Below are 70,270 nucleotides of genomic sequence, written 5' to 3'. Positions count from 1 at the left end.
CTTTTCTTGGAAAAATTGCAAAAGGAAGTTTCTATGAGATTAATTACTTTACAAGGGTGTAGACAGTCCATGCTACATGTGGAGGAAACATCAACAGAATCAACCCAACATTCCCTCCTATTAGTATTGAAGCAGCAACAGGACCCACTAACACAGCTGCAACATTCGATGGCAGTCCCAAAAGCCCATCATCAAAATTTGCCAAAGAAGACCAAGAAGGAGAAGAAGCCCACGTAAGAAATACACCAAACACACACACACACACACACACACAAAATAAAGGAAGTACCTTTAAGAGCACCCAGAAAGAAGGCAGAGCAGAAGGCAAAAACTACATAGAGGATCCTTAACCAACCATCGAGATAACTTGACATGGCCATATCAGAATACCATAGAAACAGGGAAAAAGAAACAACTTTCTAAAGTTTTAACAACCAAATCAGCCAGGTATAAAACAGAAAGAAAGCGCACAGCTCACAATATAGAGGGACAGAGACAGAGGTTCACTGCAAGAAATGACAAAAAGAGAACAAAACCCGAAACCCAACGAAAATCTAGGAATCAGAAACCAACCAGAGACATAGAATCGAAAGAAGGAGTCTCCACTTACAATTTTCACCTTTTAATTAGCTGCAGGGCCATTGCCGACACTTATCCAGTTTAGGAATGGAACGACCAGCATTTTGTGGTGTACGGTACGAAACAATGGTGATTTACATGTTATTATTGCCGGAGATATTTTTTTCTTCATTCTTTTGCAGCAATTTTTGTATACGCAACAGAATTGACCAAGTTGACGAGAATAAATTTTTTATTATTATTAATTAAGAATATATTTATTAAAAATATTTTAAAATTATTTATATTAAAAATATTAAATTAATAAAAGAATATATTGCGTAGCAATTGATCCAAGGATAAATAAAAAAATTTTATATGGCGCAGTCGTGGGAAATAAAACTTTATTTGGCACAGTCGTGGGAAATAAGCTCAGGCTTTTGAACGCGTGAATGTGATGTTTTTATTAGCCAGCAGCTCCCTGGTCTAAAATTATCAATTAATTAAATATTGAAATATTTAATTTTCTTAATGGTAATATTTTTATGATAAAAAAAATTTAATTTAAATCGAATAAATTAATTAAAGAATAAATAAAATAAAAATTAATTAATATTTTTTAAGTAAAAAATAAATAATCAATTTTATTAAAATAAAAAAAATTAAATAACGCTTTTTTGCATTAATTAATTTGTTAAGCAAGTCAAGTGATGGCTTTGATCTTTGACCGGAAACAAACACCGAAAATTCCACGCACTGCCCTCCTCATTATTTCACTCCCTTCGCCTTTCGCCTGAAGAAAATAATTATTAAAAAATAATTTAAAAATAAATTTAATAAATTTTAGTAAAATATTTTATACATTAAATGTATGATAACGAGACCGTCACACCTAACATCAAAATAAAGATATTTCTGATACACAAGATCCTCTTAAAGAGGCAAGTGTAGAGCATACGTATCTCTGATTATAAGAGTATGATATACGTTCAAAGGTTTTCGAAGAGAAAGAAAAAGGTTTAGAAAGCCATAGAAAAAATCTTCAGAGAATATTATTGAAAGGGAAAACTTAGTATGCTAACAACTGAAAATAGCAATTTCTTATATAGACTCAGAGGCTCTAAGGATTACAGGCAACCGGTTAGAAACTGGCTACCAACACTCTTAAAGTAAAAAAAAAAAAAACCAAGAAGGACATTTATTACATAATTAACCGACAGACCGTCAGACTTTAACTTTTATCATGGGGTTGTGGACAGATTGAGAGTATCAAAGTCGGAGTTGTCAGAGTCGATTCCAAAAAAGTCCTTTGGCCATTGTCGGTGTACAGGAGATGGTGGGTCAGTGCTCTGAATGGCATCTCGTGATTTGGTGTCCATTGGATCCTGAGAATCTTGCCACATGGGATGGGTCCAGTCAATGTGCTCATCAGTGAGAGTCCGAATGGGACTCAGAGATGTACAATTCACATGGGGGAGCGTCAGATACTGATAGCTATTGATTTCTCAGAGATATTCTGCTAGTTGCTTTCTTAAGGGTCCCATGGTGTCCTTTTCAGTGATTGATCCCACGTAGGTTCTCCATTCGTACTCAGTATTTTGAGTCCAGAGAAGTCCATCGGACCTCCTAGAGAAAGGCCTATGCATGATGAACATTGTCCTGATATTGGGCTGAGTCCCGGTGGGCCTATCTTCAATCCCATGTGTGTCTATGATGCGCTTCAGACTATATTGCCATGCTGAAATAGGCTTGAACCACTCCAGAAATCTGGACAGGAGAGTCCTGTTGGTGTTGCACATAACATATTGGTACAGGGCCATGAGGGGGAATTCTATTCCTGTGGAATAGAGGGTAACCATGCACCAGAGAAGCCATAATTCTTTCAGGATAAGTTCTCTATCAGGATGGATACTAAAACAGATGAGGAAAGGGTTATCAGGGATGAAGATAGATGAGGATGGGAGTAATCCTCTCAGAGTATTCTTGGCACTTAGATAGTGGAACAGGTGATCCCTTGCAAACTTAGCCATTTCTGTAATGGGTTGGTTAGGTGAGCATCCTGGAGGAAAACTATCTGGAGTAGGAACCAGGAAATTGTGCATTAGAGAAGGAGTATGTGGAGAGGACAATGATGATGATGATGATGATGCCATAAGGATCAAAGGGAGTGTAGAGGAAGATTGAATGAGGTGGAGGTTCTTGGGCCTGGATAGGAGATCAGGAACTAAGTTATGTTTCCCTTTAATGTGTTGGACTGTGAATTTATACTTGGCGAACCAGTCCTTTAGCCTCAGTAATTGTGGTTCAGGAAGAGACTTATTTTTGAAGTATAGAATCTTTGGGAAGGATGAGCTGTCCACGACCACAGTAAAATGGTGGCCAATGAGATGGAATTCAAATCTCTTTATTCCATTTTTGACAGCTAATATTTCTTTATAGACCGAATGATAATGTTTCTGAGGCTCTGGAAATTCTCCACTAGTATGTCCGCAGATATGCTTTTCTCCTTGTATTTCTTTAATGAGGACTGCATCCCAGTGGGTGTCACTAGCATCAGTCTGAAGGATTCTGTGTCCAATGCTGGGAATCTTTAGAGGCGGCGGGTTTAGAGCCACTTCTTTTAATGCCTTGACTGCACATGTCTGTTCTTCCTTCCAAGGTGGAGCATTCTTCTTAAGCATTTTTGACAGTTGGCATGTGTAGGTGGCCACATGTGGAATAAACTTCCTGATGTAATTGATAATATCAAGGAACTGCTGTATTTGCTTTACTGTCAAGTTCTTATCAGGGAACTTCAGTAATTCTTCTGCAATGTGAGGTCCTGGTTGGTATTTTCCATCCTTGAACTTCATTCCAAGGAAGTCGATATCAGTTTGGGCCAATGAGCTCTTCTTTTCTGATAGCATAATTCCATAGGAATCCACCAATTGTTCAAATGTAGAGAGAAGTGTCCTATGAACCGTAACATATTTGGAGAAAAGAAGGATATCGTCTATGAAGATGAGAGCACTGTGAAGTATGGGCTCGAATATCCTTGTCATGGCCTTTTGGAAAACTGATGGGGCCGTCTTAAGGCCGAATGGAAGGACTGTCCATTGGTATTGGGCCGTAGGAATGCAGAAAGCGATTTTTGGCCTATCAGAGGGGTTAATACCCAATTGCCAAAATCCAGCTTTGAGATCAAACTTGGAGAAAACATGAGCCTCGTGGAGTTGAGTGAACAAGGCTTCAGGCTTTGGTAATGGGAACTTGTCATCTTGAAGGAAATGATTGAGGGGCTTGTAATCAATGACAAGTCGTTTCTTTCCCCTTAACCGTTCAGCTCTCTTTTCAACATAAAAGGCCTGGCATGCCCACTGAGAGGAAGTGGGTTCTATGAGACCTTGTTGGAGAAGCTGTTCACATTCTTCTTGGGCTAGAGCCAAGTCTGTAGGATTCATCCCCGGGTGTGATGCCTTTGTTGGGTTGATATCTTCATTGAGTTTAAATGGAAGGTTGACAAAAAAAGTCTGGATTCTTCCACAGGGGGTGGTGATTGTCACGACCCAACCTATGGGCCGGACCGGCACTAGGACCTAGGCCAGCCTAAAGCCCCCGAGGCCTGTAGTAAGCCTAACTATTCACTAACCCAACTCTAAGGCCCATTTGGGCCCAATATCAAGAAATCAACCGGACAGAGTCCGGCCATAAAATGGACCTACCAACGGGGAGTTTTTGACTCACCCGACCTGTAAACATAGTAAATACTCAATTGGGGAGCTCAGCTCACCCTCCACATACTCATATCATCATAAAAACATATGGGAGCTCAGCTCCCTCATCCAGTCCATCAAACATACATATCATTATATGTTTACAGGTCCAACATGATAATAATATTACAGACCAAAATTAAATAAATACTTCTAACACATGCGGAAATTCTAGGAGTAAATAAAATTACACAAATATTGATAAACAACCTGCGAAGGAGAAAAGCAGGTTAACCATAATAAAATCCTCCTGTAGCCTGAAAAAATATTGAACAGGAGTGAGCGTTCGACTCAGAGAGTAAAATATCAATTTTAACCATAATCTCTATAACTATCTAAAACTAATGCACCCTGTGGAGTGAAATGCAACACCAGCAACAAATTCACATCATAACAGCAAAAAGGTAATTTGGAGCACTCACACACCCAGTAGTATCAATCATAATATATGGGAGCTGATCCCCTATACAGCTCTCTTAAATCCAACCTGGTGCTAGCGAAGAACTCAAGCCAGACTTTCGCTTAATAAACCAAATCGGGGCCTCAGCGAAGAACTCAAGCCGTGTCTACCCCGAAGGACCGGGTCCAAGCGAAGATCTCAAGCTATGTCTACCCGTCCTATCCATAGTCCACACCACATCACACGCACGCCAACGCACGCACACTGCTCCAAATTACCACAATAACATACATGGCACTTTCACAGTTATGAATGCAACATAAATCGTGCCTAAAGTTTATCTACATAGATATATGCATATAAGTGATGCATGGGCATGCTTGAACATATAATAATAGTGAAATTACAATTAAAATTAATATTTTACTCACAGACTTGACAACGGTCACTGGGGCGGCTGGGCGGAGGAAGAAGGCTGTCCCGACTCACCTGACAATTACATTACAATTATTTAACACAAATGACTCAATACAAATCAAGAAAAGACCAAATACGTCCTAAGTCGTGCCGAAAATCTGGCAGAGTCTCCCCTATATCTAGGACATACCCAACCTGCAAAAATGGCTCAAAACACACTTCTATATTCACAATCCATATATCCACAACTCAATCACATCACACAGCCCCTCCTGGGCCCATCAAATCAGTCATCCATCACAATATGTAAAATTTCAATTTAGTCCTTATAATTGATCATTTTTGCAAAAACTACCTAAACAAGCTCTAAAAATTCTAAAACTTTGCCCCGCGGTCCTTAGAAATATTACTAGGCTATTGCAAAAAGAATCATAATTTTATGAGCTACCACGAATATTTTATGGATTTTTAATCCTATTTAAGCACTAGAAAATTACGAAAAAGCAAGGTTCGGGTTTACCTTTGCCGATTCCGACTCTGGGGATGCGCTCGGGATGTCTGACAATGGGGGGGTAGCCAAAACCTCGGTCCAATTCGGAGACTTTTCCAGAATGCAGTCTGCCGGGAAATTCATGCACTGGTCAATCACAAATTTTCGCGAATTGAGGATACCTACACGAAGCCCACAACACGGGGGTTAGTACATAAATTTTTCAGAATTTTCTAAGCTCATTTAATGCTCAGAAAAATACTGCGAAGTTCAGTGGGACCCACCGAAAAACAGTATCAGAAAATTTTGAAATTTATATCCCCGCGAAGCTCTCGACGAGTGGAGTGCTCTGGTACTCTCGGTTTTCTCGTGGGGTTCACGGTTTGCGAGAAATCTAGCCCGAAAGTCAAAATGGGCTAAAATTTCCCGGGCAAAAATTGGACAAAGCACTCGATGGATTTCAGTGTTCTTGGTGTCTATGGAAAGCTCTCGACGAGTAAATGAATTTAGACACAAGACCCGGTCCGATTGGTGGCCGGATCGGCCGAATTTTGGCCGGGAAGTCGAAAAGTCGCGCGCACAAGGGAGGGGCATTCGCGTGCGTTTTCTGGCCATTTGGGGTGGCGGCCAGTGGGTTGGGACGGCTGGGGGTGGGCGCCGGCGAGCTGGGGTGGCAGGGGAGGCGGCGGCGCGGCAAGGGGAGGAGGGAGGAGAGAGAAAAAAAAGAGAGAAAGGGAGGGAGGTCGGACGCGCGCGGGGAAGGGGAAAGAAGAAAAAGAAAAGGCCGGTCTGATTCGGCCGGTCCGATTCGGTCCGATTCGGCCGGTCCGGTTCGATTCAGGATACAAAATTTTAAATTTTTTACTCTGCCTCGGGACTGAAAACGAGGTCTAAAAATTCCGAAAAAATTACAGAAAACTCAGAAAAATTCGTAGACTCCAAATATATTTTTAGTTTTGTCACGTGGTCTTTAAATTAATTTTTAAAAATCATCTAAATTTATATTTTTGGAAAATCGAACCCGATTTTTAAAGTCCGAAAAATCTCAAATAATTTCTTAAAATTTAAATAAAATTAAAATATCAATAATACTCATAAAATAATAAAATTTAAAATTTTTAGAGTGTTACAGTGATGGTGAAAATGTGCATGAGAATCAGCACAGGATCTTAAGAGGAGCTCCTTGTGTTCTTGGAAGTTAGCTGAGGCATCAGCTAAAGAATATAACCTTGGGACGGAAGTGAATGGCTGAAAATATTTCTTATATTTTAATCCTGTGGGGAGGATCTTCAAATACTTTACTTGTTGATACAAGTCAAAACCTATCAATAAATCCTTGTCAGGAAGATCCGACCCGAAGACCCTTGTCCAGAGGATGCAAGTAGGGAAGAACTGAATCCCAATGGGATGTTTGGTGATGAGGCTAGTTTTGAAAACGTTCCTATCTGCTGCCTTGAAGTGTTCTTCATGAGGGACCCAGTATTCTGGTGGTAAAATAGCTGGGTTCATCATGCTTTTGTGAGCCTCGGTGTCTAGGAAACCAATGACACTAATGGGCCGTTCATATTCGCTGGGAAGAATATGAAGCGGGACTAAAGGAATTGGAATAGTGTCTAGGCCATGAGTTGATTGGGAGGATTGAATATGCTGGGCCAGGTAAGAAGGGTAATGAGCTTTAGTATCTGAACCTGATTCTTCTGAAGAGAGAGAGTGGTCCTGTTCTGAACCAGTGTCCGCTCCGAGGGCAAAGACTGTATCTTCATCTGGTTTATCTTGTTCAGAGAACAGGGATTCAACATCATCATGCTCCAGGGAGATGTGAGAAGCCTACTGTATATGTTGTAAAAGCTTAACTGCCTTATTGGGGTTCTTAGGGCAGTTCTTGGCATAGTGACCCCGATTGCCACAGATGTAGCACCTATCAGATTTCTTTGTACCCGTTCTTTTCTTTCGAAAGTATCTGACTGATCTTCTTCCCCTTTTCTGCTTGAAAGGGGGTTTGAACCCAGAAGAATGTTTCTTGTAATGTCCCTTTTTCTTTGGCTTGCATTCACAATTCTTTTCCTTGCATTTGATGGCAAGGTGGGACTTCTGGCAGACATTCTTCAAGGCTTTGCTGTTGTCAATGATGTCTTTAAATAACTTCTGTTGTTCGCACATTTTATCTAGACAAGCCAGTGTCATCTGGTGGATTTCTTCGATGGTAATAGTGTTCATTGCTCTTTTGGTTGCAGCAATGCTTCTGTGGAGCTCAGGTTGCAGTGTTTTGGAAGAGAGGCAATGTATGTGTGTCGGAGATTGACATCATTATAACTATTCAGTAAATAATATCGCTGAGCCATGCGCTGGTAATGTCTTTCAATGTCTGTCCCTTTCAGAGAGCAGCAACGCATATTGAAGTACTCTTGGCGTAACTGCTTGCTGTATAAAGAGGCATCGCCAAGGAATTCATCAAAAATATCATTGATAGCTTGTATAGTACTTAGGTGACAAAACTGGGCCTTTTGATATTCTCCAATAGAGGCAAACCAGTCTTGTAATGTACCAACAGTTCGGGATACAAATTCTCTAAGAACTGTATAAGAGTCAACACCTTCTCTGAGCATCTGGACATCAAGCCAGGCTTTGAATTCTGTGAGGCGGTCTCTCCATTTTGAAGGAGGGACATCGTCTAGAGTGAACCATGGGCCTAAACTGGGCCTAGATTGCTGTGGGGTTCCTGTGAGATTAAAATCCAGGATTGGATCATCTTCTGGCATTTCCACATGTAGATCTTGGGCTTGAGGAGGCCCAGTGGTAGGGCCTGTAGTTCCACTAGTAGAATCTGTAGTTGACAAAGGACCTGTCTGGGACGCAGTTGGCTGAGGATCTGCCATGAGTAATGTCGTGATATCCATTCGTCCATCCTCACTGTCATCTCCAGATGAGTCATCTGAAGAGTTGTCTTCTGAATCAGAGGGTATAGACACCAAATACTGAGGAGGAGGATCAGGATACATTTTGTCCTTGCCTTTATCAATCTTTCTTTTTGGAGGATGAGATTCTTCTGAGGAAGAAGGACTCTTTGGTTCATATCTGGTAGGTGTTGGAGTAGGTCTGAACAAAGGAGATGGGTGGTATGTAGTTAGAGGTGGTTCATATGAGTAGTTAAAAGGGCCGAAATGGGAGTAAGCAGGTTCAGGAGTAGGAAGGAAAGGGTTATGAGACAGCACTGCAGAAAATGGGTTGTAAGAGACAGGAGTCTCTGTTAGTTTATGCAAATCTGCTTCAACTTGGGCCAATTGTTTTCTCAGCTTTCTAATTTCTTGTTCCTTCTGGTTAAACTCCGCGCCAAACCTCCTTTGCTGGATTGAGGATCTCAAATCTTTGTCAAGCTGGGCAATTCTACTCTGCAAGTCTTTATACATATTCTAGGCAAATGAAGTGAAAGAATCGACCTTCTGATCAATATGTTGAGTTCTAGTGAGGACTTGATCAATCTTTGAGTCAATTCGTTGTAATATTTTGTTCTGGACAGCTGTATTCCTCGTCTGCCAATTCAGAACTTCTTCAGTTGTAAGCATACTAAGTTTTCCCTTTCAATAATATTATCTGAAGTTTTCTTCTATAACTTTCTAAACCTTTCTCTTTTTCTTTGAAAACCTTTGAATGTGTATCTTACTCTTATAATCAAAGATACGTATGCTCTATCATTTTTAATTTATTGTTTTGAAAAAAGAAACTGAAAAAAGTTATTTTGTGATATACTAATATAAAAAAAATATTATTATTTTAATAATATATCAATTCTTAAATAAATAAATATATACATCTCAATATAAAAGAAAATCACTCAATGAGTAATCCTACATATTTGGAGTTATTGTCAATTGCCTGACTTATTTATTATTATTGTTATTTAAAAAAAAATTCTCTTTATATATTATTTTAAGCTTTTGTTGAATAATTCAATAAAAAAAAAATTTGCATCTGCAGGTGATGGTGGAAAGATCAGAAAAGAAAGCCGAATTGGAGACCCCATTGGAATGCAGCGTTTGAGTTGTCAGCTTGATATTTGATTGAAAAGCTTGTCAACTCATTGCGGCTTTTGCAGGGTTTTTCTTCATTGGAAGAGTTTTCCACGTCAATTGTCACCCACCAATTTTTCTTTTCATCATTTTAGAATTACACAAATATATATTTATTAATTTGTGGATTTATTTATGTCATTAGTTACGGATTAATTTTCAAAAAAATTTTTTTTGAAGAAATTCTAACAGCAATCATCAAGATTTGCATTTCAAAGTCCAAAGGGGCAAATTACACATACAAAAATTAAAATATATATATATATATATATATATATATTATTTATTTAGAAAATAATTTGATTTGTTAATAATTTATAAAATGTGGAACCGTTAGATAATTCTTTGATTTCTTTTAAATGATTATAAAAATTTAATTACACTGAATATAATTTTATAAAAAGTTTTACTTCAAATTAAATAATAATAATAACAGAAATTATATTAATTATTAAAAATTTAAATATAAAATTTAAAAAATAAATATAAATATTAAAAAATTAAAAGACAGATAAAATTAAAATTTATTATTGTTGAATTGGTTAATTGAAGATTGGTTAAATATTAAAAAGTCAATTTTTTAGGACTATAAAAGACACTTTCTTATATTCTACAGTCACTAATAATTACCTCTCTACTCTTTAAAATTGCTATTAATCTCTCATTTTAAGATAATCATCTAATTTTAATAAAATAATATTAATTAAATTAATTTTTTAAAAATCAATTTAATTAATTATAAATAAATTAATTAATTTGATATAAACAAATACAAATTTACCCAAATAACACAATCATCAATACTAAAATAATGACTAATCCACACAAAATAACAATGGCATCCAAAGATAACCCATAACAAACAAGCCCACAGAGGCAGCAGCTCTTCAGTTAGCTTAGACTTGATTTTACAAATCAGCTTTCTAGTAAGTGGCTTATTGACTGTCCAGATCCTTTATTTTCTGTTGTTTCTTTGGATGCCCTCAGGCCCTTATAATGCTTTCCATGCAATTCAAAAGAAGAGAGGCTTGAAAATCATGCGCCACTATGACAGTCACAAAAAAGATCATGCTGCAACAAGGATACAAGAACAACCCAAATCTAGCCAAGAGACTCGTCTTCCAAGTTACCACTCATCAATGTGGCCTATGGGATTGAGTTAACATGGCCTCCAGCAGTCATTCTTTGGCTGAATGTCTGAGATATCTGTCTCCTGAGATTGGAGCTCTAGCTCGACACCAACAGCTCTTCCATTAGATCTGGACTGCCTTGCACCCTTGTTCTTCTTTTAACTTCCAATTCGATCCCCTTAATTTGCATTCCCTGACACCAAAATAGAACATATAATTCATTGCATTACATGAAGGTAAAGTGAATGACCAGGCTACATTCATCATGCTTCTTCTTTTAACAAAATTTAAAAACCAAACCCTTGCCAAATTAATTTTTGTTTTTATTTCATTTGGGAAATTATAGAGTTAGGTCCAGAAGTGGAGATTAGGTAGAATCCTATGGAAGACATTACTTTGCCAAAATGGAATAAAAAGAAACAAATATACATATTTATATAAAATATAGAAACCATAAAGTTCATGGCTTTATGACAAAATTAGAAAAATGAATTTGTATTGGGTCATGTTCATGAAGAACCTTTAAAGCCGCTAGTAGCACTACAACTAGTAGGGACTAGGGATGCAATCTTCACTTCTTTCATGGATCATGTGTAGACTCTGCATGTCTATCTATACATAGACATTGCCCTTCAACTCTTATGAGATTGAGATTGATCAAATCTCAATTAATACAAAATTTAATCGAAGAATACTCATTATTATTTAAAAAAAATAATTAATTTAATAATATTAAAATCATATTAAAAGCTGTAAAATTTTAAGAAAGACTTCAGGCTCGGTGTCGGAGGGCGTAAGGAATGCGGTTTAAGACGCGAAGACCACGTTGCCTGTCAACATGAAAACAATTGGAAAACAACACAAGCTCAGGATGTTTTTGTATTTTCGTTTTATTTATTTATTTATTTATTTTTAAACTGTTAAACGGTCATTTTGGTCTTCTGTTGAAAAAATATCAGGCGCTGTATTAGTAAGCCTGAAGGGTTCGGTTCTCATCTACTCTCTAGCTTTTCTCCAGGGCTTGCTTTCGAGCTCTCAGGTTTGCTTGGAGACAAAATTGGCGAGGCAAGTTATGGCAGAAAGGGTAAAGAAGGAAGCGGAAGACGGAAATTTGAACAAAACGGCATCGCTAGGTGACGAGAACCTCAAATCTGCTGAAGATGAGGACGTAACCCTGGCTCAGTTGTCGCTTCATCCTTCTAGTCCCAGGCCTAGACCTCTTGCTTTCTCTTCTTCGGTCTCTATCTTTCCCTGTATCTCTGTCTGATTGTCTCTGTCTATTTGGTTGCCTGGAAATGTTTGGTGAGGGAAATGATACCTCAGATCTCGTGTTTTGGTATCTGTAGAATTCAAAACGCGAGGTTTCTGAGGTTTTTCCTGTGTTCTGTATTTACCCTTCCCGTTCGATTTCCGGCGGCTAAACTTAAATGCGTTAAATGCTTCATTGTTTTCTTCTGTTTTCAATTTTGTGTTTCGATTCCTGATTAGCTGTAGTTTTTGGTTTGGTTTCAGGTTCAGAGCTTGGAGAAAACTGGAAAGCGTGTTAAGTTGAAGAGAAGATATTCGGATTCCAAAATTAAGCACGTAAGTCTTCTTCTTCTTCTTCTTCTTCTTCTTCTTCAGTTTTTAAATCTTAATTGTTGTTTGTTGTATCGAAGCTTAGTTATTGTGCATTGAAAACTGCACCTGTAGTTTTAGAGCTTTTTACAGCAAACATTATGATTAAGGCAATGCCTGTCAAGCTTTTCTTAGCTCCTTTTAGTGCTTTCCGAGGCATAAAGCTGGATGAGTTCCTAAAATTTTTCAAATCTTGGAATCGTTATTCTTGCTGAAACCAAAATGACCTAATGTAGGAGTAGAATTATAACCTATAGTTCATAGTTCTTTTGTTAGTGTTTTTTGCTGTTCTAATAGATCCTGCTTCCTTCCAGAATTGTTTTCTGCTTGGATTAAACTCTTCATTCTTTGTAGAATTAGAGCAGACAGTGTAAAGCGTATTTAGATGACATAATGTAGCTTAGCAAACGCTCATAGTACTTAAGATGACAACCCTATGAGCAACTAACTTCTGTAGCTGTATAGAGTTCTTTGCGTCTCTTTCTGCAACATTTGTCATGGCAATATTTAACATTTCTTTTGGGTACCTCTACAATTTCAGATGCATGATACTCTCCCTCGGACTTCCTTTTTCATGTCTGTCATTATGTTTCAATTCATAATATGTGTGCTTGAGTGGTTATAACCAAGCTGAGCTGGAATGAACACATTAAACTGAATCTACATGAACTCAATGGCTAAATGGATGTTGCCATATGAAAGGATGCTCTTTTTTGGTCTCCTCCCTCTCCTCTCACCAAGACAGATCCTCTGTCACTTGATTTACATGGTTGTGCTCTAATTTACACAAATTGCCCACTCCTGACAGCTTTCTATTCGCATGATGTATTTTGTGTCTAAACCAATTTTTAAGCCCGCTTTCTTTCCTTTCAGTGTCCCACTTTTCTGAAGCTGCATAAACTGTTGGTTCCTCTACCTTCTGTTTTTCCTTCCTTCCCTCCTTCCTTCTTTCTTTCAAATGGTAATTTTTCCTCTTGTCATTCTGATTCTGTGTGGGCTAAACCCCAGTGGAAACCTTTATTACTGTAATAGAACGAGAGTTTTAATTCAATGGTGTTGCAGCTCATGTTGTATACTAATGGGAAGTTTGACAAATTCTTGAACAGGCAATGGCAGGTCATGCAGGGAAGTGTATCTGGTCAGTGAAGATCTGAAATGCTTTTCATGTATTTTAATTTTAGCTATTTGGTTTTTGAAAATTTTAATCTTATAACAGTTTCTTTCTGTGTTTTCATGAAGCTGTAGGCAAAATAAGCCCGCAATTGATAGATTGAACACTCCAGGGCAAGTTAAGTCATCTGCCATGATTCGAGCAGAGGAGGTTCAGTCAAATCTGGAATCAGCACTCCCTAGCTTTGTGAAATCTTTAGTTAGATCACATGTCGGTAGTTGTTTCTGGATGGTAAGCTTGCTGAATGCATGAACTTGAGTTAGATTGATAACCTTGTCAAAAGAAACACTGGTATAGATTTATTTATTTATTTATTTATTTTAATAATAGGGGCTTCCTGGACCATTCTGTAGAGCACACTTGCCATATGAGGACACAATTATCACTTTGGAAGATGAATGTGGGAAAGGATTCAGGATGAAATACATTGCATATAAGACAGGGTTGAGTGCTGGTTGGAGGCAGTTTTCTGTTGCACACCAATTGCTTGAGGGAGACGTGCTGGTCTTTCAATTAATTGAACCTTGCAAGTTTAAGGTGATAATTTGAAGTGCTTTTTCTATGTTCATTTTGAGCATTCATCTAGCACATCTTGTACGGTTTTTGTTCGCTATGGAAGATATACTGAGCATAACATACTGCTATGTCATATATAAATTACAAAGTCCTATGTACATTAGCATCAATTATGGTGGCAAGTCAGACATGTTTGGGTGTTGTTCTGGAACTCACAGCGCTATCTCATTGAGAGTGTGTATTAATAATGCACATTATCTTCTTGGAACCAGATTGAGAAAAAGCACAATGAATGGAGAAATTAATTATGTTTTCACTGATTTGCAACCAATAGTTGGCAAGTTTTTGGTTGTAGAATTGAATAAGATAGGGGAGAAGCCAAGAAGGCAATTAAGCATACCTGTTATAAACGTAAGGGTTTCAGGATTATGTTTTGTGCAATTCATAGTTCTGTTTTCCGAAGAAAATGTAACATTAGGAGAAAACTGGAAGCCCAAAAAGATAAAGAGTTTTCTGAAGCAATTCAATCAATTGTCTAGGTTAGAGATACTATGAATACTGTGAAGTAGATATAGCAGGATCATCCAGAAAAGAAACCATTAATCAGGGGTTAAGGTCAATAGAGGCAAAAATTTCATATGAAGGATGACCATAATTTGCTATCAGGTAGATGGATTATTCATGTTGGGAGCTTAGAAGAAACTGCTACCTGTCTGAAGTCCAGCTGATCCCTTTGGAATGCTCAGCTGGATCAGTTTCTTATATGTCTGTGTGGATTAATCCACAGTTTTACCTCTTTGCGCTTTTCGATTTATAGCTGAGCATTTAGCAGTTGTTAATTGGCAGAGTAGTAGTTCGCTGAAGCTTATTGTCTAGCTCACTCCATTAACCCTCAATGTAGACGGATAATTGACCTAGGGGACAAATTAGGGATCCTAAATAGCCTGAACTTAGGCTTGCTCAAATTGAAGACTTCTTACCATGGTGAAACCCCAGAATGTTCTTGCTTAACCATTTATTAGATCTAGTCTCATTTATGGATTGTCAAGTCTGTATTACCAAGATGCTGTATTATCAAGTCTGTATTACCAAGGTCATGTTTCTTAAGTCCATTGAATTAGGATGATGATTTGTTCCCAGGATGTTGCGCTTGGGAATATAAAGGTTCAAGATTTCACGCTACAATGAGAATAAAATTTGGACATAACCAACTGGATTTTTATGTTCCACCTTTCATGTGGTCGAACCAAGGTACTTGGCTTTATCGCTCAACATCTTGTCTAGTTCATTATGACTTTTGCCACTGTGACAATCTGATTGATTGACATTGCCAGTTCTCTGGAATTCTATCTTACCTGCTTGACTCCCCGCTATTTCTTATAGGTAAAATTTAATACACTGATCATCCCACCAATGCAACTTACATGAAATAAACATGCAAGCATGTTAGAGAGAACTAACATGAGGGTATTAAACATGACCTGAACTAATCTTAAATTCACAATTAAATATTCCCTTAGTTGAACATATCCACTACCTTACCAGAAAAAACTATTATAATTATCCAGAAACCTCTCCTGGTAAACCCAGTGGAAATTGATTCCTGTAGTGTACGATCTATGTTGCATGAACTGCTGACTATCTATCAATTTTTTCTTGAGCAATGTGAACAAAAGGTGGATTGCATCATTACTGAGAGCCTTAGTTCTTGTCAAGCCTAGTTTTTAAGTACTTGAGGTCCATATTTAGCAACGGTTATAGAACTCTGAAACTAATATTTATCTACAAGTGCGTAGTCATTTGTGCATGACCATCTTATTAACAAGAATGAAGGATGCTTAGGTTTTTGAGAATACATAGAAATGTTATTGTCATGTATTTTATGCTGTCCGATTTAAGATATTAGAAGGATTAGGATCACATCCACTCCATAGTTGCAATGATAATGATGGTAGTATTCTCAATGGATTCCTTGTTTGCAAATGTTATTTTCCAGAATTGCATTTCATGCCCTAGCATCCAGAAAAGGGGTGAAAATTGAGCATTGGCCTCTCATTTTTATCATTTTGGAGCTATAGAAGAATGAAAGAGGACAGTTCCTAGAGTTTTTGAAAGTGCCTCCCTAAAGAACTTTGGATTTGTGGGCAGGCAGGGAGGAGATAGTCAATAGTCAAGGAATTTGAAAGTCTGCTTATATTTTTTGGGTACCTTGATCAGAGTGCGTGAATGAATGGGATAGATGTTCAAGTTTTACATGAGCAAGGGAGCTGCCAAAGTAGTGGCTGTCTATGTGCTGAGGAAGGTACCAATTGCAGGGACACTTTGCATATTGAAGCGTGCATCATGGGCAGGAAGCAAACACCAATGTACTCTACTTTTGGACCAAACAATTCTTAATGAGGCAGTCATGAGGTGAATAGCCTGCACAGATTGATCGAGGCAGTGGTGCCAGGGAGTCTGTCGTAAGACCAAGCAAGCCACTCTCTTTGCAGGATCTGGAATATTTTATAGAAATAGAAGAGTAACTATAATTGCAAGACTATATTTGGTATTGTGTCCTTTACATTATTTGCTTCATTCTATCAGAGTTGGAGGAAGTTTTTCTTAGTTGAATGTGTTGGATTGCTGGTTTCCCATTTGATTTCATTGTGAGAGAGAGACACACACAGAGAGAGAGAGAGACAGAGAGAGAGAGAGAGGGGGGGGGGGGGGGTGAAGAAATAGGCAGAGTTCTGACATCATATTTTCTTGTAGTTATATGCATTGTTCAAGTCCTTGGTCCATGACAAATATAATTAATTTTGCAGGTTTACATCATAAGGGCAAATGATTTGACTGAAGTGGATGGGGCTTTGGGTCTACTAACTTTGGTTCCTCAAATGAAACAAAATGATGCAGGCAAGTAGGTTAATGTCTTTGTCTCCCAATTTTAGTATCCTATGTATGTATGTTCATATTAATGAATCCATATTGCTTTTGGATTTTTTTTTAATTTTTAAAATAGATAATGCCGAAATGGTGACTGTACCTTGTAAAAGTACAAAGAGGAAACGTCCAAGGTCACTTCCATTAGCTGTTGTCCAAAAGAGACATAAGAAATCTGGCAGGTCAAGAATATTAGTTCCAAAAATTGGGCAAGTAGCTGAGCAATCTGAAAATGACAGTGAAGAAGTTGGCTCAGAAGTTCTAGAAGGTTTCAAGTTATCCTTGCCTGCTATTCAATTCGAAAATGTCAAAGACTTTGAGAATTTCAACATTCTCGTTGATGGACTAGTTCTAGATTCTGAATTATCAGAAGATGTTCGAAGGAAATATTACCAGCTCTGCTGCAGTCAGAATGCTTTTCTTCATGAAAATCTTATCAAGGGCATCAATTTTAAGTTGATTGCAGGAATCATTTCTGAAATTGTTAATATCGCTGATGCCATAAGAGCTTGTAACCTTACCACCCCACGGAATGAATTCAATACTTGGGACAAGACACTGAAAGCCTCTGAACATTTTGGGATGAATGTTGGATTTTTACGTGCCAAGCTGAGCCAGCTTGTAAGCCTTGCTTTTGATTCAGACGGTGCCACAAAGACTCGTAGGTATATAGAAGCTAGAAGCGAACAAGTGCACGCAGAAGATGAGATAAGAAATCTTGAAGCAAAGCTTGTGGAATTAAAGGCAGCCTATGACAAGTTTGGTGCTGATATTGAGAGTCTCAAGTCAAAAGCTGAAAGCTATGAGCTCAAGTTCCAGGAAGAGGTTCTTGCTCCATGGTGATATATCCTTAACAATATGTTATTAATGTATTTTATCTTTTGTTTGCTTTGTTTCTCTTGTACTCATAATCTTACACCGGTACTTCAAAACAAGAAGGAAAAGTGGGATTTGTGTGGATAAAATGGGATGATTGCTTGAGAAAAATGACAGGTATTATCATTGCAAACAGCCAAACACTGTTGTAGCATTCTGCAACGTTTTAGGATTCAATATGTAGACGTGCTGTAACATTCTAGGACTTTTTAAGTGTGAAAACAATGCTGTAACATTCTTGAGCATTATACTTAGAAACAGTGCTGTAGCGGTGCAATTTTAGGCCCAAGCCCCTTGAGGATTATGATCCCGGAAGTTGCAAAAGTTGGCAAGGTAGGGGATACAATGCGAGACTGTAAAATGCTGTGTTGAACTGTTTAAGATTATGGGTCAAAGCATCTTTTTCCATGATTACAAGGAGCATTCAATAGGCAGGGTTTAGGCATGGGCATTATATGTCTGTTAGGTGTACCAACCAACACCAGGGAGGATCTCACTTCACCTACAACATCTATTATTTGACGGAATGCTTGAATAGAAACTTCCAAGTTCCAACAGCTTGAGAATTCTTTAGATCCTATGAAACCTTCACTTTGTCTACTGCACAACAATGCTTATTGTGGTCTTTGTCAGGATGGATATATAAGGGTTTGAACAGGCGCCTAGCTAGCTTTTGTATGATTTTGAATGGATTTTCCATGCACCCGTCTATCTGATCTGACAATTTGCAAAAGGTGTAATTAGTCAAATGGAAACTCAGAGAGTCCCAATTAAAATTCTTACAACCCCAACTTTCTCCTGAATCAAGAAAGCCCCTATTATTTAAAGTTTAAACTGTGAATATATATTGATTTACAGATTCCAAGCATTCTCTCATAGCTATGGAAGTTGAGATGGTACTTTGGAGAAACAACAACTAGCTTACACGAATCAATGATCCCTGCTGGTGGATGACACCACCAATGAACGACTTGATTGTAAGCCTTTCCTTTACATATTTACAATCATAAATATTTTTTGGATAGCGTTCACATCATAATTATTTATATAAAATACAACACTGTATTTAAAATTTAGACTTTTAAGTGATTATATTTTACTTTTTTTTCTTAAATTAATTTTTTTTATCTCGTCTTACTCATTAATATAGATCTTATCGTTGAATCACGTAATTTTATATTGTTTTTCTTCTCTTTTTATACTATATAATTATACTATTTTGTGTACTTTAAATTTACATGTTTGTTATCACAATTTTACAAGCCTATTTTAATTTGTATGAAGTTTCTTCTAGGATTGATATATATAATTTGATTGGGTATATATATTAAAAATAAAAACCAATATTTGAACAAAAGGTCAAAAAACTCTTCATTAATTTGTAGCACTGGAGAACTTGTTCTTGTAGTTGTAGTAAAAAGATATTAAGAATCTCAATCTTTCAACTTTTGAAAGGCAATAAAGGAATATTTTACATATTTCAAAAGATAACGACATGAAAATGTAGATCCAACTCATATAATTGAAACCACTAGATGAACAGATCCCAGTTTCTTCTTTTTTTTTCTTTTTTTTTTGGAAATAAAGAAAAAAAAATGATGAGCTGAGAGTACAGATCTATCAATCAGTGCATAACAAGATACAAGAGGTTTTTAAACAGCAAGCATTTTGTGCAAAAAGAAAAACAGCCAAAACACCAAACTACTTCTGGGAGATCCAAAGGAATAATAATGACAATAAAACTCCAAAAACACTAGATAGAAGGTTAATCAAAAGCTTGAAAGGAACCAACTTACATAGATTATTAAGAGCCCTAAATTTATCCAAACCTCTGCTAAAAATATACGAAAATATCATCACCATTTTCCCTCTCCTAAAAAAAAATTGCTCTACCCTCTATATCCCAATCTCCACATCTCTGTGATGACTTGACCCTCCTTCTCTTAAAAGCTCCTGCAACACAGAAAGCGCATAAACCCAAATCAGAAAATTTCAAAACAAATCAAGAAGGGTTAAATTTTTAATCCTAGACTCCTTTTATCTAACCTGTGAATTCTTTCCAACAAGCACCTCTTCATGAACAAACCCAAGCCTTCTACCTTCACCAACTCTCTCCACAGACCCATCACTCTTGTCAACTTTTTTTGAGCCAATGTGGCTTCTCTTGAGACCCAGAAGACCTTTCCACCTTGTTGAACCCTTAGGTGGCCTGAGTGACACTTCATGACCTTCATACTGATCATCATCATTGACGAGAAGCTCATCTCTGATAGTCCTTTGCATTTGGCTGTTACTGCCATTATCCTTGAAAGGCAAGAGTCTACCTTTGAAGAAAAGCTCATCAGCACTCATCATGGAGTAGTTAGAGACAGAGAATTCGAAGTCAGTGGACACTGGGGCCTCTGATCTTGAGCTCCTTTCTTGGTTGATTATCTGCTGTGAATCAAGAAAATCATTGGAGAAGGAGATTCTTGGGCTCATTGGGGGGCATTGACCTTTGTGCTCGGAGTTGTACATGTCTAAACATGCCATGAGAATTCAAAACAACATGGGAAGAAATGAGAATGAAAGCACAAAGAAAACCCTATTGAATTCTATAGTGGACCCTCAAGCACTGTTTCAACCCACCAAGTAGCGTTTGTATTTATATCAAGCAAGGGAGAAGGAACTCTAGCTAGGACTGTCTCTTTCGAATTCATGCATGGCGAGCCCATGATGTGATGGTTTTTGTCATGATATACTGATTTGCAGTCAAGGATGCCCCAGTTTTGAAGTCATAGTCAAGCATTGTAAAGTTTTCAAAATTGTTTCCATAAAGTGTAATTAAAAAAAAAAAATTGCTTCTATCTTCTATTGAAAAAAACAAGAAAAATAAGTTTCCATTGGGAGCCAAATCCCCTTTGCGTGCATACATATTTAAATGATGCATGGGGTAGGGTAATTCCAGGAAGGTCCTTGGAATTAATGTATGATAGAGTTCATGCATGATTCTCATGGTTAAAATATAGTAATATCCAATTGTTACACACTTATCTCATAGTAAAAGATGATCTTCTTTATTTAATTTTTCTTTAAAAAATTCTATATTACTCCCACCTCCGCTTACTCTTACCTGTCACTTTTGAGAAGTTTTGTCCATAATTATTTATTGTTTAGAGAAAATTAAAGATACTATTTTTTTTTTTCAATTTTACCCTTATTTGTATTAAACTCAATAATTATATATTTAAAATTTTTTTTTAAACCCATCTTATCACTCGATTTTTATTTAAATGAGATAAAAAGTAATTTAATTAAATTAAAAAATATTTTATTATAATTTATATAATTTAATTATTTTTTTAATCATCATGAAAAATTTTAAATAATAAATAAAATTAAATGTACAGAGAAAGTAATATCATTTACCATTTTAAATAATAATTCATTTAGTCTTTATAGATCAAAATTTAGCTGAGAGACATGAAAAGAGTAAAGCTCTTCTTTCATCTTCCTTTGCTTCTTTTGTGGTTATTAGGAGAGACTGAAAAATAAATGATGAAATTGAAGTGAAAGAATTGGGACAGGCAGAGAAAGAGATAGTAGATGAAAGCAGTTGCCATTGCAGGGATAGAAAGCAACAGGAGCATTAAATAAGGAGGGAAGGGAGGATTAGGGTTTTTAGGAAGTAAAATGGTTTTACTGTTTTCAGCTAAGTTATTACTTTTAGGAGAAAAGAAGAAGTGTCTGTGAGACACAGTGCCACAGAGTCCAGAAGGGTTGGGGGGGTCGTGCATTGGCCATTTTGACCAATGTTTGACTTGTAAGTAAATTACCAGTGAAATGAGCTGGCGATGCCGACCCATCATCGGGACCACGTGATCCCCCTTTATCAATATTTTATTTTATTTTTTTATCTATTTTATTTTATTATTGAAGATTAATTTAATTTAATTTAATTACCTATTTTTAGCCTATATATTGAACTTATTTAAGTAGAAATGTGAAGATTTAATTTAGAATTTATTTGATTGGGGTAAATAAATTAAAAAAATAAAATTTCATGAAAAGTGTAAAAAGAGTCTTATTTAATTTGTATTATCAAATTAACTTTTCTAAAAATTGGGCATTCGATTTTTTTTTTAAGAGAAAATAATTTATAGAGCTTATAAGTTATACTTTTGTAATTAAATATAATGAATTTATTAATTTATTTTATAATTTATTATATTTAAAATTATTTTATAAATATTATTATATTGAATCGAGTATGTAACTAAATAATTTAATTAAAATTCATTTTTTGATGAGTCCAGTGGCAATTATGAGGCATTTATGTCTTCTTCCAACTAGTGGGTTACTGCACAAGAGGGATCACGTGGGCACGTGCAGCGACCAACCTCAGGCAGTGATTTTTTTTTTCCAAGTCCTCAGGCAGTGATGAAAGGCTTTTGTTTTGTTCCAAGCAGAAATATTTCTAATCATTCAACTATGAAAAAGCAATGTTCAATCTCTTGTCTTCTTTTCCTCAACCTGAAAACCATAATAAATCGACCTATTTCTATTTTTTTTTAATTATTAATAATTTTTTTTTAATACTAAAATCTACAAATTATTTTTACGATTAACTTTGAAATAAACAAATTTTTAGTATTATTTAATTTTAAAATTTAAATTTAATTAATAATATGATAAATAAATCATTTATATAAATTAAGTTATTTAATTAATACTCTTATATATAAAAAGATTATATATAATATAAATTCAAATTCATATAAAAATAAATTTAATAATTATTAAATTAAATATTAAATTTAAATGTAAATATTTAATTTAATAATTATTATATATATATATATATGTCCTTTTGACCAATCTCCGGTTTCCCACCACTTTCGCATGCGAGTTCTTCCCTATGAAATGATGGAGTCTTTTTCAATCGAATAATTAAATTATTTAAAAATTAAATTTAAATAATTTTATTAAATAATTATTTATTTATTTATTTTAAAATCAACTTATAAATTAAAAAATATTTTATAAATAAAAATTAAAAATAAATAATCAAGCTAGAGTGTTCTCTTGATATGGAATTTGGTGACCACCATTCGGCATCTTGGAGACGGACAACATATATAATAATAATAATAGTTTAAGGACTTTTTGTTGGTGTGGAAGGGGAGGGTCCTCTCCTCTCTGCTAAGGGTTAAGGGCTTAAAGTAGGGAAGAATAAAAAGCAACTTTGACTTGTACTTAAAGGAAGGACATGGACATTGGTAATTCATAAAACTTTTATATGAATTATTAATTCCGTCGTCATTTTTAAATTATTTTATTTATAATTGTTTATTATTTTAAAAAATAATAGTATTAATATTTTTTTAATTTTATCTATAATTTCTTAAAATTTATCTTAATATTTTATAATTTAATTAAATTAAAATATATTTTATTATAATTTAAATATTTTTTAATTATTATAAAAAATTTTAAATGACAAATAAAAGTAAACGGATGAAATATATTTTAGTAGTTAATCAAATCAATAATTATGGGTTGTTTGACGTTCCGTTTTACTAATTTTCCTTCACATATTGCGGATATGGGGCTTGAAATTTTGGGATTAACACATGGGTCTGAGTTCATATATTGGGTGAGAGAGAGTAAATAGAGTGAATTAATTATATAGTACATCGATTATGTAAAATACCCTACATGAAATGATAAATAAATAAGGATTAATTATAGGTTATATAAAATTATAACTATTCGATAATTATCAAGCAATTTTATTGATTTGTCATTCCATGTAATATGCTTGTAAAATCATATTACACATAAATTGTGAAATGACGAAAACATCTAATAATCAAATCAAAGTGGGATATTCAATAGCATATGTTTCCACTAAATAAAGAGCAATTGAGTTTTTGTGTCCAAAAGAAAACATTATCTTTGAATTTTTGTGGGTTGATCTTGCAAGCCATAATTGGTCCATTAACTCTAGAACCACTTGCTTGTCGCAAGGCCATCCTCCTTGATGAAGCATTCTTCCTTTGGTTCATTGATCTCAGCTTGTTAATGTGAAATATATTTATTTATTATTTATTATTTAATTCATATATGGAGGTGTTGAAAATAAATATGGTTAGGGTTTTGACTTTTACATAATTGGAGATAATGCTTTTGGATTTGGGGAAATTAGTATATATATATATATATATATTAATTAGGAATGAACTATGAGATCTCAAATTTGAGTCTCAATTGAAACTATTATAAAAAAAAAAAATTAAAAAAAAAAAAACAATTAAGTTCACCCATAAGACATTAGGATTGGGAACATGAATGAAGTCATAAAGAAGTTTCAAGTTGGAATTTTAAGGTATCATTTCAAACTTGAGCCTGAAATGGTTACGCCATTTTTAAAAATTAGGCCTAATTTACTGGATCTGGCCTGGCCTGGCCTGGAGCAAGCTTTGGGCTTTCATTAAGAACCTTTCTCTCACTGGCTTACTTAGATAGGCTTTCAGTGCGAACGTGCACTTCCAGTCTTCCGCTATACAAATCCACAAAATTAATCTATAATTTAAAAAAACAAAAAATTCTACTATAAATTACTCTATAATATGTAGAGTTGGTAAACGTGCGGATTCGATTTAATATATGTTTATTATTTATCTTATTTTTTTAAAAGAAATATTATGTAAATCTTAATTTAAAAAAAAATTATTTATGTAAATTATATTTCATTGTTTTAGTTTATAGAATCCGTTTGTGTGTTAAAAATCTACGTAAAAAAATAAAAGAAACTAAAAGTTTGAAAAAGAAAATAAATTAATTAATGGCATGCACTAATATATAAAATCAAAAGAAAATAAATGTTTAATCGCAAGGAAATCACAAAGGACAATGATAAATAATAGATTACTTGGTTTAAACACCCAAAGAAAATGAAGGAAAATTAAGTACAATACTTAAAATCATAAAAATTATATAGAAGTCGATCGCATGCATGCAGAAGCAAAAAAACACGACAACTTTATTTTATAATAATTACCAATAATTTTGATGAATTTTCATGTGCAAACGTTGTTGAGCAAAGTTGACGAGCTTCTCAATTTCTTTGGGATTGTCGATCTGGCCATTTCGATTGGTATCGGCTTCCTTCATAGCTTGCCTAGCCTTCCACCAAGCGAACCAAACCCTCATGCTATGAAGTGCCTCTTTTAGATCTTCGCGACTGAGTTTCCCGTCACGGTCTATGTCGAATTGGCTAAGCCAAGCTTTGAATTCTTCCACAGTCATCTCGTGGCTGGGCTGGATCTGATCGCAACACATAATCGCCATCTCTCTTCCTCTCTTCTTCTTTTTCAATTGCAAGAAACAGCAAATATATGTAAGCTAGCTAGAATCGCATGATTGATGGAGCTAATTATTAAGGTTGTGCTTAATAGCATTAATTTGGTCTTATTAAATGGCCAGTGGAGAATAATGGAATCTATATATTTGGCATGCCCACACTTTTTTCTGTTGGCATCTTCAGTCATTTCATTTTGGTCATCTTTTCTTTTCTTGAATCTTTATTCTTAAGATGATAGAAATAAAGAAATGCAACTTTACTTATCGGAATGAAATTGATTGTACAAGAATAAGGCCCCCACTCTCTCTAGTCCCTTTCAAAAAGAGATTCTCTCTCATCTACTCTTTTCTTTTGCCGAATCAACCCACCATTTTTGCTTAATTGAGGCCTTCCCCTGCCCCTTTTGGGCAGCGAATGACATGTTCCGTACCCATCAAAGATGTGGGCTTTTTTTCTCTCCACCTTCATATGGGTGCACAAATAGTAGGTTCGGTTCTGAATCAAATCAAATCGATAAAACTGAAAATAAAAAATCAAGAATCGAACTAAACTAATCACTAAGAGACAATCGAACTGAACCAAACCGATAAATATTGGTTCGGTTCGATTTTAAATCGATCAAACTGAATTTTATAAGATTTCATATTTTCAACATTAAATCTTAATAACAAAAATATAAAAAAAATTTAGAAATTAGAACTCAAAAATCTTATGGTTTCCTGTATATATATATTAGTAATTTCGGTTCGGTTCAGTTTTTTTTATTTATTATGAAAATAATTGAACCGAATTGATTAACCAAAATTATCAAAATTTATAAATCAAACCAAACTAAATTGATTAAATTTTAAAACAGAACTAATTGAAGCGAATTGACAAACTGATTAAATTTTAAAACAGAACCAATTGAAGCTAATTGACTCAATTCGATTTAATTTTTTGGTTCAAACCGAAATCTACTCACCCCTACACCTTTCGAACTGGTTGGTGTGAATAAATAAAGTTATTTTTTTGGAACCAGGTCCAAAGCATAAAGGAGAGAGATCTAATCTATTCAGATATGCCTATTGTTGTATGCAGATTGTGAACGTGTCTTCAAATCACTAGGATATAGAGCTTTAACTGTAGATCCCAAGTGTATAAGAGTTGGTTACCTGTATTTGGATCATGGCTTCCCCGTTCAGCAAAAAGAAAATGAGAAGCCACATGAGCTCTCTCTCTTTCTTTTTTGTTTTCTTCTCTCATGAGTTCTGCGATCCTCTGGTATCATGGTCTTGTGCTTCCCCTGTTTTGGTTAGAGCTTTGTTGGTTGTTCAAAACCTTTAGGTTTCTGTTATGTTAGGGAAGTTAGGCAAAGCTACCATGCATAATATGCATCCTTCCCTCTCGGTGATAGATGTTTGGCGAAGATGGCTTTCTTCTTATGTTGTTGTATCCTCTCATTTCGGGTCCTTGGTTTCAAACCCTGAACCTGCCTTAGCTAGGCTTCACGTAATCTGCTAATTAACTCGATAATTTAATGTATTTAAAAATAAAATTTTCAAAAACCTTACTTTAAAAAATCATAGGTATTTCAAACACAAATTCGAAGTTCTAAATTTTGAAAAATCTCTCATTACTTTGAAATAATTTCTCCCGACCAAGTGTAAGGTTTAACACTCTGCTTCATGCAGGTAAGATCGGGTTTTTCTATTAGAGATCCAAGTAGCACAAACTACTGTGGGAAAATCCTTTCTTACTATGAGGCAATGGGTAGCATGGGAATTATAGACCATGGTTCCGTTCGTTTTTACAGGAAATATTTTTCGGTAAAACATTTTTCATATTTTATAGCGTTTGGAGTATTCAGGAAATTAGTCAATGGAAAATACTTTAATGATTAAATAAAAAATAAAGCAATTTTTAAAAAATTATTTCATTTGAGGAATTCATTTTATGGACTTTGACGATCTTATTAAAATATCAAAATATTTATGCCTATATAACATCAATATATATTATTAGTTTAATATTGTAACCAAATAACGAAAAATATTTTTATAAAAAATATATTTTTAAAAAATAATTTATATGGAAAACATTTTTCATATAACTTTGATATCACTTTTAGAGAACTGAGGAGTGCAAAGCGTCTCCACATTCATCTCTATCGAATTAGACGCTTTGATATTAGAGATGCAAAGAACCCAAAGCATATGGGTTAAATCTTTTCTTGGTAGGGTATCCCAAAAAAGGCACTCATAGATTAAAGTACCACCTCCATCTCAAAATGTTATGGTAATTGGTCTTTATATTCTTATTTCTTCAATGTGAGAATTCTAATATTTGCATATTTCCAACATTTTCTTAAGCTATAAGAACTGAAAATAAGAGAATAATTAATTTAGTAATTAAGCTAGAGATTTGAGCCAAAATTCGATTGCCCAAGTATTCATATAGTCAAAGTTCATGCCAGCTCATGAGCTATCTCAATCATGGATCTTTGACGCATTATCGAGGAGGAAGGACGGACCAAAGTTATCTCAAGATTTGCATTCTCTTTTAACTACAGTAGTAGTTCACTTCCCTCCGCAAAATTCAAGCCAAGCCAGCAACTATGAAAGAAAAAGAAATGTATCCTACAAAATATCCACCATAGAGGTATCCCCGCCATGAACATCCACACCACCCATCCTCCCTTCATCTCCTCCATTAATGCCACCGCAACACGGTGGTCCACGGGCCTTTGCCACTGTTGTGACGACCCAGCAAATTGTTTTGTTACTTGCATGTGTCCATGTGTTGCCTGTGGACAGATTGCAGAGACGATTTGCAGAAGGCACATTGCGTGGACTGCTTGGTTCACTTCTTCTATGAGCCTTGTGCACTTTATCAAGAATACAGAGGTTTTGATATGGGAATTGGTATATATACATATAATTTATTCTTCTATTAGCATGCATATTTAATCTCCTAACAAATTCATTAAAAGAAAATCACATAAACATATTCATTAATTTTTTAATTTTACTAATTAACAATTAACTCGTTATAATAATTTCAGCTTTCAATAGGATAAATTTAAGCTTTAATAGCATGTCATACATGCTGTAAAAATTTTAAAACATATTGTTAATAAGAATTATCAGTAAACATATAGTAATATCCATTGACTCTGTAACCTGAAATTTTAAATAACACTTTTATATTAATTTACAGCATTATATATTATATATGATATTGTGCATATTATTTATTACGTTATATGTTATATTAATGTCAAAATACGTTATTTGATGTGATTTATTACTTTAACATCATTTATAAAATGATGTTAAAAAAGTGTTGTTAAAACCTTTATTTATTATAGTGTTTTTTACAATATATATTTTTTTTTATATATTCAATCATAAGTAGAAAATAAAAGAATATTCTTATAGTTATATTAAACATTTTTCATATTCTTAACTATTAAAAGAAAATTAATATTTTCCAATTGATAAAATCTAAAAGTAAAAAACATTTCTAATCATTTTTGGTATCAATCAAATAATAATAAATGAAATAAATTGTTTTCAGAAAATATTTTCCAAAAACACATGTAACAAATGACTTAAGAAATGACCTGTCTTGAAATTCTTTTAGCTGTGTCTTTCAGCTATGCATCTGGGAATCCAACTCAGCTATTGATTTCTTGGCCAACCAAGGGGTCTTGAGCATTTATTAATTGCATTTTTTTTAATCTATTTTTTGTATTTTTGTTGGTTTCCTTGATATTTTTTTTTTATTTTTATTTTTATTTTCAGATAGCTTGATTTATGTATTTGCTGCTAGTATTATATTAGGGTTGTACTCTTTTGTTTATAAGTTTTTTCATTTAACTTAATTTATCATAAATTAGGTGTTGTGGACAGCTATGCTGACTGGATAAAATCGAATATTTATTGCTGAGTTTTTCCTAAATTGTTTATAAAATCATTTAATTTATTAAAAAAAATGACTTCAAGAGCCTAATGTATTGGAAATTAATGCCATTTTTTTTTAAATTTCTATTAACGAAACTATCCTTTATAAGGAAAAGTGGGAAACAAGAACATTTGTACATAAAGAATACGTTCTAGCTAGGGAAATCGAGACTTTCAAAGCATAATGAACAGAATAAAAGTATACGCAGTTAATATATCATTGGCTTCAATTCTTGTTAATGAAAGTTGAAAAACCAGCAAGCGTTGGGTCCATAGCTCAGTGGTAGAGCATTTGACTGCAGATCAAGAGGTCACCGGTTCGAACCCGGTTGGGCCCTTTTTTTTTCTTTTTTTTTTTTCATCACAACCAAAACCAAACCAATTATCAGTCGCAAATCGAATGTAAGCCAAACCATAAAAGAAACTTTTTTTTTTTTGTTTTGGAGAAATTTCAAATTCTGTCTTGAATGGTTGACACTCACAACACAATTATGCTTAGATGACACTGAGTTTGTGCTTGATATATATATATAATCATTGTAAGATCAAAACAAGTTTTCGACCTCTAGGAAGACTTCATGGTACGGGTCATCATGTTCATGAATTCATCTATGTCAATCAAACCATCTCCATCACTATCAACTCCTTTTATCATTTTTCTACAAGCATCCAAACTAAACTTCTCTCCCATCCTCTTCAAGACTTGCATTAATTCTTCTGCACTTATTTTCCCATTGCCATCCAAATCGAAAGCTTGAAACGCACTATGAATATCACTGGCCTTCACCCCATCTCCCTCGCTATTCATCATCTTCATGAACTCCTTGAAGTCTATGAAACCATCTCCATCAGTATCAGTAGCCTCAAATGACTTGGCCATTTCATCTTCGTCCATTCCCTTGCCCAAGCTCCTCAACGCTGACTTGTACTCTTGGCGTGAAATCTTGCCATCTTTGTTGGTGTCAAATTTGGAAAACACCCATTTCATCTCTTCCTCATTTGGTTGGAAAGATTTTGGTGAGGTTTGTTTTTCTCTGTAGATTCTTGACTGGGCTGTTTTTACTGACGAGGGTTTTCTTGAAAGGCCATGGAAACTGAGAAAACTGTAATTTTTTGACGACATTTTCTTGGATGGCTTCTTGCTATGGCAATGATAGGAAATTAAAAGAAGACTTGGTATGGATTCAAGAAGCCAAATTCGCACCTATATATAAGCTTGTGGTTCCCTTTAATTCAACTTTATATCATCTAACGCGGAGGAATGCATAATAAAGGAAGTGGTGGTGATTTTGGGATGTAGAAGACATAACAGTATCCATTATGTCAACTTTTTTTTATGGCTATGCCCACTTTCACACTAGCTGTAGAAAGCCTATGCTAAATTCATGTAGCAAAGAAAGTTTTAGAGGAAAAGAAAATGTATACAAAAGCAATTGATACTCTCTTATCTAATGAAGATAGACAGATTCCTATCCCACTATCCCACCACCCTCCTTTCGGTGAGATATGTCATCTATTCGTTAGATAGAATTGAGTTAATATCTCAGTGTCCAAAAAAGATTCAGTACTACTGAATTAAAGTTCATCAGTTTAAGCATTATTTATTTATAAGATAAAAACACTATAGTTCTTATTATTCTTATAAAAAAAAAGTTTGGTAAGTATAAGAAAAATTGAATTGGCATAATGGAGTTGAAGGATTTGTAATCTTAATCCAACAACGCGGTTGTACCTTTTGTTGATTTGATTGCTGGATTTCTTACAGCCTCAGAAGTTGTCATAATTCTGATTTAATACAAGATTTTATTGGCCTCAAATAATATCTTCTAGAATGAGTTGGTGGTCTTCCACAATCTAATTGCACATGCAATGCTGAGAGTTCTTTTTATCTTTCCCAATCAAATTTTCTTGTGAGACCAACAATCATGTTTGGTAGCTGAGAAATTGTGGGAAAGCAAATCCAATGGTATTCCCAATAAAGAAAAGGCAAAAAAGAAATTATATATATATATATATATATATATATATATAATTGATAGAAAGTAGCAAAACTGAAAATTGCAAAATATTTTGTTGGTAAATGTCATATTCAACCAAAGAAAAGAGGCCCAAATGTGAGGTTAAACAAAGTCTCTTACAAAATTAAAACTTGTAAAACATAAAAATAAAATAAAAGATTGGTGAGAAAATAGAATTAACCAATAGTAAAAGTTGAGATATACTTAATGCTCTTCCTATTCCTATCACAGAAAAGTAAATCTCTTTATAATATAAAGAGTGAGTCTCACGTGATTATAAAAGATGGTGTATGTGCACCTAATAATTTCTCAAAGTTGATTACTTTCTAATCAACAAGAGGGATTGATATTAATCCTTGAAGTGTTTTTCTTTTACTCTCAGATTCAGATTCAGCTTCACCCACCTCATCAACTATGCCAGTAAGCTCTCTGGCTCTATTTGCTTCTACTTCCCAGTCTGTCCTCATCAACACCACAACCATGACAATAGCACAAACAACCTGGGCTGCCAGCAAGCCCAACCATAGGCCCAACAGGCCCAAGCCCATCATAAAGCCCATCAATATAGCAATAGGCAATCCTATACCGTAAAAAGAACCCAAATTTATGTTGGCTCCAAGACTTGGCCTAGCACTGCCTCTGAGCACACCACAGCCGGTGGTCTGTGGACAGTTACCAAGCTCACATAGCCCCACCACCGGCATGGCCGTGGCTGTTAGTGACAATATTGCGTTATCTGTGGTAAAAATTTGTCCCCACGCATGCCTCATTGATGTCATGAAAAGCATGGCAATGGAACTCATGAAGATTGCACATGATAAAGCAACGACGGATGAGGTTTTGGCTTTGCTAGGGTGGTTCGACCCTAATCCATTCCCTACTCGAGTTGAGACGGCTAGGCTAAGGGCCGAAGGGAAGATATAGACAAGAGAAGTTGCTTGCATTAGAATTCCCATGGTGGCAACTGCCTCAGAAGCATTTGTTAGGAGCCCTGAAAGAACTATCATAAGCTCGTACCACCACCATTCTAAGCACACAGAGATGCAACTAGGGATTGCTAGGCCAAGAATGGGCTTCCATTCATCGAAGCATTGAAGCGACCAGCCTTGCCATGATTCGCGACAGATGCCTGAGAAGCAAAGGTAAATCAAAAGGGCAGCAAGAAGATTCAAGTCTGTTACAGTTACTGCCACAGCAATGCCTTGAATTCCAAGGCTAAGGTGATAGACAAGGATTTGGTTGATAGGAGCATGTAAAACTAGAGCAAAAGCTGCACTGAGCATGAGAGGCAGGGTTATGTTTTGAGTTCTCAGATAGATTTTGAGAGGATTAATAAAGGATTGGAGAACTAGATCAGGAAGAGAGAATGCTAGATAAGTAGAGGCAACAGATGATATTTCTGGGTCTTGGCCGCAAAATATAAGGATAGGCTCAACGTTGAGCCACAAAAGAGAGATGGGTATGCATGCCAAGCTGAGAATTGCGATTGTTCGCTGAAGGGTTTGGCCCATGAGGTGCCACTGCTTCGCTCCACTGGCTTGAGAAGAGATGGCTTCCATGCCCATGGCAAGGCCGGAGATGACAGAATAACCAGAAATATTAGCGATGCCGATGGAGAGAGACCCTCCTGCTAATGCTTCTTTCCCTAACTTCCCCATGAAGAACATTGATATAGCAGACTTGCCATAGATGAGAAGCCCTGTAACGATCATAGGGAAGGCAATGGTGTAGAGCTGTTTGATCTCGTCAACCGCCTGAAAAGAGAGAGAAATTTGTTATAAAATTGACTTAAACCAAGTACTGAAAAGACCCACAAAAGAAAGTACAAGAAAGATTGGTGTCATTAAAACTAACCTGTGAAAGGGAAGGACGCCACGCTTGATATTGGCAGTAAGTAGCAGAATCTTGCTTATCCGATGGCACAGTCTCAGTACTTTCTTTTCTTGAATTTTGAGAGCTATAATTGCCCAACAGAGGAATGGATGCTGAACTTCCTTGCTTATTCATTTCAGAGGATCGTCAAGATTTTCTCTTTAGCTTCAATGTTTATAACTAAAGAAAGAAAAAAAGCAGATATTTTTCAAGATTTTAAGTTGGGTAATCAGAGAACATTCTTTATTTTCTTCCAAGAGAACTAGAATTCTACTTTTCTCTCTCTCTTTCTCTCTCTCTCTCTTTAATACTGGAGGTTAGTTAGGGTTTGTTGGTGAGGACTGAGAAATGGAAGAGCGTGGGGAGTGATAAGGAGGGGAGGTGGCCATGCGGGTGGTTCGTCCTTTTCTTCAAGGGTTCGTCGGGATTCTAAAAGCTATAAACACCTAATTCACTACTCTATTCTTTTGTAATAATTTCCTTTTTTTCATTTTTAGAAAAAAGAAAATGGAGAGCTACTTCATTTGAAATTTGAAAACAGTTGCTGACATGGCACCTCCAAATGCCAAACATGGAAAGCTGTCAACACATGCATCATCCTAAGGTCATTGTATCGCCAAAGCAACCATTGTTTCTTCTCCTCCTTGCCCCACCCCGAAATTAAAGAATCTCATTAGCTTGTGGGTCCCTCTTTCATTTCTGGTGGGTTCCGCCCCTCACTCCTGAGTTAGGGCTTTTGACAGAAATAGTGTAATAAAAAATATAAAATATATAAAAAAGATAAGTTTAAAATTAATTATAAAAAAGGATGAATTATGTTGAGCTGAACAAGATGAGTGCGGGACGCTAACTATAATAGCGTTGTAAGGTCCGGACGATATTCAAAATAACGTCTGCGTTAAAATTTTAAAAGAAGAGCTAGACGCCATTCAAAATAGGAGAGCTGGATGCCATTCAAAATAGCGTTCAGCTCTCCTTATAATAATAAAAAATTAATTAAAAAAAAGTTTAAAAGTTGGACGCTGCTTATAGTAGCGTCCAACTTTTTTTTTTAATTTTTAATAATTTTATTTTATATTTTAAATAAAATATAAATATTATTTTAATAAATAAAATTATAATATGTAATATTATATATTATAATATTTTTATTATAAATATTATTTTTTAATTTAAAATTAAATTAAAATTTAATAAAATTAAAAATTAAAATTAAAAAATAAATAACTAAAAAAATTTAAGAAAAGTTAGACGCTATTCAACTTTTCTTTAAATTTTTAATTATTTTACTTTATATTTTAAATAAATTTATAATAATTAAAAATTTTTAATTATTTTACTTTATATTTTAAATAAATTAAAAATATTATTTTAATAAATAAATTTATAATAATTAAAAAATTTTAATTATTTTACTTTATATTTTAAATAAATTAAAAATATTATTTAAAATATAAAGTAAAATAATTAATATTTTATTAATTATTATAAATTTATTTATTAAAATAATATTTTTAATTTATTTAAAATATAAAATAAAATAATTAAAAATTTAAAGAAAAGTTGAACGCTACTGTCCAACTTTTCTTAAATTTTTTTAGTTATTTATTTTTTAATTTTAATTTTTTATTTTATTAAATTTTAATTTAATTTTAAATTAAAAAATAATATTTATAATAAAAATATTATAATATATAATATTACATATTATAATTTTATTTATTAAAATAATATTTATATTTTATTTAAAATATAAAATAAAATTATTAAAAATTAAAAAAAAAGTTGGACGCTAGCGTTCAACCTTTAAATTTTTTTTAATTAATTTTTTATTATTGTAAGGAGAGCTGGACGCTATTTTGAATAGTGTCAATCTCTCCTTTTAAATTTTTGACGCGGACACTATTTTGAATAGCGTCCGGACTTTAAAAACCTATTATATTTAGTGTTCTGCACTCACCTCGTCCACCTCAGTATAATTTACCCCTTTTTGATAATTAATTTTAAAATTACCCTTTTTCTGTATTTTATATTTTACCTTTTTTGTCAAAAAGCCCCTGAGTTAGGGTTGGAATCGGCTCTCTAGTACCAGTAGTCCAGTACTACTCCTAACCCAGATCAATGGGTAGCACGTGTGTGCTCACGCAGCCACGTGCCTTTGGTAAGCCATGCAAAGATGCTGCCTTAAAGACATACATGAACACACTGGCCCAGCTGTACAATGTGCTTCGATCTGTGGGTAGAAAGAAATAATGACAATTGTCTGTTGCAATGTTTCTTCGGTCAAATGTCTAATTAGTTAAAAAATTTTATTGGATTAAATTAGTATGAATCAACCGAGTAAATAAAAATATTATTGTTATATTTTTATTTTAAATGGAAATTTTAAAAGAAAAATTCAAGCATATAAGAGAAAAATATATAATAAAAGGTAAGTCTTTTTAAAGGGTATTACATGATAAAGGTTGCAAGAGGAGGCAAAGGACAAGCTAGGTCAGTCCACAAAAGAAAAAGTACAAGGTAAGAGTTGCAGTTTTCGTGCTTTAACCAGCTGCGCACGCATGGCTTTGACTAACCGACGCGCATTTTTGCCATTTGCCAGAAGAATGGAGCGTTTCCTTGTAGTTGATTGCCAAATGCACCCTCTCTGCGAGCCGGAGCCGCCCTATCTATCTTTCATAGCTAGGTTTTTTTGTTTCCAGTTACTATTACTGTTTGGAAATTAACCGTCAGATGTTAGCTATTGATAGCCCTCCTCGATTAAAAGGCTAATTACTTTCAATAATATTTTAAAAAAAATTAATGCTATACGTACACATCCATAGACTTTATTTCTGACCACATACGGTAGATTACAAGACTATTACGACGAGAAATTGAATTGCGAATGTCAAGAAGCTGGGCCAAAATTCATGAAAAACCAACACCATTTTCAAGTGGGCATCCCTAACAGCATACTGTTTTGAGCAATTATTCACCAAAGTGCCTACTGTTTATGGTAGAGTGCTCCAAGTTTTTGATAAAAACCCTCTAAATATATTTGCAACTGCTATTATTTCTGTATCTTAGCAATGATACCGGTGGGTAGTCACAATAATTAGAAATTAGATTGGATAAGGATGACCACTGAATTATTCATTCCTTGCAAAAATACACGCTCATTGCCTAAAACTAAAACTAATAGCTTCCCTCTCCAGCAATGAGGGACCACGGCAAATGGCACCATACAGTACACAATGGTATTTTATATTTTTCCTATTAGAAGATTTATGCATGCACGGTGTAGGGGAGGTATCTAATTTTACATAACAAACACACCATAATAAATGAATATACAATGTACAGGGCAACAAGAGTCAATTCTGTCTCCTTTCTTCCCTTCTGTTAGACAAGGCCTGCCTCCATTAAAATACTCTATTAAAGGGGGAAATTTGCCCATTTAACTGGGAAAGATTTCTTGCACAAAATAGGCTAGCATTGTGTGGGGAGATTTCATGTGATTAGATACTCCAGCTGAAACTTATACTAAATAATAGTGATCCACTGGGTCTCAATCATTGATTTTCAATTTCCAAAGCTTCTTCTTTTTCTTCAATTTTGGGATCATGATTCATGCAAAATTTATTTCCCAACATAAAAGTATTTAACAGTGATGTGCTCACTGCCAGTCTTGTTTATTTTGTCAAATTTTATTATGAGAGACAACTAAGCTAATATGCATCTTTTCCACTTTCGGTTAGACTATCCATTCATCAAGGGCCTATGATTAAGATTTTTATAATCATTATAAATTTTCACTTTATCCAACTCACTGAAGAGATTAACTTTTCCTTCTAGTAAAAGAATAAGTGAGCAAATATCACCTTGTCAATATATGCTCAGTAACGCCCTAGGATATCTATGCGTATATAAAACACCAACGAGAAACGAAGGTTTCTACCCTCAACTCACCAACAAATATGCAATTAAACTATAACAAATGCAAATAAAGGAAGACTTGTTCCATGTCAAACAAGTTCCTTGATTACACAAAGTAGATTTTATAATTTTCTGACCTAGAAAGATTTTATGCTTGAATTACATTCTCTGCATAACTCACTCAAATATTTTTCATGGTTCCCTTCACTGCCCCACCCAAAAATATGTACTTGGGCATAGTTTGTTAGGCAAGGGGACCATTGGTTAGGTCATAAAGATAGACTTACCAACTAGGGTTGAGCATTTTATTGCGCTGGATTTATGAAGAGGCTGTCCTTTTATTGAGCTGGACCTAGGAAGGGGATTGTCCTTTACACTATCATCACACGTTAGACAGAACAGAACAACATGTTAGTGGGCCCAATCAACTTCACCCTTTCTGGCATCCTAAAATAGACACGAATTTCAGCTAGGAGGATCCACCATTGGCTTTCCACAAAAATGGTTGCACTCTCGCAACACGGATTAAAACTTAGAATTCTAGCAGAGAAATAGTGTTCTTTGTCAAACTTTGAACGCAAAACATATTCAAACAATGACAAAATTTTAGATATGCGAACATGGATCTGATTGATATTAATTAACAGTCCTTCAAAAGGAATGAAAGAACTTGAAAGTCACCAACATCATTATTCTAACCATATATGCTCGGAAATCATATAAATATCATCCGGGAAATAGTTTTCATATCAAAAATGGAGCCAAAAGCTGAGAAACTTGTTATTTTTACTACTATTTTCTTATCACTTTTGTTTCTTTTTGATGGTGCCAGGAAATAGAGTTAAAAAACTACTTGTTTTTACTATTACTTTCTTATCACTTTTGTCCTTCTAATAACATTATTGTTATTATTAAATTTCTTTATGAAAATACCAAGCAAAAAATACTTCCATTGCAATTGCCCTGCAAGAAATACAGGTTTCCTAGTTTGCACTACCTAAATCTTCTTAAACAGGATAAAATCCATTTTACAACAAAGAACAAAAGCTGCTTTGACAAACATATTTTCTTCTCTCCCATCTCGGTTACCATAAAATAATCCAATTTTCCTAAGGAAGCCAATGGTATAATAAATAAATAAATAAATAAAAGTCCACATGGAATCATGCAAACTCAGGCTGATAAAAATTTCAGTATTGTTGCAATTACTCACAGATCATCTGAATCACACATGAGGACTTCAACTGTTAGAAAGAGTACAGGAAGTCAAGTCTTATTTTTGCTCCGTACGCATTGCAGAAAACAAATCATCTTCACAAAATCTCAGAAATCTGCAGCTTGAACACATTCATGTTACATATCTAGAGTAAATGCATATGAAAAAAGCTCATTAGTGCAGAAAGAAAAGGACAAAAAATGATAAAGCCCAACCATAGAAGTGGTTCAAATAATAATAATAATAATAATAAACAGGTCAATCAAGTAATGTCATCGTATTTGCAGTTTTTTCTTTTAAATGATAAAACTTTAGGCTAACTCCTTGTCTAAAAGTGTAATTAATTGGACCTTTAGATTTATAAGTTAAATGCTATGCACACTCGGATACTTTTGAAACCATAAATAAGGAACAAGAAAGAATAAACATACATTTATAGGCATTTCAGTTATGACAAGGCTGCTGCTCTCTTCAACACTTTTAAGAGTCACCACTTCTCCCCCAACAACCATATTGATTACAATCCCATCTGCAAATGCTTAGAGAGAGAGATATTACAAAGTGCAAAAGCCAAACTACGTAAGTAGCGAAATATTGTAGATTGCAAGCAAAATCTGATGCCAAACAACTAGCCATGCGTCTTGAATATGTTTCCTGAAAGCATGCCAAACAATATCAATGACAAGAAAACTCCAAATTGAATCCTTCAGTTATTAGCACAAATAATAAAGAAAAATGCACAAAGACATAGATGGGGAAAAAATCCAGGCCTTATAGTCTCAACTATACTCTGAATGTGGCATATAGCTAAGATCACCATCTCCAATGGAGCAGTGGCATAGGCAAGCATGGAACTGAAATTGCCTTTTGTGCCACTTCTACAGGAAGCAAATAGTGTCTCCCCGTTGGGCATGTTATGCCCTTAAGTCAATTATTGTCAATATCTATTGGTCCCAGAGTTGGGCTTAACCAACCATCAGCGACCCTCATCCAAGACCCAACCCCTCACCCAAAATGAGGGGACAGAAAGAGAGAGAGAGAGATCTAAAACCACAAGATTGGGCCAAGTTTAATAGCTCTCTTTAAGTGCCTAAAATTCTTACAGATTGCCAGTTGGATCAGAGAAATACATGGTGTCTTTGACTCTGTTCATATCGATTAGCTCACTCTCATTAACAGACATCCATTTCAGAGATGATTAAATTGTAGTAGATAGACCTAGTGCTAGATAATGTTAACATGTACGTGAAAAGGCCTTTGAGGACACCATGCCACCAAAAAAAAAAAAGAAACCTCTACTTATGATGGTCCACTCAAACAAAGAACATAATCAGAGTCAGACATCACCGAGTCTAAACTGCTGAACTCATACTCATTAGAAGACATTGTTTATGAAAATCACAAGAAACGAAGAAAGCGAAAGCATGTTAGTCCATAATTTGCAATCACCTTAGAAGAACTGGTGCCATTTTTAGGGCTTAGGGCTCAATTTCACAAGTGTTTTATACAAAGCAACATCAAATTTGCTGAAAACTTTCAGCAGGGTCTACGGGGGTGAGGGGGAGAGAGAGAGAGAGAGAGAGAGAAGCTTAGAAAATAAACCAGTTAACCATAGCAATTGAAAATGCAGAGAAGTACATGTCGATTATGCAATTAATTGCAACACATTTTTATGCCCTATATAAATAGAATGGCAGCTTCACCTTCTTTATTGGTAACTCGTCATTAATCAGAACACGAGCAGAAATGGGTGACTCCCCAGAAGCAAAAAGTGCAAGGCAGGCATCTGTAACAACTATCATATGAGATTTATCCACATCCTTTCCAATTTCACTGTCATCCCCTGACTGAGCAGTGACATTCTGGTTCTACCTCATCGTTGCCTGCTTAAATTTCTCAAAACTAAGGTCCGTTCTGATTCAGCTAGGTCACTGTACTGGCATGAGTATCAATATTTTGCATAAGCAACAGTATTTGGCCATGCACAGAAGCTTTATAAGCTAAAGAAATGATGCTCTATGCACTCATTTCACAAAACCAGCCTATCGACACGACTACATTGACCAATGATTGAGACATTATCTTTTTGTTGAACTTCAAAATCAATTGAAGCATAACAAAACCCTAAAAAGAAAAAAAAAAGTACCAGAGAAGCGAGAGAAATGTAAGGGAGATTAGAAACGGCGGAGCAGACGGCGTCGAGCTCGTCCCTCGACCTGCAGCACACCACTATAGGCAGCCCAGAGCGGCGCCCCGCCACGGCCAATAAATCCACCAATGTCTCCTGCCAATTCAACGTAAGTGAAGTAAATTTATGACCAATTTTGCAACAGAAAAAAGAAACGAAGAATTGAAATATCGGCTTTGAATAATTGCACAGAGAGAGAGAGAGAGAGAGAGAGAGAGACCATTTTGAAATGGAGTCCATCGACGGCGAGATAGAAGTGTCGCTGTTGACTGCAACAGCGGGAAAGAAGATTATATTCTTCATTGATTAAGAGAAATTGCAAATAAGGAATGGGCCTGAAGTGTGAAGGGGACTGTGAAAGAGAAGAAGCGACTCCAATCGCATCCATAATTGGCAATTCCCTCCTCCGGCTCGCATGAATTTTCTCAACGTTTTATTACATTTAAGCGGCGTCGTTCAATGGATACACCTGGGCTGAATTTCATTTTTCTTGTTGAATCGGGAGACCTGAAAATCATGTTTATGAAGGATCCATATTATCTCTTAAAATCAAAATTATGAAATCCAATTAAAATTTAATGACTCGATTGACTCAATTATGAATCATTCGGATGGAATGCAACATCGAGTGTGGTAGCTTGTGGTTAAAAATATATTTTAATATTAAAAAAAAATATATGTATTTGGGCAGATTATTATAAAAATATATTTTAATATTAAAAAAGTGAAATTTTATATTAAATGAAAATATGAAATTAGAACTGTAACCTTCACACTATCTAATTATATATATATATATATATATATATATAATTATTTTTAACTTTTCTTTCAATCCCTGCAGCTTCTTTTCCAAGTACTCAAACTATCTTTGGGTTTGAAGAGCTTGCTTCCCTTGTAAATTCTTTCAATGAACTCAAATATAGAGGAAACTAGCAAAATGCTTGTGATATGCTATGCACAGTTTCCCTCTATATTTATAAATATTTTTTATTTAAAATTTTCTCTTAATTCATTTAATTTATATGATTTTTCTCCTGTTTTAATGATAATTTTTTAAATTAATTTATGACTTAATTAATTAAAAATATTAATTTATTTTTTAATACATAAATTAATTGTAGTTCCTATAATAGTTTTAGATAAAAGGTAGTTTCTATAATTATTTTGTTTAATATAATATAATTAATTTATTCATAAAAATAATTTAAATTTTATCGATTCTATCAGTTAAAATAATCGGGTCACATTAATTATTTTTAATCCAATAAGATTACAAATCTAAACTATTTTAAAATTTATTTATCATTCCAATCAATCATTTTGAGTTTAATAAAAATAATATTTATTAAGTAAAAAAAAGATAGAGAATGCTAAATTTTTAAGTACTTCATACAATAAATTAGGAAATAATGCACATGAGCATTAATGATTTTAATTTATATATTTCTTTTTATTTTAATATATAAAAAGAATGCAATGTTTTAAGTTTTTTATTAATTATTTTATAAGCAATAATATAGATATAAATATATATAATTAATATATATTAATATACCGTAAGTTAATGATTACTTATTGTAGTATTAATAGGTAACTATTAAATAATTTATAATTTACATATAATGAAAGTATTATGTAATAATATTATAAAAAAAAATATCATTAATTTATTACGTGGCGATGATATAAAAAAATTGTCACATATTAGATTATTGAAAATATTTTAATAATTTAAAATTTTTAAATTTAATTTTAAATTATTTTTTAATATTCTTCTACTTTTTTTTCCTTGTCTTTCTAGCATTTTACTCATTTTAAAGAGAAACTGCAAAAAGAAGATGGTTTGTTGACGTCAATTACTTCATGACACAGAAACGCTCTTATTTTCATTTTTCTTTTCCTAGTATTATAACAATAGTTAGTGGTAAAATGTCCATCAATTAATAATTAAAATATTAAATTTTATATAATTATTAATTTAAAAGTTATAAATTAAACATCACAAATCAATACTTAAAATCTTAAAAATTGAAATTTAATTTTCAATGGCTTGATTGAATATATATATATATATATATATATATTTAATGGTTAACTTTAAAGAATTCTTTTGTTGTAAGCTTATTTTAGAGGAATGAAAGATGTATTATAATACTATTCATATAAGAACAATTATGAAATGTATTTAAATGTTGATCTCTAGCGCCATTAATTATTTTTTTGAAATACTGTGAAATTTAGAAAATCTATAGTACTCAGAGTCTTTTTTTTTTATATATAGACATAAAATTCATTGCAAACAAGCTCTCAAGGGGACAAGAAATTCAGTACAAAGTCCATTTGAGCATATGGGTTACAACGAAATGAAGCTTCTCTAATGAACTTTTTAATTAAGGGATGAGCTGCTTGGTTGGCATCACGTTTGACTGCAGAGAAGGTCACACCCCCCCCCCCCCCCCCCCAATAATACTATTCATATATGAACAATTATGAAATGTATTTAAATGTTGATCTCTAGCGCCATTAATTATTTTTTTGAAATACTGTGAAATTTAGAAAATCTATAGTACTCAGAGTCTTTTTTTTTTATATAGACATAAAATTCATTGCAAACAAGCTCTCAAGGGGACAAGAAATTCAGTACAAAGTCCATTTGAGCATATGGGTTACAACGAAATGAAGCTTCTCTAATGAACTTTTTAATTAAGGGATGAGCTGCTTGGTTGGCATCACGTTTGACTGTAGAGAAGGTCACACACCCCCCCCCCCCCCCCTCAACTGCTTAGCAAACTCCAAATCATCCGCAATAGGTTTCTGTATGGTGAGGGGAGCTGGTTGACTTTGAAGGCTTTGATTACTGGTTCACAATCTCCCTCAACAATCACATCCAAAAAACCTCTACTTTTGGCAAAAGCTAGAGCTTCACGACAAGCTAAGCTCTCAAGAAGAAGAGGGTCATGCAAGAAAGGAAAGAGGCAGCAACACCAATCCAAAGTTTTTCCTTGATGATCATGCCCAATCGCAGCAATGGCTCCCAAATTTCTATTTTAATCCACAGCTGCATCAAAGTTCAACTTAACTGCAGGAAAGGGACGTGGAGAGAATCTCTAGAATGGTACACAAGAGGGTCAGATTCTACTGGTTTCACCACATTTACTTCTGAAAATTCTTCAAAATAAGCATGCGCAGCATTGAGAACTTCGTAGTATAAAATATTTTGTTGAAAAAATGTATTGTAATGTAGACAATTTATTTGAAAAAATAAATAAGATAACAAACTAAAAATTTGCATAAGTATTCCATTTTAAACTCTGTTCAGCAATATTAACGATTATAATAACTGTTAACTATTTTATTTTAGTAAGTATCAACTGTTTTATTAGTTAGGTGTTAGTAGTTAATTATTTATATAATTATTAAAACATAAATATTCAGTAAAAATAATTATTAAATTAGCTGTTAAATATAAAAATAATAATATAATTTTATTTACAATAATTAAAATACTCTCTCAACCTTTAAAAGTCCTTCAAATATTAGTATAAATATTATATTACTGAACAATATAAATTAGAGATAATGTTTTAACTAGGATTAAAATACTAAATGCTATTTTTACATTTATAAAATTTTATTAAAAATAAATTTAAATAATAAAAAAGCACGAATAATTTAAAAATATATACAAATTTCTAATTTTAATAATTATATAACTATAATTATTAAATTTATCATGTGGCCATGAAAATTGAATTATTAAAAATTCTTAAGGGTCATTTTTTTAATTAAATTGATAACTATATTTTATTTTGTAAGTAAACTCAATCATAATATTTATCGCAAAAAACTGAACAATATAACTCAACTCAACTCAACTCAACTAAGCCTTTATCCCAAAAATTTGGGGTCGGCTATATGGATTCGCTTTTTCCACTCTGAACGATTTTGGGTTAAATCATCGGAAATGTGTAATGCTTCTAAGTCATATTGTACTACTCTCCTCCAAGTCAATTTAGGTCTACCCCTTTTTTTCTTTCTATCTTCTAACCTAATGTGCTCTACTTGTCTAACTGGAGCCTCCGTATGTCTACGCTTCACATGACCAAACCACCTCAATCTCCCTTCTCTCAACTTATCTTCAATTAGCACCACTCCTACCTTTTCTCTAATACTTTCATTACGGACTTTATCTAGTCTAGTATGGCCACTCATCCACCTTAACATTCTCATCTCTGCAACTCTTATCTTAGATGCATACGACTCTTTCAGTGCCCAACACTCACTACCATATAACATAGCCGGTCGTATGGCTGTACGGTAAAATTTTCCTTTTAATTTATTGGAATCTTACGATCACATAAAACTCCCGTGGCACGTCTCCACTTCAACCATCTGGCTTTAATCCTATGACTAACATCCTCCTCACATCCCCCATCTACTTGAAGGACTGAGCCTAGATATTTAAAGTGATTACTTTGGGACAGTACCACTCCATTCAAACTAACTCCTTCCCTATCACCAGTTTGGCCTTCACTGAACTTGCAATGCATGTATTCTGTCTTCGTTCTACTTAACTTAAAACCCTTTGACTCTAGAGTACTTCTTCAAAGTTCTAGCTTCCTATTGACTCCTTCTTGTGTCTCATATATCAGAACAATATCATCCGCAAACATCATGCACCAAGGAATACTCTCTTGTATATGTTTCGTCAGTTCATCTAAAACTAATGTGAAAAGGTAAGGGCTTATGGCTGATCCTTGGTGTAATCCAATTGAGATCGGAAAATCTCTTGTGTCCCCTCCCACTGTGCGCACAATAGTAGTTGCTCCTTCATACATATCTTTCAATACTTGTATGTACCTAATAGATACCCTCTTTTGTTCTAACACATTCCATAAGACCTCTCTTGAAACACTATCATAAGCCTTCTCCAAATCAATAAAAACCATATGTAGATCTTTCTTCCCATCTCTATATTTCTCCATCAAGCTTCTAATGAGAAAGATCGCTTCCATAGTTGAACGACCGGGCATGAAACCAAATTGATTGAGAGAGATAGAAGTATCATGACGTAGTCGATGCTCCACAACTCTCTCCCACAACTTCATAGTATGGCTCATGAGTTTAATTCCCCTATAGTTTGAGCAACTCTGTATGTCTCCCTTATTTTTAAAAATAGGTACTAAAATACTCTTCCTCCATTCATCAGGCATTTTCTTTGAGTTTAGAATCTTATTAAATAATTTAGTTAATCATGCCACTCCCATATCTCCCAAATACTTTCACACTTCAATTGGTATTTCATCGGGTCCACAGGCTTTACCCACTTTCATTCTCTTAAGTGCTTCATTTACTTCTAAAGATCTAATCATTTTAGTATAATTTACATTATTTTCTATTGTTCTATAATCTATATTCACGCTATTTTCATTTTGACTATTATTAAAGAGATCATTAAAATAATTTATTCATCTTTCTTTAATGTGCTCATCTTTCACCAACACTTTTCCTTCTTTATCCTTAATGCACCTAACTTGATTGAGATCTTGACATTTCCTTTCTCTACTCCTTGCTAATCTATAAATATCTTTCTCCCCTTCTTTAGTTCCAAGTTTTTAACTTTTCAAATACCAAATGCTATTTTTACATTTATAAAATTTTATTAAAAATAAATTTAAATAATAAAAAAGCACGAATAATTTAAAAATATATACAAATTTCTAATTTTAATAATTATATAACTAGAATTATTAAATTTATCATGTGGCCATGAAAATTGAATTATTAAAAATTCTTAAGTGTCATTTTTTTAATTAAATTGATAACTATATTTTATTTTGTAAGTAAATTCTATCATAATATTTATCGCAAAAAACTGAACAATAGAAATTAGAGATAATATTTTTACTAGGATTAAAATAACAAATGCTGTTTTTATATTTATAAAAGTTTATTAAAAAAATTTAAATAATAAAAAAGCACAAATAATTTAAAAATATATACAAATTTCTAATTTTAATAATTATATAACTAGAATTATTAAATTTATCATGTGGCCATGAAAATTGAATTATTAAAAATTCTTAAGTGTCATTTTTTTAATTAAATTGATAACTATATTTTATTTTGTAAGTAAATTCTAGCAATAAAAAATTTACTTAAATTAAAAATTATTTATTTTTTTTGCTATAAATATTATGATAGAAAGTTATTTCCAATAGTATGATATATAACACTTTTTTATAGTATTATCATGTAATTAAGATGTAACATTCTCTTTTATAATATTATCATATGATATTTTTTTATTATATGTAAGTTAAAAATTATTTAATAATTACTTCATTAATAATACAATAATAAGTAATCATTATTATAAATTAACTTATAATATATTAATATATATTAATTACATATATTTATATTTATATTATATATATATATTTTAATTATTTCAATTATAAATTTTTTATTAAAAAGTTTAAGAGATAAAAATAATAAAAATAAAATTAAAAATAATTAATAAAAATATATATATTAAAATTAAATAAAAATATATATATTAAAATTATTAATAATCACATATATTACTATAGAAAATTTTTAAATATATATATAATACGGTACGGTGAAAAAATAAAAAGGAAAACTCGTACGGCAAACCAATAAACTTTAATATGAGAAGGGCATTAGTGAAAATCTTTTCATTTTAAGTCGGCAAATACACAAAAGACAAGGAATTAGTGAGAACAATTAGAAATATTATAGAATAAAGGGGAAAAAACAAGAAGACAAAAAAACCATCGCCTATTTTGCTCTCGTGCTCTGGCTGCCCCCTTCCTCTCTCTCTCTCTGTCTCTCTGGTTTCAGTAGGGCTTCTCTCTGACGCTTCTGTAGGACTCCTTTCTCCGCGGCGCACTTTATTATTGTCGTCTCTATCTTATGCCCCCTGGAGGTAAGCTACACTCCTATGCATCCCTCCGTTCCTCCATTTGTTTTGATCTCACTTCCGCCTGAAATCTGAAATTGACGACATAAAAGAAACCCCTTTTCAACTCTATCGAAATTAAAGCAATATTTTTAGCATTTTTTTTTGTAATATTATGATTTGAAATTATTTGTTTATTTATTGGCTTGATCAGGGTTAGAGGGAGTTTCTGCTTTTTGGGGTTTGTTTCGTGTGTTCTTCGTTTACGGTTAGATCTGTTACGATAGTGAAAGGAATAATTTTTTTTCTCGAGAGGGGAATAATCTGAGAATTGGGGTTTTCTGTGTTTATTTGATGCGTTGGCGGGGATCCGAGGTCTCGAAACGGGTTGATAAGCTGGGTGGAACCCTGAGATGGCCAATCCTGGAGTCGGGAACAAGTTTGTTTCTGTGAATCTCAATAAATCCTATGGTCAGCAACAGTATCATCAGCGTCACCATAATAATCAGCATCATTCAAGCTCATATGGGTCAAACCGCAACCGCTCTGGTGGAGGTGGAGGAGGGATGGTGGTGCTTTCGCGACCTCGTAGCTCACAGAAGGCTGCTGGGCCGAAACTTTCTGTTCCACCCCCCTTGAATCTGCCATCGCTGCGGAAGGAGCATGAGAGGTTTGATTCGTTGGGATCAGGTGGGGGTCCTGCTGGAGGTGGTATGGGCAGTGGTCCTCGCCCTAGTTCTTCGGGTATGGGCTGGACCAAGCCTGCAGCAATTGCCCTACAGGAGAAAGAAGGATTTGGTATTGGTGGTGATCATACAGTTGATGACACTAGTAATAGTCATGGTGTTGATCAGGGATTGTCTGGTGTTGCTAATGAGGTCAGGAAGGGGAGTGGTAGTAGTGTGTATACACCGCCTTCTGCTCGGTCAGTGGTGCCTGTAGTTTCTGTTCCTTCTGGGGGATACCAGGTGACAGGGAAAGTCGCAGTTTTGAGGGGTGAGGATTTCCCTTCATTGCAGGCTACATTGCCAGCAACTTCTGTGCCTGAAAAGAAACAGAAGGATGTTTTGAATCAGAAACAGAAGCAAACGTTGGGTGAGAAATTGGCTAATGAACGGAATAGTTCCCAATTGAGTACACTTGTTGATATGCGTCCGCAATTGCAGTCAAGGACTAATATTAGCAATGGATTGCAAGAGAATGTTGCTGAAATTCATGGTTTGGGTGGTTCAGTCATGCTTGAGAAAGACCGAAGGCAGGAAGACTACTTTTCAGGACCACTGCCGTTAGTCCGGTTTAATCCAAGGTCAGATTGGGCAGATGATGAGCGTGACACAGGGCTTGGTTTGACAGACCGGGGCAGAGAGCATAGATTTTCCAAGAGTGAAGTCTACTGGGATGTGGATTTTGATTTCCCAAGGCCTAGTATTTTGCCACAGAAAATAGGACATAATCTCTTTGACAGGAGGGGAGAACGGGACAATGCAACTGGAAAGATTTCTTCCAGTGAAGTCACCAAAGTGGATGCTTATGGGCGGGATTTGAGAATGTGTACCAGAGAGGGACGGGAAGGAAACTCATGGAGAGCTTCTTCACCTCTTTCAAAAGATGGATTTAGTGTCCAAGAGGCTGGGAATGAAATAAATGGTATTGGCATAAGGCCATCTACTCTGAACAGAGAAGTAACCAAGGAGAATAAGTACATCTCCTCACCTTTCCGAGAAAATGCTCAGGATGATGCTGGGAGGAGGGATTCTGTGTATGGACAAGGTGGGAGGCAGTCTTGGAATAATAAGATGGACTCTTTTGGCAGTCGAGGGCCTGAATGGAACTCTCGAGAGTATTATGGCAATGAACAATACAAAAGATACAGAGGAGACGCTTACCAGAATAATTCAGGATCCAAATCATCATTTTCTTCAGGTGGTAAAGGGCTTCCAATTAATGATCCCATACTGAATTTTGTTAGGGAGAAGCATTCATTCTTGAAGAGTGAAAAGCCTTACCTAGAGGACCCCTTCATCAAGGACTTTGGGACTTCTGGTTTTGATGGAAGGGATCCTTTTTCAGGGGGTCCTGTTGGTCTGGTTAAGAAGAAGAAAGATCTGCTTAAACAGACAGATTTTCATGACCCTGTTCGGGAATCTTTTGAGGCTGAACTTGAGAGAGTTCAGAAGATGCAGGAACAAGAGCGACAGCGGATAATGGAAGAACATGAAAGAGCTATGGAACTTGCTAGGAGAGAAGAAGAGGAGAGGATGCGGTTGGCTAGGGAACAAGAAGAACGACAAAGAAGGTTGGAAGAAGAGAGACTGGATGCCTTGCGGAGAGCTGAACAAGAGAGACTGGAATCCATGCGGAGAGCTGAAGAACAAAGGATAGCTAGAGAGGAAGAGAAACACAGAATTCTTTTGGAGGACGAGAGGAGGAAGCAGGCTGCTAAGCAGAAGCTTTTGGAATTGGAGGAAAGGATTGCCAAGAGGCATGCAGAAGAAGCAAATAGTGTTAATACTAATTCTTCTGGTGTTACAGATGAGAAAATGTCAGGGTTGGTATCAGAAAAAGATGTTTCCAAGGTGGCAGATGTGGGTGATTGGGAAGACAGTGAAAGGATGGTAGAAAGGATCACAACTTCAGCATCTTCTGATTCCTCAGGAATGAATAGACCATTTGAGGTTGCGTCTAGGGCTCACTTTCCTAGAGATGGTGCTTCAGCCTTTTTGGACAGAGGTAAAGCTGTGAATTCATGGAAGAGGGATGTATTTGAAAATGGGAACAGCTCAACCTTCCCTCTACAAGACCAGGAGAATGCTCATCGCAGTCCTAGGCGGGATACATCTATTGGCGGAAGAGCATTTCCTAGAAAAGAAATTTATGGGGGACCTGGATTCATTCCCTTGAGGACTTATCATAAAGGAGGTATTCCTGACGCTCATATGGATGATTTTAGTCAAATCAAGGGTCAGAGGTGGAATATATCAGGGGAAGCAGATCATTATGGTAGAAATGCGGAGGTTGAATCTGAATTTCATGATAACTTTACTGAGAGGTTTGGTGATGCTGGATGGGGTCATGGTCGCTCGCGTGGCAATCTCTATCCTCCATACAATGAACGAATTTATCAAAATCCAGAGGCAGATGGGCTTTATTCCTTTGGAAGGTCACGGTATTCCATGAGGCAGCCTCGTGTTCTACCCCCTCCATCTATGAATTCAATGCTCAGAATTCCTTACAGAAATGAGAATGACCATCCTGGTCCCTCAACTTTTCCTGAAGGTGAGATGCGGTACAATCATGGTGCAAGAAATGAATCTTCTATGCAGACAAGGTATGATAGCAGCCATCAAGAGAATGTCAGACGCACTGAAAGAATCGATGCCGAGCAAGATCATACTGATAATGAAGTGCACAAACTAGATAGGGACAAAGCAAGATGTGACTCACAGTCCTCGCTTTCTGTTTCAAGCCCCCCTGACTCTCCAGTTCATCTATCTCATGATGACTTGGATGAAACTGGAGATTCTCTGGCATTATCAGGTAGTGAAGGTAAAGATGTTGCCTTATTGGAGCAAGTGAATGAGTCTGCAACCTTACCCATAGAAGCTGAGAAAGAGAATATGATGAGTGGCTCAAGTGTCGTCTCTACTGGTGATGATGAAGAATGGACTATTCAGAATGGTCAGCAGTTGCAGGAACAAGAAGAATATGATGAGGATGGAGATGGTTATGATGAAGAAGATGAAATTCATGATGGAGAAGATGAGAATATTAACCTTGCCCAAGATTTTGATGGTGTGCATGTAGAGGAGAAAGGTTCAACTGAAATGATGGACAACTTGGTCCTTGGCTTCAATGAGGGTGTAGAGGTTGGGATGCCAAATGATGAGTTTGAGAAAACCTCAAAGAATGAGGAAATCAAATTTGTGATTCAACAAATTTATGGAGAAGAACAAGGATCCTTTGATGGGCTGAACAGTGATGGACAAACCCATCAACCTGTGGATGGTTCTCAAGTGAACATGGATAATTCTTCCAGAATCTTCCAGGAAACTGAGAAGGCAATGCAAGATTTGGTAATTCAACCTAAAAATGCTCTGCAAACATCCTCTGAACTGATGGATCATGTGGATGGTTCTACTAGTTCTGGTTTGTCCACTCAGCCCGAAGTCCCATCATCAGGTCAGACTGTCATGTCCGGTGGTGCCTCTGTTCTTGGTCAGCCTGAGGTACCTGTTAAACTTCAGTTTGGGTTGTTCTCCGGTCCTTCTCTGATACCCTCACCAGTTCCAGCCATACAGATTGGTTCTATACAGATGCCTCTTCATCTTCGTGCACCTGTTGGTCCATCCCTCACTCATGTGCACCCATCACAACCTCCTCTATTCCAATTTGGTCAGCTAAGGTATGCATCTCCTATTTCACAGGGGATATTGCCATTGGCTCCGCAATCAATGTCTTTTGTTCAGCCCAGTGTTCCAACTAATTTTCCTTTGGATCAGAAAGTGGGAGGTCCTCTGCCTATTCAACCTGGTCAAGAAACTTCTGCTCATATTCTTATGAAAAGTGACCTTTTGTCTGTTTCAATGGATAATCAACAAGCTATTCTTCCACGGAACTTAGATGTATCTCATGTTCTAGCTTCAAAAGAGGGAAAATCTTTGTCACCAAGAGAAAGTGCTGGTAACACTGTAAAAATGCAGCAGGGTTCTCAAATAAATGATAGCAGTTCCAGGTCTGAATCAGGATTTCAAGTGGAAGATGCATTTTTGAAAGATTTGAAAGCCTTATCCACTAAAGAATTGGAAGGGCAGCCTCAAACTGTGGCAACATCATTGCATTCAGTTTCTAAAGAAAAAGATATAGGTGCCTCAAAGGTTCGGGGTCTAGCATCAGGAGGGAGAGGGAAGAAATATGTCTTTGCAGTAAAAAATTCTGGCTCAAAAACATTGTCGCAGGCTTCCGAAAATTCTTGCCAAGAGTCTAGTGGATTTCAGAGGCGTCGACGTCAGCGAACTGAATTTCGAGTTCGGGAAAGTGCTGATAAGAGGCAATCTGTTGGACTTATTTCATCTATGCCATATGGAATTGATGATAAGTCTAATAACGGTGGTAGGGGTACTGCAGCAAAAAGCATCTCAAGGAGGGTTGTTGTGCCTAATAGACAACCAAAACAAACATTTGAATCAGAAGGTTTGAATTCACGATCAGTTGGTTCACGGGAGGTAGATTCGGGAAGTAAGGCTGAAAAGGGGGCTGGAAAAGAATCTTTGAGAAAGAATCAGAGCATTTCACATGCTGGAGAGGGCGTTGATGCACCATTGCAAAGTGGAATTGTGCGTGTTTTTGAGCAACCTGGTATAGAAGCTCCTAGTGATGATGATGATTTTATTGAGGTGAGGTCAAAGAGGCAAATGTTGAATGATCGCCGTGAACAGAGAGAGAAAGAAATCAAGGCAAAATCTCGGGTCTCAAAGGTTCTGTTGCACTTGCACTTTGAGTCAGTTTTCCTTTTTGTTGCAGAAAATAGCACATTGCTTAATTATGTTATTATATTTTTTTTATGCCAGATGCCAAGAAAACTTCGTTCTACCTCACAAAGTATTGCATCTGTCACCTCAAATAAAATTTCTGTATCAGTTGATGCAGAATCTAACAATATTCGCTCTGATCTTGTTGGCACCGATGGACATGGCTTGGCAAATGTTGAAGTGTCTGCTGGATTTAATGCCCCATTAGCGTCCCAACCATTGCCACCAATTGGAACTCCTGCTTTGAAAACTGATGCTCAGGCTGATACAAGATCCCAAACAATCAAGTACAAACTTTTTCAAAGAACTTTGTATAAGCCAAAATTACATGTGTAGATGTGTAAATCTCATATTTTTCTTGTACAGGTCCTTCCAAACAAGCTCCCCACCTGTTGTATCTGGTAGTGGAAAGAATCTCGCAACAGGCTTAATGTTTGAGAGCAAGAATAAGATTGTGGATAATGCCCAAACATCTTTGGGCTCTTGGGGTAATTCCCGGATTAATCAACAGGTGTGCTAATGTTCTTGCTAATAGTTTGGCAATTATTGCAGTAACTGGGATATTTAGGTGGTGTTCTGGTGCTTTCTTCTTGGTTCTTTTACTTTTTATGAATATGAAGCTGATTAGATTTGCATCAAATAAGCCATGATTGAAGTTTTTGTGATTACTTGCTGTTACGGCTTTATTTTTTTGTCTCATTGTTGGCCAAATTTTTGTCTGTTTAATTTTAGTCGGTGTTTACCCCAGAATCTGCATTGCTGCTACTAGCTGATTTTGCTTCAATGAGCTCTCCCCCATAACTCGCCTTCTCTCTCTTTTTGTGTGTGTCTTGGTTAGGATTAGTGATTTGGCATGTTCATTTATGCATCTATGTACGTGTGCAAGTCTTCATATTTGTGTCCCACATTTGTGCTCTTGCACAAGTCTTCATTATTTTGTTGTAGGAAGAGGAATTGGGAAGAAAGTTATAAAGGGAAATTTATAAATGTGATTTAAGAGGTTGTATATTGTGTTTAGATGTTCTACATTTTAAAGGTTTTCCTTCAAAATAATTTTATTGAAGGAAAAATTTTGGTGCCAAATGGGAGAAATTTGATTTTCTTCCCTTCTGCTCCTCGTTTGTTCCACTATTTCCAAATGGAGGTTGTGTTCGGAACCAGCATGACCAGCTGCTGCTATCTTGAGACTGATTAGCATATTTTGTCATTTGTGTGTTTGTGGCTGTCTTTTTTGCTTAGCATTTGCTGTGCCTTATTTTCATTTAATCTTTTGAATGCTGATGTAATTTTTTGTGAAATGCTCTGACGAATGATGTAAGAATAAGATTTCCATTTCCAGAGAGATTTACTGCCCTTGAAAGCTATAGTTTTGCAGTATATTTCATAATTTAATGTCATTATTAACTAATTATGCCTAACAAAAAATTTTTCCTTTGAACTTTTGGTGGACTGGCTTCTGCTATTGTACATCATCTCGCTGATAAGCTGCAGAAATAGGCAAGAGCTTTCAGCAGTCTGATAAATGTTATTTTATTGTTTCATCTCGGTTCTGTGTAAATTGGTTTTGATCATCACTGTTTTGAACTCATTGACTTTTTTTTTTTTTTGAGGTAGTTCCTTCCCCAACACCCCCCCCCCCTCCCTTCCTTTTCCCTTTTTTTTTTCATTTCATAACATTGTAATTATGAAATTTCTAATCTTTATCTGGTAGGTTATGGCCTTAACTCAGAATCAACTCAATGAGGCTTTGAAGCCTGCACAGTTTGATTCACATTCTTCTGTTGGAGATACTTCTAAATCAGTTGGTGAGTCCAGCTTGCCACCATCATCCATCTTGACTAAGGACAAGACATTTTCCTCCGCTGCGAGTCCAATCAACTCATTGCTTGCGGGGGAGAAAATTCAATTTGGTGGGCATGCCCGTTCCTGCAAACTTGTGTATATTTTTAGGATTTTTACTGGCTTTCTTTGAAGGATTTTTTTTTCCCCTTTCTTTCTCAGGTGCAGTTACATCTCCAACAATTCTCCCTCCTAGCAGCTGTGCTGTTTCCCTTGGTATTGGCCCTCCAGGTCCATGTCGGTCAGACATTCAAATTTCTCATAATCTATCTGCAGCTGAAAATGATTGCTCTCTTTTCTTTGAAAAAGAGAAACACTCCAAGGAATCTTGTGCTCATTTGGTAGATTGTGAGGCTGAAGCTGAAGCTGAAGCAGCTGCCTCAGCCATTGCTGTTGCAGCCATAAGCAGCGATGAGATTGTCGGGAATGGGCTGGGTGCAGGCCCTGTCTCTGCTTCAGATTCCAAAAATTTTGGTGGTGCTGATATTGATGGAATACCAGCAGGTGGCTCTTTTTCTCTGCAACCTTCGTATAGAACCCTGCACTCTGTTCCCAATAGATTCTTTTCAGTACGGTCTTAATACTGTAATGTGATTTTTCTTTTCTTACTTTGGCAGGTGTATCTGGTGATCAACAGTTGGCCAATCAATCAAGAGCTGAAGAATCTCTTAGTGTCGCTCTTCCTGCTGATCTTTCTGTTGATACACCACCAATCTCTTTGTGGCCACCTTTGCCAAGTCCACAGAATTCTTCTAGCCAGATGCTTTCTCATGTTCCTGGAGGTCCAGCTTCCCATTTTCCCTTCTATGAGATGAATCCAATGTTGGGGGGACCTATATTTACTTTTGGGCCGCATGACGATTCTGCATCTACCCAATCACAGTCCCAGAAGAGTAATGCATCAGTTTCTGGTCCAGTTGGGACCTGGCAACACCATTCTGGTGTAGATTCATTCTATGGCCCTCCGACAGGTTTTACTGGTCCTTTCATCAGCCCTCCTGGAAGCATTCCAGGTGTTCAAGGTCCTCCACACATGGTTGTGTACAACCATTTTGCACCAGTTGGACAGTTTGGACAGGTTGGCTTGAGTTTCATGGGTACCACCTACATTCCGTCTGGGAAGCAACCTGACTGGAAGCATAACCCAGCTTCTTCTCCGATGGGTGTTGGTGAAGGGGACATGAATAGTTTGAATATGGTTTCAGCACAGCGCAATCTCACCAACATGCCTACTCCTATACAACATCTTGCTCCTGGATCACCTCTCTTGCCTATGGCATCTCCTTTGGCCATGTTTGATGTTTCTCCTTTCCAGGTAAAAGTATTGATTTATGATTTGCAAAATTATGGTGGTGGCCAAAAGGATAGTTACATTTTTTTTAAAAAAAAAGGAAATAATTACATGCATTCAAGAGATGTGCATACAAATGACAACCATTGGATATGTAAAAGATGCTAACCCTATGTAAGCACTTATGCACTGAGTCAATTCCCTTCAAATAGCAATCTAATGTAAAAGACATTCAGTAGACTTTCTAATTCCACTGTTTCTTCTTTTTCCTAAAGAGAAAATTGTTATTTGTTGTTGGGGTGTGTACAAGGCATCCACAGGTCATTGAAAATTTTAGAGGTTTTTGAATTGAGGGTTTATTGATTATAAATCTACAAAGGCTGACAATGTTTCCTTTTTCATCAAATATGATGGAATAGTTTATGCTGACTTTAGATGTTTGATTAAAATTGTTGTGTCCAGTCCTCTCCTGACATGTCTGTCCAAGCTCGATGGTCACATGTTCCGGCATCCCCTCTTCAATCTGTTTCTGTATCAGTGCCATTGCAGCAACAGGCAGAAGCTGCACTTTCTTCTCAGTTTAACCATGGGCCAACTGTTGACCAACCATTAGTTAACAGGTTCCCAGAGTCTCAAACGACCGCACCCTCTGATGACAACCAGAACTTCCCCACTGCTACTGATGCCTCTGTTACCCAGTTACCGGACGAACTTGGCTTGGTAGACTCATCAAGCTCCACTGGTGCTGGTACTTCAACACAGAGCACTGTTGCTAAGAGCTCATCTGCTAGCAACATTCCAGATGCTGGCAAGACACATGCTGTGCAGAATGGCAGTGGGAGCAGCAGCAACCAGAATACAGGTTCTGTTTTCAAAAGGCAGCCTTCCCATCAGAGGAGTACTTCCGCCCAGCATTATGGTAATTCTTCTGGCTATAATTATCAAAGAGGTGGTGGAATCTCTCAGAAGAATAGTTCTGGGGCTGAGTGGTCTCATCGTAGGATGGGATTCCAAGGAAGGAATCAATCTTTGGGTGCAGAAAAGGGCTTTCCTTCTTCTAAGATGAAGCAGATTTATGTGGCTAAGCAGACTTCAAGTGGAGCACCAATGGCTTCGTGAATAGGATATAAATGAGGTTACTGGATTTAGAAGTTGAAAGCATCGGGATTGAAGCATCTTTCCAGTAAAAATTTTGTTTTTGGTTGTTTTTTTTTTTGTTTTGGAAAAAAAAATTTGCCTAGGGTAAAGGTTGAGATTTGGATTTTACTGGCAGAGCTGGTTGAGCACATATATGTATCTGTTCTGGATGTTTTGAGGAGTGGACAGGTAAAGTCTACTGGTTTGCTTGTTGCTATTCCCAGTTTTGTGTAGTAGCTAGGGCGTTGTCCATGTTTTTTTTAGTAGTCTCATCTCTTTGTCGGGTGCACAGACCTAATTGTAATTTTTTTTTTTTGGGATTGATGTGTTAAAAATATTAAGGAGCCAGCTGCCTGATGTGTTGTTGATGATACTACTAATGATAATGATAAAAATGGGCTTTATGGCCTTCTGCATGTTTTAGTTCTTGTTCATAGTTTTTCTTGTATGAGTTCCATGTGTGATACCTTTGGGGTTCTGCATTGATACTAGACAATGGTTGTGGGGACTGGTATGTTGCCGATTTTCATCTATATATTTAGCCAATACGTGGTTTTTTTATTGATTGGATGTGCATGTGCCAGTTGTGGGTAAGAAATTTCCATTAATGATTTGTAGCTCAAACGTACAAAGAGAGACTAATATGTGATATTTTTGGCATTTTTGTATATATGATTCTTCCACAATATATTAATATTCTAGTAATAATTTTATGCATGCAGATATTTACCAGAATTCATTTATATTATTCTTGAATATAATAAAATTTCATAAAATTCATCTGTTAATTTAATATATTTTATAAATAATTAATAATAATATTTTATAATAAAATCTAATAATTTAAGTTAATATATGAATAAAAATGTTAACATCATAATTTAAGAAAATAAATAAATCTTAATTTTAATTGTTATAAGTTAATATTGATTAATTATTTTAATAAAATAGTTTAGTAGATATGTTTATATAGGGGAGGAATATATATGCATAGAAGAAGAAAAATGTCTGAAATTGATGCCTGCATGGGTACAAGCTAATTAATAAGCATAAAAGAGGCGACTTGACTACAGTAAGGCTTCATTATCTTATTAGAAATAAATAAATATTTGGCAATAAAATAAGCGAGAGGACCACTGATAAATCAAATTTAAAAATTAAGGACTTGAACTATAAAAATTCAAGATAAGAGGAGTTATGGGGAATTTTACTCTACCACAACCAGTTGACACTTGGCAACATGACAACCTAATATTTTAAATAGAAGTAAAAAAAAAAAAAAAAAGAAAGAGATGAATTATGGGAAGAGCATGGCGGGTCAATTTTTTCATTGTTTTCCTCCCGTTACGAGGAAATCTCTTCACTCCATTTTCATCCAAAAGGACACTTTTCTTCCACCCTACTTCCATTTTCATCTCTTTAATCTTTCCATTTCAAAGTCCACCCCTTCATTTCATTAAACCTAAGAAAGCAAATAGAGAAACAAGTAAAGAGAAAGCTTGAGGGCAACTTCTTTCAGGTACAGAGTCATCTCTTACTTCTTTTTTTCATTTATTCTTACTTACACCCTCCTCTTACATCATCAAATGATGGTTTAAGGTATGAGTTGTGGAAAGTGAAGAAGAAAAAAAAATCAAAGTTAGGAGGCTAAGGCTTTCGGCCAAGGTGAGATTTTTGGCTACCCTCTTTGTTTCTTTTATGATTTCTTCTTCCATTAACTTGTATGGCTGTTTGTGGCGAAATAAAGGCGGGAATTTGATAAATCAAAGGCAAAAATATAGGAGGAGGAATAATGCCCTGTTCGGCTACACTTGTGGTAAGAAAGGAAGTTGTTTCCTTTCTCTAAGTGTTGTCCTTTTAGACTCTAACCAGTGTCAATCAATGCTATAGGAGATGAATTGGTGCAAAGAGAAGCAAGGAGGGTAAAGAAGCAAACTTAGGGTCTTGGGGTGCCTAGAGTGAGTGAGTGCACTTTATCTTTGTTTTCTTCTAAAATTCTTTTATTTATTTCCCTTCTAGAATCCTAGTAAATGATAAATAAAATCCCTATTTTAGTAATATAAGCAAATTGAAGAGAAGTAACTCCTTAAAGTTTTGGCCAAGTAATGGAATTTGAGGGAAATTTTGGATTGTGGAAGGATAAGAGCTTAATGCCCTTCCTTCCTATATGTATGTATGGTGAAATTTAATAACCATTGTAGAAAGGAAAATATAATAAGTGAATGTTGCTTGTATAGTGTAGATAAAGGAAGTAACTTTCCAAATGAGGATGAGGGGCTCTTGGAAATTTAGGTGAGCACATGAGTCCTTAAACCTTCCATGGATTAATTGTGAAATGCTTGTATAAATTGCTTATGTTAATTCTCTTGAGAAATTACATTTGGAATTTTAGCTTGAAGTGTGTACATGCCATGTCTATTGAATTTCATTATGTTGGAAATTTAATTGTGAATTAAGAGTCATAATGTGACGGTTACCAATTTAATAAATTGTGCTAAAATGAAGAAAGTGAATGATAGTGTTGTGACATGTAGAGAAAGTATAGAATCTTATTTCGAGTAATTGAGAGGTAGAAAAATTTCAAGTATATATATGAGTTTTTGACCTTGTTTCTTTTTTCATGATTCTTGGGTGTGATATATATATATATATATATATATATATATATATATATATGAGTTTAGTATATATGATAAAAATTTGAGGACGATTGAGGGTTGGTTTGAGTGAAATAAAATTTTGAATACGTGCTATTTGGATATATGGATTTCTAGATTTTAGCTACTGTATTTTAAGTAAAATATACAGCTAGAGCACCCAGAATTTTATGAGTTTTGGTGGGAGTGTAAAGTCATTAGATTTGTTAATGATACTTAGCCAAGCAATTTGGTAAATAGAGAACCTATATAAAGTTTTCCTTCAATTATTAGACAGAAGTCAATAAAAGATTATACGAGGGTAGAAGACAATGGATCAGTAGGAATTAAATTCTGTCAACTATGAAAAATCTTTGGATTTTCTGTCGAATAGTAGTTTTGAGTTAAGTGCAGGTATTTTATACATGCTCTATGCTTGGAAAGTGGAGTGGAGAGTTCATTAACAACCTAAACAAAAAGGTATAGACTATAGGGTATGACATGCATTTAAATGACTTAGAACGAGGCGACATAGATGCTAAAACGACTTCAGATATGGAATCCTAATGTCTAATTATTTGACTTCAGTATAATATGTATATAAACGAACACATGCACAGCTGTATATACATAGGTTATGTAAAAATATTAGCCTATTCCCTAATGTATTAGAGGAGTATAGAATATATGTAAAAATGCAAAAATGTAAATTCTAGAAGTATGTAAGTGAATCAAAGAAATGATTGAGTATAGGGATGTATATTTGTAGGATTAAATTGATCAGATAGATTGTGAATCTGTTTCAATATTGATTTAAGAAAGATGTCAGAAAAGAGAAAACAAACATAATAGAAAACTTTAAAGATTAGGTTTTAGACAGAGGGAGAGATCATGGGCTTTAATTGCGCATCATGGAGGGGTGGTAAAGAAATTGTTGTAGTTCGTCTGCAAGAGGTAAAGTAGTTATGCCACTAAAGTTCTGAGAAGCTGTTTTGCAGCTAGATATTTTAAAATAGAGGATAGCATTTTCATCTGCTAAGAGATAAAGTTGTTTTGCTGCTAGAATTTTGAAAAGTTATGGTGCAACTAGAGATTTTAAATGCATGGCTTCCCCGCTAAAGATGTAAAGGAAGCTTGACCATTAGAGGTTACAGAAGTTCCCTTTTGAAAATAAAGGCTGAGGTTAGCCTCCAAATATGTTCCCCTTAACTCTATGATGGTGCATAGGATCTAAAGATAGTGAACTAACTGTTCAGAAGAAAAAAAAAAAAAAAAAAAAAACAACAAAAGTGAATGAACCAAGATATGAAAATAAAGAAAGTGTAGATAAAGAATAGATTAGAAAATATATGATTAAGCTGGAGTGAATATTGGAGAATAAGTTACTTGCCGTGAATAATTGACATTTTTTTGCATGTGAGTTAAAGCCAAATTTCTAAGGAAATGTTGCCGGAGTGCCCGTAGAACTCTAATTAAATAAATTAGGAAGCTAAAATATTGTTAATTAATTATACATAGGAAATATAGGATTTGGGTGTTAGAAGTGGTCTCATTGTAGGATGGGGATTCCAAGGAAGGAATCAATCTTTGGGTGCAGAAAAGAGCTTTCCTTCTTCAAAGATGAAGCTAATTTATGTAGCTAACAGACTGCAAGTGGAGCTGGATTTAGGCAAAAATTTGTTGGGCACTTATTTTTTTTTTCTTAATAATAAATATATTTAATCCACTTAATTTTTATAAAATTTGAAATTCATAAAAAAAATCCTCAAAATGGAGTGCAATAATTTGTGATCTGTTTCGACTTTTTACAATTTGTTGTAGGTAAATTGAAAGTTGAACAATGAGATGGATAAATTAAAAAAAGTTTTTTTTTTAATACCAAAAAATTATTTTCATACTAACAATCTGTTTTTTTTTAATAACTCTAATGGTGATATCTAGTTTTCATGTGAGGCTTATTTTTATTTGTAGTCTAATAATTTGAAAATTTTTATTTCAGTCTTTCAAAAATTCAGCTTTGTGGGATTGAATAACTTTTTAAGATTATTACGAGAAAATATGATAACCCAAATAAAATATGATGACTCAAATTAAAGAATTACGTTAAACAAATATAAGAATTTTTTGTTTAGTCATACTTCAATGTCTACTTGCTTCTCATTCAAATGATTTACTTCAAATAAACTAGTGCCTTATTTTTGTTTTTGTTTCTCATTGAACTTGATGAGCATAAAAATCATAATAATATTTTTAAAGTTATTTATTTATTATAGGTAGCATGGATTTTGATTTAAATGAAAGTCAAGATACTCTTTCTGATGGGATGACTAATTGGGAAGATCATAACGAAGAAATACAAGATATTAAGAATGATAAATTTGCTATTACAGATTTATATATAGGAATGGAATTCAATTCACATATTGAGGCATATTCTTAATTTCTTATTACTTAGGGTGAGCATTTGGTTAACCGAATCGAATTGAACCGAATTATTAACCGAATCTAAAAATATTAACTGAATTGAATCGAAATTGAGAGAAAACTGAAATTAACTAAAACTAAAAATATTCAGTCGGTTATTAGTTATAACCAAAGTAACAAAAAAATAAAAATATATTTTATATTATTAATTATTTAATAAAATATTAATAAAAAATGTATTTATTTTCTTTTTTTATTTATAAAAAAAATAATAAATATAATTTAATATTAATAAGATAATAATTATTGAGGCATATTCTTAATTTCTTATTACTAGGGGTGAGCATTTGGATAACCGAACCGAATTGAACCGAATTATTAACCGACTCTAAAAATATTAACCGAATTGAATCGAATTGAGAGAAAACTGAAATTAATCGAAACTGAAAATATTCAGTCGATTATCAGTTATAACCAAACTAACAAAAAAATAAAAATATATTTTATATTATTAATTATTTAATAAAATATTAATAAAAAATGTATTTATATTCTTTTTTATTTATAAAAAAATAATAAATATAATTTAATATTAATAAGATAATAATTATAAGTTAAATATTATTATAAAATCATAAAAATAATAATTATAAATAATATAATATTAATAAAATTATAATTAATATATTAACTAATTAAAATTTGGTTATTTCGTTTAGTTCGGTTACTAAATCAAAGGTAATTGAACTGATAACTGAAAATGAAAAATTTTTATTATTACTAATCGAAAATCGAACTGAATTAAATTTACTCTTACTGAAATAAGCGAATTTTATCGGTTTGGTTCGGTTATAGCCAAATAATGCACACCCCTACTTATTACCAAAGTTATGCTAAGTTCTTAGGATTTGGTGTCTCTACTATAGCTTCTCATCGTTCAAAAGCTTCCAAAGAATTTATTGATGCCAAAAATGCTTGCACAAGATATGGGCAAAAGCGAGAATCAAATGCTACAAATCCTCAACCTTGTTTGAAAATAGGTTGTCAAGCAAAACTGCACATAAAAAAAAGAAATGATGGGAAGTGGGTTGTTCATAGTTTCATCAATGATTATAACCATGATTTCTTTTCAAATCATGCACATTATTTTCCTTGTCATAGGACCATCACACCATCGCAAAAGAACGATATAAGCACTTTGCATGCGGTAAGGGTAAGGACAAGTCAAATATTTGTTGTATTGGCTAAGCAACATGGCAGTTGTCAAAAGTATTGATTTCTTGTAGAAATATGTTAAGAAATCATCTTGACAAAGAGAGGCATTAAAAATTAGAAGTAGGTGATGCAAATGCAATGATTGAGTATTTTATGCGTATGAAAGATGATGATAGTAACTTCTTTTATGCAATTGATTTTGATGAGGAACATCGCTTGAAAAAAGTTTTTTTTTTTTTGGTGCATGGAGAAGGAAGGAGTGATTATCAAATTTTTGGAAATGTTTCTTTCGATACTACCTATATTACAAATATATACAAAATGCCCCTTGCTCCTTTCATTGGAGTAAATAATCATTGTCAGTCAATTATATTAGGATGTGCCTTGCTTGTAGATGAAACAACCCAAACTTTTACTTGGTTGATGGAGACATGGCATAAGGCCATGAATGGAAAAGCACTTGAAGCAATTATAACAGATCAAGATAAGGCCATACAAGTAGCTATTGAGAAAGTATTTCCAAATGCACGTTATCGTTATTGCTTATGGCAGATCATGAGAAAAGTGTTAAAGTTTGGCCATGTCACTAGAGAGCACCAAGACTTCATGGGAGTATTTAAGAGATGCATTTAAAAATCATGGACTAAGGAGCAATTTGAATTGAGATGGTTGGAAATGATAGAAAATTTTGACTTTGCGGAAAATGAATGGCTTCAGTCATTATATAAGGATCGTGAGTGTTGGATGCCTACCTATATGAGAGATACATTTTTTTCGGGTATGTAGTACTAAATGCATTTTTTTATTTGTCAAATATTATTAAGATCATGAATTATAACGGCTCAAGTAATTTTCTATAGTTCCATCTTTTTAACATTTTGGTATATTTAGTTTCTTATTTGAATTTATATTTATTAATTTATACACTTGGTGCACACATTATTTTCTATTATGATGCCTTCTTTTTTTAACAAAGTGATAATGTGTTATATATAGGTATGTCCACCAATGTTATCAAGGCGAAAGGCGACACTAAGGCGATAGATTATTCTATTGCCTTAGGCGAGAGGCGAGGCGAGGGCCTTTTTGAAGCGAGGCGCTATAACCTTAATTGTTTAAATTATATATATATATATATATATATATATATATATATATATATATATATATATATATATATACTTTTAAATAGTTGATAAGTAAAAAAACATATTAAAAAGAAAAAAAATATGATTTACGCTATGTTTATATCTAAAATAAGAGAAATTGAAAATAGTGCATACCTGTATTTCCAGCTTAAGTATAAGATACAAGTGAAAGTATGAGACTGTAAAATTAAAATATATATCATAAGTAAAAACACACATAATAATAAGAGATGTTAAAAAAAGAAATAGTTCATACCTGAATTTTCAACAGATGTATATGATAAAAGTGATGCTACAAAATTATACATAATAAATAAAAAATTAGAAATAAGTCATAAGTCACTAGAAAATATAAATTATAGAAGTTCAAACATTAATACATAAAAATAAGTTGTAAGTCATAATAAACAAAATGCAATAAGTACATAAAAAACTTATAACTAAAACTACTCATCATCAAGATTTCCAAAATCATCTTCGTTTTCAACAACGGCCATCACAAATTCTTCCTCCTCTTCATCATCATCAGCTTGCGAAGAGGATGTACCTCTCATTGCACGAGACCTTCGAAATGATGGAGTTTCAACTGGTGGTGTTGATCTTGCAGCCGATTTCGATTCATAACGAGATTCAGAAACTCCAGCTGCTCTACCAACATCGCCCCAGGTCAATACGTCATTCATGAAAACAAGAGAATCATCATCATTATCATCCCCATCACCTTTTTCTAATTCACCAAGCAACCATTCATTACTCTCATCAATATTTGCCAAATCAATAGGTGTTGTGATATCCCCAAAAGTGTGTCGGCGTAGCAACGCTCTATTGTACTTCACATATACCAAATTGTCCAAGCGTTCTTGAAATAGCCGATTTCTTTTCTTACTATGAAGCTGTCATTTATTTTACAGTAACAAATAAGTTAAACTTCAAACTCAAAAGGCTCAAGATAAAATAACAAATTAAGAAATCTATATATATATATTACTTACATGCTCAAATACACTCCAATTTCTTTCGCAACCACTTGCACTACATGTGAGACTCAGAACCTTTATAGCAAACTTTTGTAGGTTTGGAGTTGAAGAACCATATGTTTTCCACCAAGCAGCTATTAAAATATAGAACCAATGATTGTTAAATTCATGATATAAATTAATAAATGAGCAAAATGAAAAATTAATAAGAATTAAATTAATAACCTGGAGATTTGGTTGTTCTTCCTCTAATAGCTGAAGGAAAACCAAAGGTCCCTACTTGCCTTGTATTTCTCAATTTCATCAAGAATCATATCAACTTTTGCTGAATTTTTTTCCATTTTATGAATGCATGAAAGCAATCCTGTATTGACCTTTTCATCAGATTCAATTCTCATCTTATTTGGATAAAAAAATTCTGGATTCAAAAAGTATCCAGCAGCATGCAAAGGACGATGCAATTGAAGAGACCATCTCGCATTAATAATATCAAAAATGCTCTTGTATTTCTCTTCATTGCCATTGAGTGAGTTAGCAATGGCTTCTTTAGCCCTATCCATGGCTTCATAAATATATCCCATAGCTGATTTTTTTTCATTATCAACAAGTCGAAGCACACGAACAAGAGGACCGGAAACCTTAAGAGCATAAACAACATGATTCCGTAAGGACTCAAAACCGTCCTTTCACACTTTTTGCCTTTCACCTCTTTAGCCCATTTACGGTTGTCCAACTTTCCAAGTAAACATTTTTCTAATGTTGGCTTTCAAGATGAATCCTTCCAGTGTAATAAAAGCAGAGCAAATCTAGTTTGCCACTGCCTTAGCAATTCTACTCCTTTATTAAACTTCCGAAAGATATTTAGAAATTCTGTAGAGCCATTTTTGAAACGAGGAATCTCAAGAGCTTTTGGGAATGTTTCTTTGAAAACACGGATCTTAAAGATATCCTCCAACATCAAATCTATACAATGAGCTGCACATGGAGTCCAGTATAGTGAGAAAAATTTGCTTCCAATATTCTCCCTGTCATAAACAAGTAGAAAAATTCATTCCATTAATAAGAAAAATAAAATGATATTTTTTTTAGTAATATAAAAAATTAAATAAAAATTTTACCTGCTGCAACATTATTTGATGCATTATCTGTAATAAACTTGAACTACTTTTTCAGGACCAATTTCCATCAATTCTTTCTCAATCAAACTAGCCAACAATGCCGCTGTCTTTGATTCATCACTTGCATCAACTGATTTAATAAATACACTTCCCTTTGGACTATTAGCCAAGAAATTAATCAAGGTTCTCCCTTTTCTATCCGTCCATCCATCACACATCAATGTACATCCATAATTTTCCCATTCTTCTTTATGAGACTCGAGAAGATCATTTATGATTTGCACTTCTTTGTTAAGTAACCGAACTCTAACCTCATGAAAACTTGGAGGTTTCATTTCTTTCTCATAATTTCCAATTGCTCGAATCATTTCCCCGAAGCTATCATAATTCACAGCATTAAAAGCTATTCCCACATCATACATCCATCGTGCTATGGCAACAAAAGCACGCTCCCTTAACTCCTTTTTAGCTGGACTATTTTCATCAATGGTAGTTTGCCTCATATTTTTTTCTCAAAACAGCAGGTCTAGGGGAAAAATAACAGTTAATAGGCCCTCTACTACTTTGTGGTGGTAAAACTTTTGGTTTTTTAAAAGCACTAGTACCTGTAACTTCCAGTACTTGCCTTCTTCTTTCACTGCCAATTTTTTGCATTAACTCTTCCTCTTCCTCATTTTCATCTAATCCCAGTACTTCAACATCATCAAATTCAGGTGGTCTTTCCATATTCATAATTGATTTTTGCTCTCTTTTTTTAGCAATGACTTCCTGCATTTGATTCCTTACATCTTCTGGACATTTTGGACACCGAATTACATTTTTGTAACCTCCAGCAAGATGTTGCTTGATTCTATTAATTCCTCATTTATAAACTTTCATACAGTACATGCATTGAAGATCATTGGTATTGTTTTCACTAACTTGAATTACATGTGCCCATCCTGGGTCCGTTCTTCTACTACTAGCAGAAGATCCAGATGTATTATTCTTATCACCCATTTATAATCTAACAAAAAAATTAGCAAGAATAAAAAATAAATTAATTAACAACAAATTAACAATATCCAATATAAATTAAATAAGTAATTAACAAGAATAATATGTAAAAAGTAAAACAGTAAACTAATTAACAACAAATTAACAATGCCCATATAAATTAAAAAATTAATTAATAAGAACAAAAAGTAAAATCATAAATTAACAATGCCTATATAAATTAAACAATTAATTAATAAGAACAAAAAGTAAAATCATCAAATTAATAATAAATTAATAATACCATATAAAATAAACAACTAATGTCTAATTAACAAGACAAAAGTAAAACTAATTAACAATGATAAGAAGTAAAAAGTAAACTAATTAACAACAAAGTAATAATGTCCATATAAATTACACAATTACTTACTAAGAACAAAAAGAAAAATAATCAAGTTAACAATAAATTAATAATACACATATAAAATAAACATCTAATATCTAATTAACAAGAAAAAAGTAAAATTAATCAAATTAAAACTAATTAACAATAATAACAAGTAAAAGGTAAACTAATTAATAATAAATTAACAATACCCATATAAATTAAACAATTAATTAACAATAATAAAAAGATAAAAAAAATTAAATTAACAATAAATTAATAGTATCTATATAAAATAAATAAATAAATAATAAATAATGTCTAATTAACAAGGTAAAAAGTAAAACTAATCAAATTAATAAGAATAATAAATAAAAATTAAATTAAATACCAACAAATAAACAATATCCATATTAATTAATCAACTAATTAAACAAGAATACAAAGTAAAATAATCAATTTACCAATACCCATAAAATTTAAATAATTAATTAACAAAAATAAAATAATTAAATTAATAAATAATTAATAATAACTAATTAATTAAAAGGAGGAGAAGGAAAAAAAAAAGAAAAAATAAAAAGGGACTGCTAAAAGAAGGAGAGGAGAAAAAAATAATAATAAAAATAAAAAACAGAGCAGCAGGAAAGGGACAGGAAAGGGACGTGAGATCGAACAGAGGAGAGCAGCAGTAGAAGAAAAGTGAGATCGAACAGAGGAGAGCAGCAGTAGAAGAAAAGTGGAGAGGGAGAAAAAAAAAAAAGGGACGTGAGAGCGATCGAACAGAGCAGCGGCAAGCAGCGCAGCAAGAAAGAAAAAAAAAAGGACCTGAGAGAGAGATCGATCAGAGGTGGAGAGGGAGAAAAAAAAAAGAAAAGAAAGGGACGTAAGAGAGAGAGAGATCGAAGTGGGAGAAGAAGAAGAAGAAGAAGAAGAAGAAGAAGAAGAGAGAGAGAGAGAGAGAGCGTACCTGTTGTCGTCGTGAAGTCGAGGTTGAGCCGTTGAGGGGAAAAGCGTCTTCGTGAGGTTGAGCAGAAAAGTGTCTCTGCTGGTGGAATGGCAGCATCAGGTACGCAGATAGGTTTATTGACTTTTTAATTTAAAATTAAAAAAAAAAAAAACACTTACCGTTGTTGTGAAGAGGCGTCGCCTCTCGCCTGCGTCGCCTCGCCGCCGAGGCGTCGCCTCCTCAAGCCGAGCCAGCGTTCGGTCGAGGCGACAGAGGGGCGCTCGCCGCTCGGCGCCGCCGGGCGCCGCCGCTTTGATAACACTGATGTCCACTACACAAAGATTAGATAGTATCAATTCATTTTTTGACAAGTATGTGAACAGAAAAACTACTCTAAAAGAATTCATCGAAAAATGTATGGTAGCCTTACAAGATAGAAATTAAGCAGAAGAGGGTGCAGGTTTTAATACTTTGGCAAAAAGAACCGATTTTGAAGTCACCATCTATGTTCGAGAAGCAAATGTCAATAACATACACTCATGAAATTTTCAAGAAGTTTCAAGTTGAGATTTTAGGAGTAATTGGGTGTTATCCTGTGAAACAAGAAGATGGATTTATAACAATTTTCAAAGTTCAAGACTTTGAAAAGCATGAAGATTTCATTTTGGAGTGAGATGCTCGAAGTGAGAAGATCATATGCTTGTGTAGGTCATTTGAGTATATAATGTATTTCTTTGTCGACATTCATTATGTGTGCTCCTTCAATTAGGTGTATTCACTATTCCTTCTCATTACATTTTGAAGCGGTGGACTGGAGATGTGAAAGGCAACTCTAAAGCAAGACGTGTGCCAAAACAACTTGAGACTAAACAACAACATTATAGTGACTTGTTTCAATTGGCCACTTCATTAAGCAAAGAAGGCTCTATAAGTCATGAAAGCTATGGTTTTGTTTCTCATGCTATGAAAAAGGCTTTGGAGCAATGTAAATCAATGAATGATGCAATCAAAAACCATGAGAGATTTGTTTGTTCTGAGCATATTAATAAAGAAAATATTGATAGTAATGTGGTAAGAGAAAACATGGTGATACTTGATCTAGAGTTGTCAAAATTAAAAAGAGCTTATAAACGAATCAAGTCTGCAATAGAGAAAGGACAAAAAAAAAGCAACAAAAAAGTGAGAAAGGTTAGTAACTCTGTGCGTGCGTGAGTGTAATTAAAATGTTTTATTTTATAATCTTGTTTCATTTGTATTATTAGCATTATATGTTTTTAACTTTTTATCTTTGTGT

General features: G+C 34.4%; 8 protein-coding genes and 2 non-coding genes across 28 annotated transcripts in view; 5 read left to right on the top strand and 5 right to left on the bottom strand.

Moving 5' to 3' along the window:
• LOC110668619 (uncharacterized membrane protein At3g27390) overlaps positions 1-755 on the bottom strand; it is a 7,023-nt gene extending 6,268 nt beyond the window's left edge. The window contains exons 1-3 of one of the 6 annotated variants that reach the window (XM_058154501.1): positions 611-720; positions 290-366; positions 48-156 (exon numbers count right to left, since the gene is read on the bottom strand). In XM_058154501.1, coding sequence (XP_058010484.1) covers positions 48-91 — 44 coding nt within the window. In that variant the 5' untranslated portion in view covers positions 92-156; positions 290-366; positions 611-720. Of the gene's footprint in view, positions 1-47; positions 157-289 lie in introns of all 6 variants that reach the window. The other 5 variants (XM_021829947.2, XM_021829945.2, XM_021829946.2 and 2 more) reach the window with 5 other exon arrangements.
• A 10,870-nt stretch (positions 756-11,625) lies between these two features.
• Positions 11,626-18,054, top strand: LOC110668562 (B3 domain-containing protein Os01g0234100). Of its 2 annotated transcripts, none has more exons than XM_021829868.2 (7): positions 11,626-12,051; positions 12,327-12,398; positions 13,538-13,569; positions 13,677-13,833; positions 13,933-14,139; positions 16,926-17,016; positions 17,123-18,054. In XM_021829868.2, exons 1-7 carry the CDS (start codon positions 11,887-11,889, stop codon positions 17,884-17,886), a joined length of 1,488 nt encoding a protein of 495 aa, XP_021685560.1. In that variant the 5' UTR covers positions 11,626-11,886; the 3' UTR covers positions 17,887-18,054. The 2 variants fall into 2 exon arrangements, with proteins under 2 accessions (XP_021685560.1, XP_021685558.1); XM_021829866.2 differs by having other exon boundaries at positions 11,627-12,051; positions 13,671-13,833.
• Positions 18,055-19,641: 1,587 nt separating this feature from the next.
• Positions 19,642-20,528, bottom strand: LOC110668597 (uncharacterized). The gene is made up of 2 exons (XM_021829925.2): positions 19,966-20,528; positions 19,642-19,872 (listed from the first exon to the last, which is right to left on the bottom strand). The coding sequence occupies exons 1-2, from the start codon at positions 20,449-20,451 to the stop codon at positions 19,816-19,818; spliced, it is 543 nt and encodes a 180-aa protein (XP_021685617.1). The 5' UTR covers positions 20,452-20,528; the 3' UTR covers positions 19,642-19,815.
• An 8,885-nt stretch (positions 20,529-29,413) lies between these two features.
• On the bottom strand, positions 29,414-30,436 carry LOC110650036 (calmodulin-like protein 30). The gene has a single exon (XM_021804826.2). It carries the CDS (start codon positions 30,329-30,331, stop codon positions 29,774-29,776), a length of 558 nt encoding a protein of 185 aa, XP_021660518.2. The 5' UTR covers positions 30,332-30,436; the 3' UTR covers positions 29,414-29,773.
• On the top strand, positions 29,475-29,546 carry TRNAC-GCA (transfer RNA cysteine (anticodon GCA)). Its single transcript has one exon. It is a non-coding gene; the product is annotated as a tRNA-Cys (tRNA).
• Positions 30,437-31,451: 1,015 nt separating the features above from the next.
• Positions 31,452-33,547, bottom strand: LOC110650040 (protein DETOXIFICATION 49). Its single transcript, XM_021804828.2, has 2 exons — positions 33,081-33,547; positions 31,452-32,980 (listed from the first exon to the last, which is right to left on the bottom strand). Exons 1-2 carry the CDS (start codon positions 33,231-33,233, stop codon positions 31,553-31,555), a joined length of 1,581 nt encoding a protein of 526 aa, XP_021660520.2. The 5' UTR covers positions 33,234-33,547; the 3' UTR covers positions 31,452-31,552.
• Positions 33,548-36,923: 3,376 nt separating this feature from the next.
• Positions 36,924-41,034, bottom strand: LOC110650037 (uncharacterized). Its single transcript, XM_058154499.1, is given in 7 exon segments — positions 36,924-37,463; positions 38,230-38,347; positions 38,664-38,761; positions 39,936-40,132; positions 40,135-40,168; positions 40,379-40,516; positions 40,641-41,034. Coding segments are annotated over 5 exon segments (549 nt in total). The 5' UTR covers positions 40,809-41,034; the 3' UTR covers positions 36,924-37,463; positions 38,230-38,347; positions 38,664-38,749.
• A 6,178-nt stretch (positions 41,035-47,212) lies between these two features.
• On the top strand, positions 47,213-57,562 carry LOC110646856 (uncharacterized). Of its 2 annotated transcripts, none has more exons than XM_058154498.1 (8): positions 47,213-47,378; positions 47,566-52,825; positions 52,919-53,166; positions 53,246-53,390; positions 54,591-54,789; positions 54,887-55,222; positions 55,336-56,033; positions 56,472-57,562. In XM_058154498.1, exons 2-8 carry the CDS (start codon positions 47,765-47,767, stop codon positions 57,126-57,128), a joined length of 7,344 nt encoding a protein of 2,447 aa, XP_058010481.1. In that variant the 5' UTR covers positions 47,213-47,378; positions 47,566-47,764; the 3' UTR covers positions 57,129-57,562. The 2 variants fall into 2 exon arrangements, with proteins under 2 accessions (XP_058010481.1, XP_058010480.1); XM_058154497.1 differs by having other exon boundaries at positions 54,881-55,222.
• Positions 57,563-58,442: 880 nt separating this feature from the next.
• Positions 58,443-64,566, top strand: LOC110646855 (uncharacterized). Of its 11 annotated transcripts, XR_009151837.1 has the most exons (7): positions 58,443-58,665; positions 58,746-58,811; positions 58,894-58,962; positions 59,037-59,108; positions 59,384-59,438; positions 63,816-64,199; positions 64,418-64,543. It is a non-coding gene; the product is annotated as an uncharacterized LOC110646855 (transcript). The 11 variants fall into 11 exon arrangements; XR_009151841.1 differs by lacking the exon at positions 63,816-64,199 and having other exon boundaries at positions 59,389-59,438; positions 64,418-64,503; XR_009151843.1 differs by lacking the exon at positions 63,816-64,199 and having other exon boundaries at positions 59,037-59,104; positions 64,418-64,499.
• A 3,235-nt stretch (positions 64,567-67,801) lies between these two features.
• The window catches only part of LOC131168730 (protein FAR-RED IMPAIRED RESPONSE 1-like), a 2,892-nt gene continuing 423 nt past the window's right edge, over positions 67,802-70,270 (top strand). The window contains exons 1-2 of one of the 2 annotated variants that reach the window (XM_058154496.1): positions 67,802-69,096; positions 69,746-70,164. In XM_058154496.1, coding sequence (XP_058010479.1) covers positions 69,084-69,096; positions 69,746-70,164 — 432 coding nt within the window. In that variant the 5' untranslated portion in view covers positions 67,802-69,083. Of the gene's footprint in view, positions 69,097-69,292; positions 69,681-69,745; positions 70,165-70,270 lie in introns of those variants that run through there. The other variant, XM_021800429.2, reaches the window with a different exon arrangement.

This window comes from Hevea brasiliensis, chromosome 10 (genome assembly GCF_030052815.1).
Source record: "Hevea brasiliensis isolate MT/VB/25A 57/8 chromosome 10, ASM3005281v1, whole genome shotgun sequence".
NCBI lineage: Eukaryota > Viridiplantae > Streptophyta > Magnoliopsida > Malpighiales > Euphorbiaceae > Hevea > Hevea brasiliensis.
This window is presented reverse-complemented; position numbering and strand designations above follow the sequence as displayed.

Coding starts and splice junctions, on each gene's coding strand:
- LOC110668597 (XM_021829925.2), bottom strand. CDS start 20,451: ATGGCATGTTTAGACATGTACAACTCCGAGCACAAAGGTCAATGCCCC. Junction 19,873..19,965: donor TTGTTGGAAAGAATTCACAG/GTTAGATAAAAG, acceptor TCTGTGTTGCAG/GAGCTTTTAAGAGAAGGAGG.
- LOC110646856 (XM_058154497.1), top strand. CDS start 47,765: ATGGCCAATCCTGGAGTCGGGAACAAGTTTGTTTCTGTGAATCTCAAT. Junction 54,790..54,880: donor GGGGGAGAAAATTCAATTTG/GTGGGCATGCCC, acceptor TTTCTTTCTCAG/GTGCAGTTACATCTCCAACA. Junction 55,223..55,335: donor TATTGATGGAATACCAGCAG/GTGGCTCTTTTT, acceptor TTACTTTGGCAG/GTGTATCTGGTGATCAACAG.
- LOC110650036 (XM_021804826.2), bottom strand. CDS start 30,331: ATGTCGTCAAAAAATTACAGTTTTCTCAGTTTCCATGGCCTTTCAAGA.
- LOC110668562 (XM_021829866.2), top strand. CDS start 11,887: ATGGCAGAAAGGGTAAAGAAGGAAGCGGAAGACGGAAATTTGAACAAA. Junction 12,399..13,537: donor CGGATTCCAAAATTAAGCAC/GTAAGTCTTCTT, acceptor ATTCTTGAACAG/GCAATGGCAGGTCATGCAGG. Junction 13,570..13,670: donor CATGCAGGGAAGTGTATCTG/GTCAGTGAAGAT, acceptor GTTTTCATGAAG/CTGTAGGCAAAATAAGCCCG.
- LOC110650040 (XM_021804828.2), bottom strand. CDS start 33,233: ATGAATAAGCAAGGAAGTTCAGCATCCATTCCTCTGTTGGGCAATTAT. Junction 32,981..33,080: donor GGCGTCCTTCCCTTTCACAG/GTTAGTTTTAAT, acceptor CTCTCTTTTCAG/GCGGTTGACGAGATCAAACA.